Below are 72,089 nucleotides of genomic sequence, written 5' to 3'. Positions count from 1 at the left end.
TCAGTGTTCCTCTCGTGCTGGGCTAGGTCAGCGAAGCATCGGGGAGATGGATCGGTGACGCGTACAAGACGACCGGCGTGAATCAAACGGGCGGCGTGTAGAAAACGAGTCGGCGACAGGAGAAGAAACTCGTTCCAAATGCTGAGCAGCTTGATAGGTTGATGAAGCCACACCTTTTGAGAGCGGAACCTGCGACGGTGACAGTGGTGGGCTATGTGACCCGCAAGACCACATGCGAATAATATCGGCCGGTTATCAAATGTATGCCACGTATTCACAATAGATGGTCCGGTGCACGAAGAAGGACGGGGCACCGTGCGTGAGGGTGGCGGCGACATGTAGAAGGACCTGGTGGCGTGGTAGGCGCCAGAAAGAGATGGGTCCTGTGGTCTGGCAAGAACGGCAGCGTAAGTTAGTGGCGTGGTGACAGGCAACGGCGGGGGGGGGGGGGGGTGGCTGGTAGTGCCTGGACGACTTGCGTCTCAATGACGTGACGAAGAAGTGGATCTAAAGATAACGGCGCTCTCTCAGGTGTGTGGGCGACAAGGGAAAGTTGACGTGCAACTTCTTCGCGGATGAACTGCTTTATGTGCGGTATCAAAACGGTGTGATCAGCAGCAGCGTCGTTGGCAAGGGTTGAAATGTCTGCTGTATCTTGGGCAGCACGGCGCGTAGACGCATGCTGCTTTCGCAGCTCGTTGTAAGTCTGCCAGAGTTGTATCACGTCGGCTACCGTTGGGGGGTTCCTAGCGACAAGCATCTGAAATGCATCGTCATCGACTCCTTTCATGATGTGCTTTATTTTTTCCACTTCGGCAAGAGATGGGTCGACGCGCTGACAAAGGGAGAGAACATCTTCGATGTAGCTTGTAAGCGTCTCCTCCCTGCGTTGGACTCGACTGCGCAAGCGCTGTTACACGCGATGCCGGCGCATGGCAGGACGACCGAAGACCTCCATGACGGCTGTCGTCAAGGTCGAATAGTTCGTGATTTCAGTTTCATGGTTTTTGAGCCCAAGGCCGGCTACATCAGTGATGTAAAAGTGAACATTCGTGAGTTTGGCGCGGTCGTCCTATTTGTTACAAGAGCTCACTCGTTCATACTCGACGATCCAATGATCGGCGTCCTGGCCGTCGGTACCGCTAAATATAGGTGGCGCACATTGTAGGGCATGCCAGCACAGAGGATTGTCGTTTGCACAGGAGCAGCTTGCGATGCGCCAGAATCATCCATTGTGAAAGCTGATGGTAGCGTCTGGCTGCGAAGTTCCAGGATAAACAGAACCCAGCACAACCTCCACCACTTAAAATGGGGGTGTTGTTCTTGAAGCAGGCCTGCACGTTGCGTTGCAGAAGGCTATTCGAAATGCAGGTCTAGTTACTGGCGAGCGCGAGCTAGAGCATCAAAAACAACCACCGGTCATCGTCTTCTTTTCCCAGACATCGAAGCGCCCGTCCTTCGCCTATATATATGTATCCACGAATCTTCACTGACGAGCTGGCAGGAATTTCTGTGACACTTTTGGGACACCTACAGAAGCACCGAGAGCAAATACCTACCCAAGAAAGACCTCGCATCACGAAACCAGAGGCCAAACAAGGGCGTTACTATGTTCGTCGAAGAAGTGGCTCGGCTGTTTCGACGAGCGGATCCTTCATGTCGGAGAAGAAGAAGGTGCGGCTCCTGAAGCGTGGAGTCAACCAGCAACTTTTTTCCGACCGTGTGCGTAATCTTCCTGACACTACAGCGGAGTTGCTTCGTGAGGCAACAACCATGGAGAGGATGCTTCGGCAGTGGTCGTCGCGATATGAGCGTCTCAGAGCTAGCGCCTGCTCCCTCGCTGCAGGAAACAACAATGAAACTCACGCAGTGTTGGAACACTGACGTGAATAGTGGCATAAGGGCCAACTGTGGACGAGGAAGATGACGGACGCGCGAGAAGTGGTGCGAGGGACGCGCGAGCTCTGGCTGGGCGCCCTGGGGCGCGGCCGGCCGAGGCGACCGAGCCTACTGCGAAGGACTGCGGGATTGAGGCGTTTCCCAGTCTCGGCCAGCGGTGCCCAAGGGTGCCCAGCCGGAGCTCGCGCGTCTCTCGCACCACTGCTCGCGTGTCCGTCATCTTCCTCGTCCACAGTTGGCTCTGATGCCACTATTCACGTCAGCGTTACCACACTAGATATAGCACAACCCACTACGGACAATTGGCCATGAATCGGGCTGCAGTGGGTAGAAAAAGTACGAATACTTAAACAGGATTTTCTTATTTAAGAATGAGATATTAAATGAATTCTGATTGTTAATATCAATTTACATTCTGTAGTACCTTAAAATTTGAATTTATTATTTTTGGTTACTTGTTGTGGAAAGTAAAACGATAAAATTAGCATGGTAGTCTCTTTTTTTATTACAAAATTAAATGTGGCAACACATACGTTTCTATTGCAGCGTCCTAGTGCCGACGCCCTCAGAGACAGAATGATAGGTAACGTAATGGCTAATATATGTTGGCGGAGGGGACCTTCTAGAAGTCGTTTTTATTGACGGTGAACCTACGACAATCTGTAAAGAAATGATCCATAGTTTCGGGTTATTTGCGATAAAAAGATTTAGGGGAAGGTGGCAAACCAGACTGAAGGGAATAGAAATTATGCCTTGGTATTCGCAACGCATTCGCATAAATGAAACTTCAAATGTTCTTGTTGAAGGCCCTCTGCTGTGCCAAGAAAACCTTAGGTGCTGAAAATCGGTGGTATTTAAAACACATAATTTGGCATGTTCCTCTTGGACATAAAATTTTCTAAAATTTTGCAGAAGGGATGTATGCCGAAAGCCTTAGGATGCTGAGTACCAGGCCTTTCTTGAGGAGATTCCGCTGTTAATGCGTCTGCTGACTCGTTTAAAGTGAGCCCCACGTTCCCTCCCGTAAAAAAATGACTGTTCATTTACCATTGATGCTTTGTTGGGTAATTGTTGAATCAACGGACTTTCAACAAAATTTCAAAAGTCATTTACTTCGCTAATCAGTTGCACAATGATATTACCAATGAGAGTTTCTCAATAAATAAATTATTGGGTCATTTGTGTTGATTTTCGTAGTTGTTTTTTGTTGTCTAGCAGTTGAGTCTAGCATATAATAATTAGGAGTCGCATATGAAGGCTTTATTATGAGGCATTCTTTGTCTCATTCTTGTCACTTAGCGGTAGGTAGGTAGGTTCTTGCTTCGGTTCGCCTTCGTAAAAAGGAAGCAGTGTGTGACCGGCGGTGGCATCGAATGTTGGCCGTCGAACACAGCAGGCTGGTGCTCTAACATTTAGGCCATGAGCGCACACTTACGCCTCTCGTTCCAAAGCCAGACAGCTGTCTGAAACGCCGAGGCGCGCGCACCTCATGTCACTATCTCATCTCCTTGCGACAGCTCGCGCTTTGAGCCGCCGTGTAAGTGGGACCAGCCCACTTTCGTACCAGTTTACGCTACGTAGAAACTGCGACGTTGACCCAGCTTCATGATCGCCCACTAGTGACTTGTTCGCCGGCATACTAATGCCATCGTCGTTTTAAGATAAACCAGATGGCATAGTCATAGGTGCGATCGAAAATTCGCACCTTTTAGGGAGCAAAAATGTGCAATTCACTTGCAAACACGATGACTGCGTGCTTGTGGAGTTCCACAAAAGTAGACACGGCAGCAGCGCGGATGGTGGCGATAAGGCAGGCGCCGACAAGCGACGACGCTACCTTTGAGCATCAGACGCGCTGTGGGAACCGTGGGATGCAAGCGCTCACAGGCTTTAAACATACACTTGCAATGTCTTCGAATTTTCTGTGCCACACCTTGCCTCGAAAGCATATTTTTTTATCCAACGACTGTGGCACTAGAGATCCAACAAAGAACGCACTTTGAGATCACAGCACGTTGAAAGAGTTTCGGATTTAGCCACAGCCGCAACATTACGACATGGAATCGCTGTCTTAGCGGCTGCTCCCGACACTCGCCTTGCAAGAAGCATGCCATAAAATTCTTTCCATGGAAGCCGCGCCGAACTGTCGTCTTCCAATCCTGCAGCTCTCGCATGTTCAGTGAAACAAGCGAAGGCCAACGGGAAATGAAAAAATAAGAACAAAAGTTAGGTGCTCACATTATACCTTACTTCTCACCGCGTCATCTGCAAAGATGCTGCAAACTATTTAAAATAATTATTGTTCGTAAAATAAAGAAATTAGCAATAACTTTCTGTCTTAGGTGACGCAATGAATGCCAAACCAGTGTTTGAGTGTATGCGCACGTGCGTGACTTTGGGTGTGTTCCAATTCTGGCCAGCATCGGAGACTGTATACGTAGACAGCTAAGGAGACAGCATAGACAGCTTCGAGGCCATGTAATGGAACGCGTTCGTTACCGTCTGGATGAAGTATGAAAGACGCGTCTGAGACGAGACGCCACCTCGCGGTGACAAGAAAAAGTCGAGAAACGCACGCATTAGTTCTCTATTTTAAGTCATTGCGCCTGCGAACCTATGAAAAACATATGACTTACATTAAGGTCGTAGGAAAGCACGTCTACGTTTTCTTGTGCGCAGACGACCTTCCTGTCGGCTTTACAAGCATCCTGCTCAGCCGCCATCTTGTTTGGACAGGAAAGTAGCCTGCATCGTTTCTGACTTCGATGCTGTCTTCGCGAAGCTGTATACTTTGACGCCTTCGTGAGAATTGGAACGAGACTTCAGATGGCCGCTGTCCACTTAACTGTCTACTTTGCCGTCTTAGGCCAGTATGGAAACACCGCCTTTGTTATGATCAGTCTTTTGCAACAGTACCCATAGTGTACCGTTAGTTTTGTAGTCGCAATTTTCTTGGTCGTATTATTTATTGCTTACGCTACAAATTCGCTTGTCCGTTAAAAATGTATGATGTTTAGTATGAACAAAATGAGGAATACTTACTTATGAATTTTTAGTGGTTATTTTTTGTAGGATCAGTTTGTTGAATGAATACGACACTGAGGCTGTGAGCAGTTTCCTAGTAAGCTACTTGGTTACACATGTGCGGTGGTTCGCGCCGCGCGCTCTTTGGTGGAAGTCTTTTTCTTTTGTTTTTGGACATCATGACGCACGTATTAGTGAAATAGCTCTATAATGATAAGTGGGATGTTTATGCTTTGAAGTCGTTGGCTGACGAAGCTACTGGTCTTCGGCTGATGTTCGAGCCGCGCCGTTTTGATGAGTTGCGCGGCAAATTTATGATGGAAGGAACACAGCCGCAGCCTAACTTCTGCACACAGGTAAGTGATTTCGTTTTCTTGAGCACATAGCCGCTTTTTTTATTTTGACTTTGATGAGCGTGAGGGGTTAAAAACACGTTCACTTTCTGCAGGCAAACCGCATGCCCTGGAGCGAAAGCGCGCAAAACTAGCACTTGCTGCCGCCGCTACTTCGATTGAAACGTTCGTATAGTTGTCTACTCATTTGTTATCGCAGTCGATGCTTCGTCTTTCGAGCGAAACTGCGACATTTTTACAATTTTTTTTAATCCGTAGTGGCTCATCGTATACCATACGGCCAGTGTGCACCTTCTCTCGCGTAGTCGTTAACTGCCCCTCGATTTGCGTCGTTGCAAATGTCGCGGTGAGCCGCAAAATATATTTCGTCTTTTCGGGATGTGCGGACAACGGCGTACTTGCATCGGCGCGGTGACGCTATACCCCGATACACATCGCAAATGAACAGAGGCGTGGTGGCGACGTCGGCAAAGCTCATAGCCGCCGATGGGCTTGCCTTGCCTTATCCCCCATCGCCGCCAACCCAAGCATCTACGCCGTTTATGGCGTACTCCATGCTTTTAATAGGCCATAACCCAAACGCGCCGCCGTGCTCTTTGAGTTGGGTCGATTCGAATGTGCGTTGTTTGCATAAACGAAAGGAACGCCAGCGGGCTCATCGGCGCCTCAAGCTAAGCGCTGCACTCGGCCACTGTTTGGGCTAGCGAGGAATGGCGCGTGCATGAAGACAGCTCCCTGTACAGGCGCAAGTTTGCAATGCGCACAGGACGCGTACGCGACGCGTTGCTCACAAAACGCGCGGAATGTGCTTAGCCACGCAGCAGCGGATACTAAACTTCAAAGAAGCGGTGCCGGTTCTCCCTAGCACGCTCGCGCGCGCATCGCTCTCGGCGTACTTTTAGGTCTGCCCCGCTGCTCCCAAAGATTCGGACTGCTGCTTGGTATCGGCTGTTTACTATTGCTTGGACTTTTGTTTTGTGAGAGGGGCGGAGGCGCTGCGGTCGCCGAGGTGAGCGGACGCGTCTCGCATCGGCTCCGTCGATTATGATTGATAGTGCCGGTTATTCACCCAATATCGAAGAACCAACACTACCAGAGTGTGCAGCAAGTTGCAAGGAACTCGCCAACACCAAATTTGGTGAGAAATTTCCAATTTTTCGCCGTTTTTTGGGACCGGAAAGTTCTGAAGCGGAGCTGCGGAGCTAAGCCTAATCAGGCCTACCTCGACTTCTGGCCGGCGCGCCACGTAGGCCGCCCGCCGCCGCCCGCCCGCCGCCGCTGCGCCGCTGCGCCGCTGACCCGCTGCGCCGCCCGCCGCCGCGTCGGCGCAGCCGCTACCGCTGATATGGCCTCGGCGATGGAAACGGAGTTCGAGCCCGACGTTCGTCAAGAACAAGAAGCGCAATATCTACAACCACGGCTCGTCCACATCGACGGGCGCACAGCGATAGCAGTCCAAGGCGAAATTCTACCGGACGACGACATCGCGGGTTGGGAGACCGGCGCGCGACAGCCACGTCAGCACAAGCCAACATCGCACGCCTGCTTCAACGGTGAGTCTACCCCCGCCGGCAAGAAGCATGAATCGCGCTACACTCAAGCGCAGTACGTCAAGAAGGTTACCGCAAATTTAACACGCATGGCGCGCATGCCAACGAATATCCCGAGAGAAGAGTGCAAAATTATCATCAGACCTAGAGGAGGCCTAAACACGGGGCGCACCGAAGCCCCAACCCTAACGGCAGCCATTTCGACGGCCGCGGGTATCACCAAAGCGGAAGCAATGCAGGACACAGTGTGTGCCAATGTGGCGCAAAATATTATCGTTGTGAGTACCCCGGACGAGCAGAGAGCGAGGCGCTACGCCACGATACGTTCACTAATCATTGGGGAACAAGCCCACGAAACCTACGCCTACTTCGCGGCCCCGCACCATACTTCGAAAGGAGTCATCCACAGGATACCGAAGACGGAAACTACCGCAGACATCAGAGAAAACATTATACATCCAGGGAACCCCAAAGCCATTGAGGCACACCGCATTGGAGAAACGACAGCGGTATTGGTCCTGTTTCAGGGACAGAAAGTACCTTCTACCGTAAAGTACGGTGTAACTATCGTCAGATGCAGCCTCTATTGTCAACACCACCAAGTATGCCGGACGTGCGGCAAAATCGGCCACCGGCAAGACGTATGCCCGCAACCAAACACGAAGGTTTGCTTCGCTTGCGGTAAGCCTAACCCAAGAGACACGCACGCCGAAGAATGCAAGCCACGTTGCAAGCTTTGTAACGGCCCCCACCCAACCGGGGCCGGGCTGCAGCAACCGTTTCAAGTTGCCATATCTGGTAAAGAAGCGGAGATGGGAGAACGCACGACACACGTCATCGACACACGTCAGCATAGCTGTGAACGACAACCCCGCAGAATTCCCGCCCCTGAAAGCCGACCGTCCACTGGAGGAGCGCAAGGGCAGCGCGAGTCGCAGCTGCTTGCGCGGCGTGCAAGGCGGCGACTCGGGCCGCGCCAAGTCGCACGGGCGGGAAAGCAGGAGCAGGAGCAAACGGCGCACCGCTCAGTCCGCGCGCCGCGAGTCTCGCTCTCGAGAACGCGCCACGTGGTCCGAAAAGGTAGCTAGCCACCACAGAAGCAAAAGCCGAACACCGCAAATCGAAGACACGATGCGAGCTCTACAGCAAGACAACGCAAACCTACGAGCCGAGAACCAAAACCTCAAGGCCTAGGTCAGGGAACTGAAACAAGGACAAGCAGAAATCCTACGACTACTGCGTGCAGGACAACAGTCCGCAGGAACCACAAGAATGGACATCGCACAGGCAGCGCAGAGATCACTCACCCCTACGCCGCCACCACAACAGGTACCCGATCAACGATCAGCTACACCACTAATAGCAGAGAGGACCCCCACAACGGAACCTCCATCAACGGCCCCACAACACGAGACGGTAGAAGACATGGAAGAGCATACGGCGGAAATATCCCGCCCCTCTTTCAAAGAACACAGAGCAAAGAACAGGGAACGTGAGAGCACCAATGCACGCCTGAACAGACATGAAAAACGCATCGAACTACTAGAGAAGCGCCTAACCGCACTCGAGCCCCGGGTAACCATGGGCTTCGCAGAGACGAAGGCACTACTGAACCAAATTCTTAACAAGAACAACACCACCAATGAAGAGATCAACACCTGCAGCATCCCACAAACATGGACCGAAACCCCACAACCCGCACAAGACTAAGAATCTGGCGCTGGAACGCCAACGGGTTCCGGTGTCGGAAGGCGGTACTGCAGCAGCACGTGGCAAGCGTCGGGAAACCACCGGACATTATAATGATACAAGAAACCCACATGGAAGACACACCGACTCTGCCGGGGTACCACGTCAAGGGAGCCGCACAGGGGGTGTGCACTTTCGTGCGAAAGGGACTCACCTCTATACACCACGAGAACTTCCTAGGACGCAGCTCCATCGAGCACTGCGTCACCGAAATCGGGCTGGGTAGAAGAAAGCAAGAACCCATATTATTGGCGAATATCTACAGCAATCCCACACACGGGCAGCAGAAAGGCACTACTACACAAGACTACAAAGACAAGCCCCAACGGCACGGTGGTGGTGTGCGGCGACTTCAACGCGCCACACAAAGAGCTGGGATACAACCGCACCTCGGCCAAAGGACGAGACCTGCTGGAAGAAGCCTCAAACGCCGGCTTTGTGCTTTACACAGATCCGGGCAACCCTACAAGAATTGGAACGTCGACTACGAGGTACACGAACCCGGACCTCACTTTCGCTCGACTCTTCGGCAAAGCAAGAGGAACGGCGACCTGGCGCAACACTGGCCACAACCTGGGCAGTGACCACTACATTATAGAACTGAACATACCCACAACGGTACACAACGACCAAAAGAAATTCAAGCACAAGCTCACAGACTGGACGCGTTTCCGCGCAACCCTCGATGAAGCCGACAACGACATCGAAGACATCGAGAAGTGGACGGAACGCGTAACCAAAGCAGTCGACTCGGTTACCGCCGAGCTGGACGTTGAAGAGGAAGTACCGCAAATCGATAGCAAGCTGGCTCACATGATCGAGGCTCGCCAATCCCTGCAAAGAAGATGGAAAAAGCAACGGCACAATCGACGGCTACGGAAACGAGTCGCCGAGCTGGGTCGCGCCATTGAAAAATACAGCAGAGAACTATGCACGCAGCAATGGCACGCAACGTGCAGCGCTGCGGACGGACAACTACATAAAGGACAGACTTGGAAGCTGTCGCGACACCTCCTTGACGATAAATCCACGAAAGGCCACCAGCAGCACAGGCTTGCCCAAACGATCTACACTGCCGTCAAGACACTAGGCGAAGAGGAAGCCAGCAAGCGCATCAATGCCAAGTACCTCCCCACAGCGGCCACCGAGATCCACCCCGACCACAATGGACCGCACAACCCAGAACTGGATCGAGAGATCGAAGAATGGGAAGTCCGAGCGGTACTACAAGAGCTCAACTGCAAGTCGGCGGCAGGACCAGACCGGCTTCACAACCGGGCGCTGCGTAACCTCAACGATGGGGCGATCGCAGCACTCACAAGTTACTTCAACCAATGCTGGAGAGAAGGCAAACTACCGAAACAATGGAAGACGGCTCGCACGGTCCTCATACCGAAGCCCGGCAAGCCACCCAACATTGAAAATCTACGGCCCATCTCCCTGGCGTCCTGCGTCGGAAAAGTGATGGAACACATCATGCGTAACAGGTGGAACCGCTACCTCGAAGACAAGGGCCTCTACCCGGACGAAATGATCGGCTTTCGAGAGAAGCTCAGTACCCAAGACGCCATGATACAACTCCAGCATGAAATCCTGGAAGTATCAGCTCCCACTCACGACAATAGAGCAGTTCTCGGCCTAGACCTGCAGAGTGCTTTCGACAAGGTACGCCACTCGGCAACCCTGTCGCAGGCCTCGCGGCTAGGACTTGGACGAAGATCCTACAACTACATAAGGGACTTTCTGTCCAACCGAACGGTAAAAATACAAGCGAGTAACCTACAACTAGAAGAAAAGACCCTCGGAAGCGTCGGCACACCGCAGGGCTCCGTGATATCGCCGCTGCTCTTCAACCTGGTCATGATCGGAGTTGCGGAGCGACTAAACGCGCGAGTCCCGCACGTCCGTTACACGATCTACGCGGACGACATCACGCTATGGGTTGCCGGCGGCAGCGACGGGTACATCGAAGAAACGCTACAAGAAGCAGTGAACACAATAGAAGATCAGCTGGATGGCACCGGTCTGCAATGTTCACCACAAAAGTCCGAACTCCTGATCGTCCCACCACCCGGGCGATATAGGAAGAAAGCCACTGAAGACTCGGAGAAGATCGTGCTCCGAACCAGAGACGGCATCGTCATTCCGAAAGTCTCTAAGCTCCGTGTCCTAGACATGGTGCTCGAAGCCAGTAGGAGCAACGGCGTCACCGTCGACAAGATTATCACTAAGATGGGTATCGCCACGCGACTCATCAAGCGAGTTGCGACCCGGCACAGAGGGATGAAGGAGGCCAGCCTACTACGTCTGGTGCAGTCCTTCGCCATCAGCCACGCTGCCTACGTAGGCGCGTTCCACTACTGGAAAGTACAGGAGCGCGACCGGATAAATGCGGCCATCAGAAGGACATACAAGGCTGCGCTCGGCTTATTCAACTGCACGAGCACAACCAAGCTGCTCGAGCTGGGGGTGCACAACACCCTCGAAGAAATCGCAGAAGCGCAAAGAACATCTCAGTGCGAGAGACTCCAAACCACACGAACGGGACGAAGCATCCTGGCCAGACTAGGCCCAGGCACGAACACTACTGAAAACGAAGCGAAGGGACATCACGCCCTCCCGAAAAGGGCCCTCCGCCGACTGGTGGTGGCGCCCCTACCAAAGAACATGCACCCGGAGCACAGCCAAGGCCGACGAGACGCACGAGCCAAGGCCCTCACTGAAGCACATGCCAACGATAACTGCGCCTTATACGTGGACGCCGCTAAATACAAAGACAAAGAAGACACATACGTGGCCGTAGCAATACGCGCCACAACGGGCGAAATCTACAGTGCTTGCAGCGTCCGTGCGAAGCAAGCGCATCAGGCGGAAGAAGCCGCCATTGCGCTGGCCCTCGCCGACAACAAGTGTACAACGATCCTGAGCGACTCGCGCACAGCGGTTCGGAACTACGGCAGAAATAATGTGTGTGCCAGTGCGGTGCGCGTTGTGAAGTGCAGTGACAGACAGTGCACCGACGGACTGCGGACTCGTCTCCGATGGTTCCCGGCGCATCAAGGCTGCTACTTCGGGAGCACCTCCCCAAACCGCAATCAGACGGCGAACGCCACTGCGCGAGGTCTTACTCGCCGCGTGGTGGCACCAGCGTCCCTCGTCTTAGCGGAGGGAGTAGCCACCGACGATGAAGACGACGAAGAAGAAGCCGAACTGGTAACGAGCTACGCGGACGTGCTGGAATGGTAGCGGAGCGCACGTCGCTCCATGCCGGACCCACACCCGCAGCTCACCAGAGAACAGGCGGTACTCTACAGACAGCTGCAAACGAACTCGGTGCTCACGCCTGCGCTCGCGCGCTTCATATGCCCCGACGTCTACGAGAGCGCAAAGTGTAGTGTGTGTAACAGTGCGACCGCCACGCTAACTCGCGTGTTGTGGGATTGTAAACTAAATGCAGAAGAGGCAGCGGCCTACCCAGGCAGACTGCCAACGGACATTGCCCGTGCCGTAACGGCTCAGGACTCAGAGCAACAACTACAGGCGGTCCAGCGGATCGAGACAGCTCTCGCTCGCCAAACGGGCAGGGACGCACCCGACGGGACCCAGGGGCGACAGCCTCGTGGAGAACGTTGGATCCCCCGGCGTAAGCGTCGAGACGCAACTTGATGACTGCACATATATAGTCGGGTAGCAAGAGGGCCCTGCGTGGCACCCTGCTACCTCCGCCGGTGCTTTAATAAAGTTCATTTCTCTCTCTCTCTCTGAGAGGGTCGGGAATATATTTCACCAGGCGCGTAGCCAGGGGGGCGGGGACTGATGGGGCTTCAGCCCCCCCCCCCCCCCCCCCGAAATTTTTTCGCGCTGGCATGCACCGCCGACCAAAATTACCACCAACGCCGGGAATCATTCTGGATTTTGTCTACAATGTCTTTTTCGCGCTCGAAATTACATTTCGGCACGAACATTGCGAACTCGGGTAGGATTTGGTGGCAACCCCCTTGCACCCGGAGTCACGTAACGCAAGGAGCCCTATCCGAGCACAAACTTTCAAGGGCTTTTCGATAGCGAGCGGGCACGTTTCGGCATCTCGCAGCGGCCGCGGAATCTGCGGAGCGCATGGATTTCAATTACGAAACTTTATGGATATAAAGTTCTCATAAACATTTGACGCGAAAGGTGCACTGACATTTCCAAAGGTGTGCTTTAAAAGATTTTCAATTCTGGAACTTTATGGGGTTAATGGGGTTAAGCACACGGGCGTTTTTTTCATTTCACCTCCATCAAAATGCAGGTGCCGCGGCCGGGATTCGATCCCGCCACGTCGTGCTCAGCAGCGCAACGCCTTAGCCAACTGAGCTACCATGGCGGGTTATTGGGTAGTTCAACTTGCCGCATCATTTGTGGCTTTCGTTTGTCCTTTTCTTTCCTTTTTAGCTACCTGCTTTTATTTCTTTTTTGAAACGAAGAAATACCCTCCTTTTATTTTGGGTGCAGAATAAATGTTGGCGCTGTGCAGGCAGTTTATTTACACATTTTCGTACTGATTTCTGCAATATTCCTCTATTATTCTACCCATATGGCGCTGTCGCGACCGCCGCATGGCCCGAGTACATATCACGATTTCTAAGATCATAGTTTTGTTCGTGTGATATTTTCTGCGCTTATTAAATAGACAAAGGATTGTCGCAGTTTCACCCGAAAGGCCAAGCATCAATGGCGATAGCAAATTAGTATAGAGCTACACGGAGTAGTATAGCAGTTTTATCAGCTGCATAAACTTGGACATGTAGCATCACCAGCAACGAGCAGAACTGTTCTCGACGGCGCCGACGTTTTGCCCGCGTTCGCACGGAACGCTCACGGCGTTAGTGACTGTTGCCGGTGCCTCTGGCGGCAGATCGGAGGTTTTCGACGAGATCAGAACGGGACAGTCGTCGAGCAGCGTCGGAACTCGTTACCACCGTCTCGCCTCGCAACGTTTTAGGAGCGAAGCTCCTTATAGCGGCACCCGTTCCGTCCCCGTCGTAGTAGTAGTAGTGTGTAACCAGTCTGAGAAAAATGAGAAAAAAAATTCCGAAGTTGTGTACATAGCGCGGAATCGAACCAGGGACCCCTCGCTTCCGAGCGCGCGGCGTTAGCCCACTAGGCCACGAAGCGCACATAGACACACGCACCACGATGGCAATAAATACCGAACGTTAACGAAATGCCACGTTTCTAGCGCGTTTCTAACGCGTTTGTGCTAGCGCGTTACGGCCCGTGTAAGAAGCTGGTGTAAGACGCTGTGGCATCTCCGCCTTACCTTCAACGCGTTTCGAACGCGCTGCCCAAGGCGGTGGCAAGTCAAGTTCAAGTCGAGGAGCGTTTATGAATACGGGGGGTATACGCTCTCAGCAGTCATGTGATGGCGTCGGCAAACGCGGTGCACGTTCCGGCATGTGTAAATGGCTGCGTAAGACGCTGTGGCCACTCCCCCTTACTAGAGAGTACTGCACGTTTCTAACACGTTTGTGCTAGCGTCCCCTTAATCCGATGATTCCCTCCGGAGCTTCGCCCACTCATCATCATTCACCCCGTGGATATGCTGTGATTTTTTTATATAAATACGCATTTGGTGGCGTAGCTAAACGTCGCCTCCCCTCCCTCCCTCCCGTCCCCCCACGGCCTTTCGCGCGACGGAAAAAGTCGCGTTTGCTCTCTATATATGGTCATTGTAAAGAAGGAAAGAGACGCTTAATTTTGCAGCCTTTCAGGGAGCATGGCGCATATTTGCTCTCCGACGTGCGTTCTCTCCGCGTGAAAGCGCGCGTCCCTCGCGCATTTTAACTCGCACATGCAGCGTCCGGAGCCCGGCGATTTCATCGCCGTTGAAGTCATACGGAACCTCACGGCGACGGCGACGACGACGGCAGAAATCCGCTTTGGAGTGTCCAAATAATTGCTATCACAATGAAAATAACTGGATCATCTGTTATTCTGTGCGCAAGGTTTACTATCTGTGACTGCGCAATATGTTTGTCTTGTTTGAAGCATTATATACAGTGACGTTTGCTTAAATACGTAGATTTATTGGAGACTTATACCTATATTTAAATATCTTGCTGCGAGGTTTTGTGTATACAAGCAGTGAACTTTGCTTCCAGCGACTCTTTTCTTGCCCTTTAGCGAGTTGTATCTTCGCGTTTGTATATTCCGTGCTATCTTCGCCTTTCTAATGTATATTCTGCAGAACTCCTACTTTTTATTTGTACTCACTGTTGCAAGTGTAATCTCGGTGTAATTACAATACATGACCAGTTACACCTGCTCCTGCGCAATCTATTGCAACGAGAGACAGCGTCATTGAGGTTTTTCCTGGCCGTTGCATATGTACAAATATAAACAAGGTTCTTGAATGACAAAGATTCATCAAAATATTTGTCCTCAACTTATTCATTTCATGGCCTTTACGTTTTTCATATCAGCTACATGCACTGCTTTGCTGGTTTCGAACTGATATAGTTCTAAAGTTCGTGTGATATTTTCATTACTTATTATAAAGACAAAAAAAAACGCGGTAGCATTGATATCAATCATTTCTGCCAGTATTTTTGGGACACACGAATGTATTCTTTTATGAAAAAATACATATTTTACTTCACAGTGCATAGCGTTCAATAATTCGCTTACAGCATCTAATATACAATGGCATTGGCAATGCAATTATTCATGCATTTGATCCCTCGACAAATTCTATAAGGCGGAGGCCGTGCTGCAACCTGAGCCCCCCCCGCCCGAACAAAATTTCTGGCTAGGCCACTGTATTTCACCGGTGTGAAACAAACATGGCTGTGCGAATCTTTGCTAACATTTACTGTAACAACCCATTTCTTCATTTTCGCGACGGCCCTCTTAACAGAGACGCAAATTTTTACTTGTCAGTAGAGTGTGTACTACTATTTAGTGCGTAGTTATATATAGTGTGTGGCAGATTCTTAAACTGTCCAATCTCATTTTCTGTCTACATTCCCTTCTTCACATTTAACACATGCAGCAAATAAATGCCCGGGTGCTAACATGTCATTCGTCAAGAACAGCTTGGCGTCGTTTCTCGCAAGATACATTCATTGATCTGCGGCGTATTCACCAGGAAGCTCGCATCTTTGTTGCCACTCTGCGTCAAGTGGGATTTTAAACTATTTTTACGCGGCCCTGTGGTGTGATAGCTGCGGCATGGATGCTGTGAATGCTTACTTTCGATTTGCTCTGCCTTTTAGTTGTAAAGAATGGGCTACCTTTTGAGTTGAGGTAGTTCCTTTTTCTTGTGAGAATGTTTATCAGCCTAACCAAGTGACATGTGCATACTTGAAACAGCAGCGCAAGCAGACCAGGACGATGAAATAAGTAGGAACACAAACAAGGGCCAACTCAAACAGAAGTTTATTAAAGACAGGTTTTAAACAGATTGGAACTTGACGAAGATGAGAAACCATGCATGCATGGCAGAAACAGCCAGGTACGACCAGAAACAAAATGAAAGAAAAGCCATGTCATGTGGAATAAACGTGCGTCAAAAACGAAAACTGAAAGAATTGTCCTAAAAGTGATACTACCTAACCAGAAATGCTCTTTTAATAACCGCAACTCTTCCCAATAATGCTTCCGTGATTCCTGTGGCGTTCTGGTGTTTGTAATAAAGCAAAATTGTTTTTTTCTGCTGTAGGGGTAGAACGAACAATTGTTTCATCACAAAGACGAGAACACAAGAGAAATTATGGAAGCCTTATTTATTGATTGCAAAGAAGACAAATGCATAAGTAAACTGTCTGTGCTCTTAGCGTAAAAAAGTTGCTATTTTCAAAAGAGCTTTCCTTGTTAGGTGGCAACGCTTATAGCATAAATCTTTCACTTTTTTGATGTTTGTTTTTGACCTCCATATTTATTCTACAAAACATGTCTTTCGTTCCTTTTTTTTTGTAGCACCGCGCTGTGACGACCGCGCATGCACGGCTATTTCTTTGTCAAGTTGGCCAGTGTGCTTAATATTGGCAACTGGTTTTGAAGCAATACGATCTGCCGGTCTCACGTTGAAGCTTGAAAAGTGCCATTTTGGTTTTCAAGAGCTCCAGTTCCTCGGTCAGGTCGTCAGTAACCAAAGAGTCCGACGTGGTCCAGAAAACATTGCTGCCGTCGCTAATTTCCCGACCCCATCAGACAAAAAGGCCGTGCGACGTTTTCTGGTACAATGTGCATATTACCGTCGATTTATTGCAAATTTCTCACGCATCGCGTGGCCATTAACACAGCTCACCAGAGAAGATATCCCTTTCACTTGGGGCAAAGACCAGCAGCGGGCATTTCACGAGCTCCAGCAACACATGCAAGCGCCTCCCGTGCTTGCACACTTCGATGAAGACACCCCGACGATATTGCATACAGACGCTAGTAATGTCGGTCTAGGGGCGGTGCTCGTACAATGGCAGGACGACAGCGAAAAGGCGATCGCTTACGCCAGCAGGACACTGTCCCGAGCGGAGGCTAACTACTCCACCAGTGAAAAAGAATGCCTCGCAATGGTATGGGCAGTTCTGAATTTTCATCCGTATTTGTACGGTCGGTCTTTCACCGTTATTAGCGATCACCATTCGATCTGCTGGCACAATAATTAGAAAGATCGTTCCGGCCGGCTTGCGCGTTGGAGTCTTCGACTCCAAGAGTTCGACTTTACTGTCGCATACAAGTCAGGAAAACGGCACGCTGACGCCAACTGCCTTTCTCCGTCTCCTGTTGAGACGGCAGCACAAGACGATGACGACACGGTCTTTCTGGGACTCGTGGACACTGCTGAACTTTCACGCCAGCAACGGGATGACATTAAATTGCTGCCGCTGATTGATTACCTGGAAGGACGAACCAACAGCGTGCCGAGGCTATTTGCTAGAGGGCTGGCGTCATACTGCTTGCGCCGCAACGTACTCTACAAGAACTTCTCCCCTAGCTGCAGCAACTACTTACTTGTTGTTCCCTCATCGCTTCGACGTAAAATCTTACACGCCTGCCACAACGAGCCGACCGCTGGGCACTTGGGCTACACTCGCACATTGGCACGAATTCGGCACAATTACTACTGGCCGAGACTTGCGGCGGTCGTTAAACATTATGTTCCGACATGTCTGGATTGCCAGCGCCGCCAACCGCCTTCCGTCAAGCCAACTGGCCTTCTGCACCCTGTTCAAGTACCTGCCACACCATTTGCACAAGTAGGCATGGATTTTCTGGGCCCCTTCCAAACGTCTACTACCGGCAATAAGTGGATAATCGTCGCCACCAATTATCTCACTATATATGCCGAGACAGGTGCTCTGCGACGGGGAAAAGCAGATGAAGCGGCGCAATTTTTTCTTGAATCCATCGTTTTAAGACATGGCGCTCCGGCAGTAGTCATCACGGGCAGAGGCACTGCGTTCATGGCCAAGTTTTTGGACATCGTTCTACGTTTAAGTGGTACCGCCAACTGGAAGACCACGGCCGATCACCCTCAAACAAACTGGCTGACGGACCGACTCATCAGGACACTGGCTGACATGATAAGCATGTACGTCGATGTAGAGCACAAGAACTGGGACGAGGTTTTACCTTATGTCACCTTCGCGTACAATACGGCTCGTCAAGAGAGCACTCTCAAGAAACCCTTCAGCCTCGTGTGCGGCCGTGATTTTACAACATTAGACGCAATGCTCCCTCATGAATTTGATGACAACGAGACGGGTGCTGAAGAGATCACGCAGCGAGCAGAAGCAGCTAGGCAGCTTGCGCGTTGGCGAATCCACGAACAACAGGACTGTCACGCCAGACGCTACAATCTTGGCACAGACCCGTAACATATAACATCGGCGACAAAGTGTGGGTCTGGACACCTATTCGTCGGCGTGGGATCTCTGAAAAGCTCCTGCACAGATACTTCGGGCCCTACATAGTTCTTCGACGCATCAGTGACGTCACCTACGAAGTCGTTCCGGACGGCTCTCACTGTTCAAAACGCCGACGGCATTTACCCGAGGTCGTTCACGTGCTTCGTATGAAGCCGTACTATGAAGACTGATAAGACTGCGCAGTTTATTTTTCTTTATCGCAGTTTGCCAAGCCTCTGTCATCAAGACGATCATTTTGTTTTCTACGGGGGGAGCCAATGGAACAACTATATTGCCGCGGGTATGTGCCAGTGGGGACAATGTTGAAGTAGCGCGGGCTTTTAGGTTAAGCGTGGAGACGAAGAAGACGTTGTTGGTTTTTCTTGACGACTGATAAAGTGTCTTTGTTGGTGCTGCTCCGCGTCCTCGTCGATCCCACGTCGTTACAGTATCTTTGTCTTCCCGATCAAACTTCTAGTTGAGTCAACGTCAACCTTATTTCATCGTGTTTATGTTTGTTTGAGCTGTTTATAAAATATGTACGTAAACCAAATTGGCGAAGTTGAAATTGAGATACGTGAAGTTATTTGCATTATTCATTTCTGCTAGAATGGTATAGGTTCTCATCTTGTTTGATCTTAACGTTGCTGTACAGTTCTTGTAGTATATAGCTTGGAAAGACGTTTTCTGTCAGATGAAATATTCATGTTTCTTGCTTTCGTAACGATTTTTATTGCGATAGCAATTATATGGACACTTCAACCGGATTTCTGCCGTCGCCGTCGCCGTCGCCTTCACCGTGAGGTTCCGTATAGATAAAATTGTCGCCGCGCGCCGTATGCCCGAGCGGAAGCGTGCGGGGGACGCGCGCTATCAGGGAGAGCGAACGCATGGCCGAAAGCAAACGCGACAGTCGCCCGCAAGGCCGTAGGGGTATGGGAATGAGGGAGGGAGGGAGAGAGGCGGGGCGACGCTGCACTCCGGCACCAAAGGCTTATCTTGCAACCGGGCGCAAGGCCAACTTGCCACTCAATCTCCCACGTGAAAACAAGAAAGCGGGCAGGCAGCGCGGGAGGGAGCGGAAGTGGGGGGGGGGGGGGGGCACAGCTCTGCCAACAACCACGTTCGTATTTTGCTCAGCTCAGCTGTGTCGCTCGGCCACACCGTCTCTTATCTCCACACAGCTCTGACCTTTCTATGCTCTGTGCATTCGCCACTCAGTTTCCGTTGAAGCGATAGACGGCGGATGCGCTTGCTGCCAGCGTTTTGACAGTCGTCTGCAGTCATTCAGTGTGCTCTATACATGTTTGCTTGTGCGCGCTGACACCACGCTTGTTATTTAGGTTAGTAATAGTTGGGCCACATTTTCCAACGCACGCTACACATGCAATGCTGCCCGGATCAGCAGTGCAGCGCTACACGTGTGCGCTGCACTGCTGATCCGGGCAGCATTGCATGTGTAGCGTGCGTTGGAAAATGTGTGCGCTGCACTGCCGATCACAACCGTTTCACATGCGCCTTGTCGTGGTCATCGAGTCTGTCTTCATGTCGGTCTACTTACGCCGCAGCACACCTGCTTACTTAATAAGCTCATGTTTACTACAATTCATATTGCTACCAAAGCCGTTCACCTTACTTCGTATGACATTGCTGTGTTGCTATCGCATTCATTGCTTCGCCCTTCGGGCGAAACTGTGACATTTTTAGATGCGAAGCAGCTTATAGTCGGGGCTATGTCACTCCCTGGCTCCCTCTATCCCTCCATCCGCCGCTCCTCTGCGCAACGTTGCACAGTCGTTGCGCATCGTTGCGCAACGCTGCGCATTCGTTGCGCAACGCATTGCGCAACGAATGGCAACACCTGCGGCTCCGCGCGCGATAATGCCAAGCAGCTTAGGTTAGAGGCGCGATGGTAGGCGCCTCTAACCTAAGGTAGGCGCCTGTAATCTCCTTCGCCTCCTCTTCTCTTATAGGGACGTCTTTGACCTTTCCGACCATCCTCTGGGTCAAGACTGCACTGTCAAGCACCGTATAAACACTGGCGATGCCCATCCGATCCACCGACGGCCATACCGCGTCTCTCCAGGTGAGCGCCGCATCACTCAAAAGGAGGTCGACAAGATGCTTGCCAAATATATAATCGAGCCATCCTGCAGCCCTTGGGCTTCGCCTGTGGTTCTTGTTAAAAAGAAAGATGACAGTCGGCGATTTTGCGTGGACTACCGACATCTCAACAAGATCACCAAAAGAGACGTGTACCCGCTCCCACGCGTAGACGACGCCCTGGATTGCCTTCACGGCGCCAAGTATTTTTCTTCAATGGACCTTCGGTCAGGGTACAGCAGATCGCCATTGATGACATGGACCGTGACAAGACCGCTTTTGTTACCCCTGATGGCCTTTATCAGTTTAAAGTCATGCCTTTCGGCTTATGCAACGCCCCGGCCACATTCGAACGCATGATGGACACCCTCTTACACGGTTTTAAACGGTCCATTTGCCTGTGCTGTCTTGATGAAGTCATTGTATTTTCACCGAACTTTGAAACGCATCTCGACCGCCTTTCTTCTATCCTTTCTGTTTTTCGCAAAGCCGGTCTGCAACTTAATTCATCTAAGTGCCACACTTCGGACGTCAGCTCCGAAGATCATGCTCGGTCATCTCGTCGACTCAACCGGTGTTCGCCCCGACCCTGACAAAGTTCGAGCTGTGCAGCAGTTCCCCGTTCCGACTTGCACAAAGGAAGTTCGTAGCTTTCTGGGACTGTGCTGCTACTTCCGTCGTTTCGTGAAGAATTTCGCAGATATCGCACGCCCTCTCACACACTTCCTGAAGAAAGGCGTCTCGTTTTTTTTGGGTGCTGCACAGGCTGCCACCTTCTCTAACCTCATCACGTCGCTCACTACACCACCTGTCCTGGCTCATTTCGACAGCTCCGCTCCAACAGAACTCCGCACCGATTCCAGCGGCTACGGAATCGGCGCTGTTTTAGTCCAGCATCAGAATGGGCATGCCCATGTTGTCGCCTATGCCAGCCGTCTCCTTTCCTTAGCCGAACAGAACTAATCTATTACAGAACGGGAGTGTCTTGCTCTCGTTTTGGCGGTGGGCAAATTGCGCCCCTATTTACATGGCCAGCATTTCACTGTGACTACCGATCACCACGCACTTTGCTGGCTTTCGTCGCTTAAGGATCCCACTGGGCGTCTTGGTCGCTGGGCACTCCGGCTCCAAGAATACACTTACTATGTTTCTTATAAATATGGCCGATTGCACCGGGATGCTGACTGTTTGTCCCGCAATCCCGTGGATCCGCCTGAAGCCTCCGATGACATGCCTGCATGTGTACTCTCGCTCTCCGCTTTAAGCCACATCCGTGATGAACAGCGCCGTGATCCCATTTTAAGTGAGCTTATTCAGAAGCTGGATTCCGCAGCGCCCGATCCTTCCCTTCGCTTCTTCGTGCTTAAAGATGACACGTTATATCGCTACAACGTCCTGCTACAACGTCCTATATCGCTACAACTGCTGCTCGTCGTTCCTACGCATCTGCGCTTGAGCGTTCTCGGCCAGCTACATGACGCCCCGACCACTGGTCACCTTGGAGTTTCCCGGACCTACGATCGCGTTCGGAGTCGCTTCTTTTGGCCCGGTCTTTACCGCTCCGTTCGTCGCTACGTAGCTGCTTGTGAACCCTGCCAAAGCCGAAAGAAACCACCTAAGCCTCCTGCTGGCCTCCTTCAGCCCATTGACGTCCCATCTGACCCCTTCTTCCGAGTTGGCCTTGACCTCCTCGGTTCTTTCCAGACCTCTACTTCTGGAAACAAATGGATTGCCGTTGCTACGGACCACTCCACCCGCTACGCAATTACACGCGCTCTCCCTACCAGTTGTGCTACGGTCGTCGCAGATTTCCTGCTAAACGGTGTCATCTTACATCACGGACCCCCTTGTCAACTCCTCACTGACCGTGCTGTTACTTTCTCTCCACAGTTATCGATGACCTGCTTCGCTCCTGCGCGACAAAAAACAAATTTACGACGGCTTACCACCCGCAAACTAACGGCTTGACTGAGCGCTTCAACGCTAACTGACATGCTTTCTATGTATGTCTCATCTGACCATCAAGACTGGGATGTTGCGTTGCCCTTCGTTACATTCGCTTACAATTCCTCCCTTCATCATACCGCTGGGTTCTCACCCTTTTATCTTCTGTTTGGCCGTGACCCAACGTTACCTTTTGACACTATCATCCCCGATGCCGTCCATTTGCCAACTGGGTACGCTCGTGATGCCATTTCCCGAGCTGATGAGGCACGCCAAATTGCTCGCCGTCGCCTTACTACATCGCAAGGTCACCAGAAGCACCGCTACGACTCCCGTCATCGCGACGTTATCTATACTCCGGGTGCCCTTATGCTTCTATGGACTCCGACTCGGCGTGTTGGAATCTCTAAAAAATTGCTTTCGCGGTACTCCGGACCCTACCGTGTCTTACGCCGTGTAACAGATGTCACGTATGAGATTGACCCGCTCGAGTCTTCCTCGCCAACCGTTTCATCAGCTACTGACGTTGTTCGCGTATCCCGCCTTAAACCTTACCACTCGCCTGGATCATAGCAAGCACCGTGACGGTGCTTGAGCCGCCGGGCATAGAGTTTCTCACTATAACACCTAGAGGGTAAACTGGCGCCACCGTCTATGCGAGTTTCTTAAAGGGCTGCCGTGCCCTCATGGGAATGACGGGATATGTGTCTGCGAGGCTTGTGTTGGCTGATGTTGTACGAGGCTTCGTCTAAAACGTGGATATGGCTACACAAATAACGCGCTCTTAAAATAAAATCTACATAAAAGGCTTTCATTCACCCATATTAGGTCTCTTAATAAAGTTTACTCACCTACAATGCAGCATCAAGCGAAGAAAAGCAAGGACAGACGACAAGTTGTTCCAAAGCGAGCGAGAATTTCGTTGTCTGCCCTCCAACTTTAGCGGCCAGCTGATACTTTTTACGTTGAATAGAATTGTGCATCCAATAGTATGTCCTCAAAATTAAACAAAACATGTTTTTGTGTAATAATAAAGCTGAAACAGTTTTTTTCGTGCTGTTTTAGCAGGAAATGAATCATTGTGACAGACGGAACAGTGCTAGCCAGGCACGTCTTCAAGGCGTTCGGGCTCTCCAAGAACGATGCCAATCCGAATCCACAATATACCGGCATTCCCTTGCAGACCACAGCGCAGCAGCGCCACATTTCCCTCTAGGTTTTATAGTGTGAAACTCTATGCCGCCGGGGGTCATGTCACGGTATGATTTATCTAGAGGAGCATCGATGAAGAAGACGCTGATGATCTGGCGCGCGCTCTCGGCCATATGGTTGACGCTTGATCGCCTTGTAAATATACTGTAAATACGTTATCCTGTTGTGTTTGCTTCCCCGTAACAATATTGTTACACGAACGAAGGATGAAGTACAGGAGACTATTTACAAGTATATTTACAAATGATAGCTGCAGCGCTGGCCAGATCAGCCGAAAGCTCGAGAGCGCAGAGCAGTTCGTCTTCTTCGTCTAGGCGCCCGCGCGCCTCGTTCAAACAACCAAATACCACACGCGTGTAGCATAATCCCCCGGCGGCAGAAGCGACGTCCCGGAGCGTCTAAATGTCATCACTGGGAGGGTGATACTGCTTCAGTCGTGTAACGTGCACGATATCACTGGACTGGGAAGCAGATGGGGCGTCAGGGGCGATCTCATAGGTGACGGGAGTCACGGCACGAATCACTCGGTAGGGGCCTGTGTAACGAGACAGCAGTTTTTCTGACAGGCCGAGCTGACGCGACGGAGACCATAGAAGCACCAAAGAACCAGGCGGGAAGTTCACGTCGCGGTGTCGCTGGTCGTACAAACGCCGTTGACTCTCTTGGGAGTGCAGAAGGCGGCCACGGGCAATTTCCCTTGCGTGGGCAGCGCGGGCCACGGCGTCAAGTGCATATTCACTGGTGGGTGCTGCGTGAATAGGGAGGCTTGTGTCGAGGGGCAGTGCTGGTTCTCGGCCGAACAGAAGGAAAAATGGCGAATAGCCGGCTGTGTCGTGGCGCGAGGAATTATACGCAAAGGTGACAAACGGTAGAGCGAGGTCCCAGTCAGTGTGGTCGGAAGACACATACTTCGCGAGCATGTCTGTGAGAGTGCGATTAAGACGCTCCGTGAGGCCATTCGTTTGCGGATGGTATGACGTGGATAGCTTGTGCCTCGAGGCACAGGACTGCAGGATGTCCGCGATAACTTTTGACAGGAAAGTCCGGCCACGGTCTGTGAGAAGTTGTCGCGGAGCTCCATGTAATAAAATCACGTCGCGTAGAAGAAAATCAGCAACATCTGTGGCGCAGCTTGTAGGGAGCGCTCGGGTGATGGCGTAGCGCGTGGCGTAATCTGTGGCCACTGCGATCCACCTGCTCCCAGAGGTAGAAAGAGGAAAGGGACCAAGTAAATCTAAACCAACCCGAAAGAATGGTTCCGCGGGAATATCAATTGGTTGAAGGTACCCAGCAGGGAGCGTCGACGGTGTCTTGCGTCGCTGGCATTTCTCACACGCAGCTACGAATGGAGCGAGTAAGCCCTGGCCAAAAGAAGCGTCGGCGGATCCGGTCGTAGGTGCGTGACACACCGAGGTGACCGGCAGTGGGGAGGTCGTGAAGTTCGTGGAGAACAGCCGAGCGAAGGTGTTTAGGGATCACAAGGAGTAATGCTGGGCCGTCGGGGTGAACGTTGTGGCGGTAGAGTACGCCATCTTGAAGTGTGAATAAGCGAAGGGAGCTGTCGGCAAGTGACGATTCCAGGCGGTCAATGATGACACGCAAGGACGGGTCACGGCGCTGCTCGTCGGCGACATGGACCAGTGGAAAAACAGAGAGAACGCAGGCGTCGGTGTCAGGCTCAGACGTAGAGGTTGGGTCTTCGACTGGGCAGCGAGAGAGGCAATCTGCGTCCTGGTGTTGGCGTCCCGACTTGTACGTCACTGCGTAGGGATATTCTTGTAGTCGGAGAGCCAAACGACCGAGCCTACCAGTAGGATCCTTGAGCGACGAAAGCCAACACAGCGCATGATGGTCTGTGATTACTGAGAAGGGCTTGCCATATAAATATGGGCGGAACTTTGAAACAGCCCAGACGAGAGCAAGACATTCGCGCTCGGTAATCGAATAGTTGCGCTCTGCAGTTGTCAGGAGCCGGCTAGCGTAGGCTATAACGCGGTCGTGTCCGTGTTGTCGTTGCGCTAAGACTGCGCCGATCCCATAACCACTGGCATCGGTTCGGACCTCTGTAGGTGCGGACGGGTCAAAGTGGGCCAAGATCGGTGGATTGGTCAGAATCGTGATAAGGTGTGAAAATGCGGCAGCCTGAGGGGAACCCAACGTAAAAGGCACGTCTTTCTTCAGAAGTTCACTGAGTGGTCGAGCGATTGCTGCGAAATCTTTCACAAACCGCCTGAAATAAGAGCAGAGCCCCACAAAACTCCGGACGTCTTTGACAGACTGAGGTACAGGAAAAGCTGTTACTGCTCGAACCTTCTCCGGGTCGGGTTGTACTCCGGAAGCATCGACGAGATGGCCGAGCACTGTAATCTGTCGGCGCCCGAAGTGGCACTTCGATGAGTTTAATTGGAGCCCAGCCTTGCGGAAGACGTCAAAGACAGCTGCGACGCGCTCAAGGTGCGTCTCAAACGTAAGAGAAAACACAAGGACGTCGTCGAGGTAACAAAGGCAAGTTGACCATTTGAAACCTTGAAGCAGAGAGTCCATCATCCGTTCGAACGTGGCGGGGGCATTGCATAAACCAAACGGCATAACCTTAAATTGGTAGAGGCCATCTGGAGTGACGAAAGCGGTCTTTTCTTGGTCTGGCTTATCGACGGAAATCTGCCAATAACCAGATCGAAGGTCAATGGACGAAAAGTATTTGGCACCGTGAAGACAATCAAGAGCGTCGTCAATTCGTGGTAACGGGTAAACGTCCTTTTTAATGATGCGGTTTAGGTGGCGGTAATCAACAACGAAACACCACGTGCCATCTTTCTTTTTGACGAGCACCACCGGCGAAGCCCAAGGGCTCGACGAGGGCTCAACAATGCCTTTGGCGAGCACCTTGTTGACTTCCTGCTGAATAACTTGCCGCTCTGCCGTGGACACACGATACGGTCAGCGATGAATGAGAACAGCATCACCAGTGCTTATCCGATGCTTAACAAGGGACGTCTGACCAAGTGGGCGATTGTCAGTGTCAAATATGTCGCGATAGGAAAGCAAAAGGCGATATAGGGCGGCTGCTTGGCCAGGGGCCAGGTCCGGAGCGACCATGGGACGTAATGGGCCGTCGAGGTTCAAGGCATCCTGCGGGTAATCATGAGGATCTGGAGACGCGTCGGCTGCAAAAGCAGTGACGTGGTCGTCTGTCACTGACCGGAGCGTGGCCACCGCTATGCCTTCAGGTAACACTTGCTTCTTCAAGCCAAAATTGACAACGGGGAGACACATCCGATTAGCGGCAAGGGTAACGACGGAGTGTGGCACAGAGATGTCGCGCGCCAGGAGGACATCACGAATAGGGGCGACGACATAGTCGCCATCAGGCACGGTTGCCGTTGAGGCCAATTCGACGAAGGTTAGTTTTCCATCCGGGAGGGTCCATAATTGGCCGGCGACGAATAGCGGCGTGGCTGGGGCGACGGGGACCGACGGCGCTGAGGTGACGGCGAGCGAGTGGGACGACTGTCATCGACGGATACGTGAGAGATAGAAGGCATACGGCGAGGCGAGTAGGGGCGAGGGTCGGCATATGGGCGAGGAGACGGGGAAAAGTAGCTCGAATACGGCGATGTCCAGGAGGAGCAGCAGTGGCGAGCGACGTGGCCAATGCGGTGGCAACGAGAGCAAATGGGCTTGTCGTCCGGAGTTCTCCATTCTGTAGGGTTGCGGTATCTGGGACGGGAATACAGATCGCTGCGAGGCGCAACTGTCGGCACCAGTCGGGCGTCAGCTCGGGAGATGGAGCAGGCAGCAGAAAAACTGAGGTTGGCAAACTCTTGCCGCACAACCTCCTGAATGAGGGAGATCGCTGGGGCTGGTTGGTCAATGGTGGGGTCAAGTGGGCGCGGAAGGAACGTGGCAGGACTGGCAGCCTCGAGCTCGCGGCGAACAATACGCGTGACGGTCTCATTGGAGGGGGGTGAAGCGGTAAGGGCGACGCAGGACGACGTCGCAGCCGTGTTAGGGAGCCGGGAGAACTGTGGAATTTCGCGGCGGCTTTTGGCGAGCTCAAAGTGGCGGCATTCCTTGACAATGACGTCGATGGTAGACACATTGTTGAAGATCAACAACTTGAACGCGCCGTCCGCGATCCCCTTGAGAACGTGGCCAACCTTGCAAACTTCGACCATGTTCTCGTCGACCTTCCGGCAAAGACCTAGCACGTCTTGTATGTACGAGACATACGATTCAGTGGAAGACTGCACTCGAGTAGCAAGCTCTTTCCTTGCAGCCTGCTGCCGACCGGTCGGTTTTCCAAAGAGGTCGCGGAGCTTCTTCTTGAAAGCGTCCCAGCTAGAGATCTCCTCCTCGTGTGTCCGGAACCAGACACGAGGTGTTCCGCCCAAGTAGAATAGGACATTAGCTAGCATTAGGGTAGGGTCCCAGTGGTTGTTGCGGCTAACAAGCTCATAGATGCGTAGCCAGTCATCAACGTCGACATTATCTTGGCCGGAGAATATGCCAGGATCGCGGGGAGTGGCCACCGTGACGTACGTTGTGGTTGGAGTTGCAGTAGCAGCAGCAGACGAGGTGTCACCGGGAGCCATGGCGAAAAGCTGGACGGTGCGGCCGCTGCGGAGCTCCGTGGTGAGGACGGGGAACGGCACGCTCCACCAAAATGTTACGCGAACGAAGGATGAAGTACAGGAGACTAGTTACAAGTATATTTACAAATGATAGCTGCAGCGCTGGCCAGATCAGCCGAAAGCTCGAGAGCGCAGAGCAGTTCGTCTTCTTCGTCTAGGCGCCCGCGCGCCTCGTTCAAACAACCAAATACCACACGCGTGTAGCAATATTTTAGCGGGTGGGATGGATTTATTTACAAGAATGATGGACGGTTAGCGTAGCGCAAAAGACAGGACGGTCATCGAAGCCCAACGGGCAGCGGCCAGCTCCTCGCGCACACTTGGACTTCCTCTTCCTTCGACTGCGCCGTGCAGCGTGACAATTTCTCCGGGGGTAGACGAAGCTCTCCGAGCGAGTTACATAGCCCTATAGTGGTGCAGTTTGAGTCGGGCGACGTGCACGACTTGCGTGTTACGTGACCGCCGGTTGTGCGAAGTCACTCTTGCGATGACGTAGTCACGTCACTCAGTCGTTTCAGTATGACGTATAGGCCAGTGTATCGAGACAGAAACTTCGTGCACAGCCCCTTTTTCCTCATAGGTGTCCAAAGCCAAACAAAGTCCCCAGGAGCATATGTGACGTGCACATGTCGAGCGTCATAACGAGTCTTGGCACGATCCTGAGAGGAGAGAGGCCCGAGGCGGGCCAGTCGACGCGCTTCTTCATCACGACATAAAGTCTGGCCTAATGAGTAGTCATCATGTTGGGACCAGGGAAAGATGGTGTCGATAAAACTTTGGGGGTTGCGAGCATAGAGGAGACAGAAAGGCGCATAGCCGGTGACTTAGTGCTTGGCAGTATAGCTTTGGAGGGACGAGCAGCAGCTTCAGCATTAACCACTTGGTTTCTCTAATGCAAGCGCACGAGCTTCACGACGCGAACGCTATTTTCATTTATTGTATTGTAAGCGTACGTAACAAACGGTAAGATTGAATCCCAGTTTTTGTGATCGGTGGAGACAGAAACGGCAAGCATGTTGGTGAGTGTACGATAGTGCGCTCAGTGAGTCCGTTTGTTTGCGGATGGTAAGGGGTCGAATGCCGGTTATCAGATCCACAAATACGTAGTAGTTCTTCAACAACGTCCGCAGTAAACTGCCGTCCACGATCACTAATCACAACGCGTGGAGCACCAGACTTTGGAGTCTGTTGATAGAGGTATAGTGCTCGATACTGTTATACGCTCTCGCAAATCACTAAGGCCGCGCACTGGTTGCTGTGGCGAGCGAGTTGAATTCGACTCTCCAAGTCAACATGAGCACACCAAATTGAGCAGCTGGGCCTGAATCCTATTTGAAAATCACTTATTATTTGGTTCTCGCCTATCCACCTATCGATGTGACCATACAGAACTGTCTTGAATAGCTTTACGAGATTTCAGTTCAGAGAAATAGGTCTAATGTAGTCTATTGCATATCCATCGCGCGGATTTTTGAGTAGCGGAATTATTTTGGCAAACTTCCAATTTGAATGAATCTATGCATATTTAATCGAGAAATTTATAAGATTAGGCAAATCTTGGGGAGACCGTTCGAATAATAATTTTATCATTGCTGTAGATATGCCATCAGGAGCTGGGGCTGAAGCCGGCAGCATCTTTACTACTCCCATTATTTCTTCTAATGTGACTGCTATGTAATCATTAGCTGGCCTAGGCGCCGGTATATGATAGGGGCGAACTGATGTGAATCGACGCTTTAGGTCTTTTGCGATTTCCTCCAGTGACTGTAGCAATTCAGTGGAACTTAAGCTAAGGTATTCTACATTTATAAGGGCTGAAACAATCTTTTTTGACCATAGAAACCTAAATGGGGCTATTTATTACTAGACTGCGATAGATAACTGTAATGTTTGGTGTTGTAATTTTATTTCGCTTTTTCAACTGTTTGCCTAAATGTAGCTTCAAAAAATTGATAGTCATTCCAGGTACGCGGAAATTGGTTATACACTATCTTCGTCCAGTCTGCTTTTCTTCTTCAATATTCGCGTTCACAGTTCGGATTCCACCATGTTGAATAAGTACCACTTTAGTTGACTGTATGTAGAACCTAGATTTTTTATAACTACCACTTAGATCTTGACACAAATTAACTGCCGTTCTTCATCATTTAGGCCAACTTGTGTATTTAAAGCTGAACGCAGAGAATCTTGAAATTTACTGAAAATAATTTAGGTGTGGACATGCTTTTCGACCAAACTATTTGGGCGCGTAATTTCGAAAAAAATATTGGAAGATGGTCGCTATTTGTGGCCGAGGTGTTAGCAGACCAAGAGAATATTAAAAAATCCGAACCGAAAAAAAAGTTAGGTCTAACACCCAACGCGATTTACCGCATACTTAGGTTGGGGTTCTCGAATTTACACAATTAAGATTATTTGACGAAACCCAATCTAACAATCGTTTACTACCAGAGTCGGACCGATAACCTCATGATGCATAGTGAAAATTCCAATCACCAACTATGATTATATCCTTTCTGGAGGCTGCAAGACATGAAGAGAATCTGTATTGAGAACTCCTGTAGGGAAATAAACATTGACTATCGAAAATGTGGCGCATCCAGGAAATGTTACGTCCAATGCTAGAATGTCACTTTCAGCGGAAAATGACTGGTGACTAATCTTAGCTCTCTGATAATTTTTATGTTGAGATAAAAAATGGTAATCCCCTTCTACGAGAAGGGCAATCTGGATAAAAGCTCTTTTGTGTGGATAACCAAGTTTCTCGCAAAAATAATGAAATCAGGAGAAGGTTCTTCACAGAGACATAATTAACACATCAGTGGCTGCAGCAAACAATGGAACGACAGTTCCACTGCAGTACTTTCAAGCTTCCTATGTTTGGGATATTCGGGCAGTATTAACTGCCGTCTTAAAATGCTATCCTTTAGAAAATCATCTTTTGATAAGCTGTCATTTTAACTCTTTTTAGCTTTTTAGTTTATGGAGGGTAGTGGCTTTCGAGGAGTATGGAGAAGCACGACGCTTACACGTTCGAGCATCCAAAACCATGTTCTCAATAGTATCTGAACCGGACTGGTGACTGGTAAAGCCCTCATGTTCGACATGAGTTGCGGGAGCTTTGGTGTCATCAGTACTGCGAGGCGAGGCCTCTGCCGATGGGTGTTGTTCTATATGCTCATCAGTAACTGTGATTCCATATTAAACACTTGGACTCGCAGTAATGCAAAAGTTCCGACACCTGAGAATTGGAAACTTGCCCAATGGTCTCTGAAAGGCTCGTTAATAAACTGTCAACGGCGTTTGCCATAGCTTTCTCTACAGCAGCAGCTACAATATCACCAAGAGATGCATCCATAGCTTTGGAGTGACGAGCAGCAGCTTCAGCATTAACCACGTGATTTCTCTAATTCAAGCGCACGAGCTTCACGACGCGAACGCCGTTTCTATTTGTAGTATTGTAAGAGTACCTAACAAATGGTAAGATTGAATCCCAGGTTTTGTGATCGGTGGAGACATACATGGCAAGCATGTTGGTCAGTGTACGATTCATGCGCTCAGTGAGTCCGTTTGTTTGCGGATGGTAAGGGGTCGAATGCCGGTAATGAGTTCCACAAAGACGTAGTAGTTCTGCAACAACGTCCGCAGTAAACTGCCGTCCACGATCACTAATCACAACGCGCGGAGCACCATGGCGGAGAATGACGGAGTACAGTAGTAATTATGAAACGTCTGCTGCTGTAGCCAAAGCGAGCGCTGCCTTCTCAGTGTACCGGGTGAACTATTCCACACACACGATAATCCAGCGACGACCGGAACTAGACTTGGGGAAGGGACCTGACAAGTCGACACCAACTTTTCAAATGGCGCGGTCGGCGGTTTAACTGGCTGCAAGGCACCTGCAGGAGGCTTCGTTGACTGCTTATGGCGTTCGCAAATGGCACAGCCGGAAACAAACTGCTTCACCGTCTTCCAGAGCTTGGGCCAATAGAAACGCTGGCGCAGTCGGTGAAGTGTCCGAGCAAAGCCAAGGGGGCCTGACGTGATGTGATCGTGCATGGCGTGAAGTATCATAGGCCTCAACGTCTGGGGTACCACGAGCAGAAGTGGAGCGCCTTCAGCAGAATAATTCTTCTTATACAATAACTCTTCCAACATAATGAAAGGTTAGCCGCGTGCAGATGACCGAGCGGCGTCAAGAATAGCTCGAATAGAAGGGTCATGCTGTTGCTCACGCTTGAAGGCGGTGGCATCAGGAAACTCTGCGGAGATGGCAAGGAGGTATTCATATAAGTCATCGTCCGTATCTCGCGTGCTTTCTGGCGGAAGGCGAGATAAACAGTCAGCGTTGGTGTGTCAGCGACAACTCTTGTAAAGTAATAGAAAAGTCGTATTCTTGAAGCCGTAATGACCACCGAGCTAATCGGCCAGATGGATCGCGTAGTCCAACCTACCAGCAAAGAGAATGGTGTTCTGTCACTATCGTGAAGTGGCGGCCGTACAAGTATGGTCGAAGCCTGTCGGTGGCGAAGACTACCGCGCGGCATTCTATTTCTGTTACGGTGTAATTCCGCTCAGCCTTGGTAAGAGTACGGCTTGCGTAGGCGACGAGTTGTTGGCGTCCGCTATGTATCTGCCCGAGTACCGCTCCAACACCCAGACCACTAGCATCGGTGTGAAGCTCAGTTGGGGCCTTTGGGTCAAAGTGGCGCAAAATTGGAGCTGAGGTGAGCAGAAATTTTAGTTGACTGAATGTCGACTCACATTCAGTCGACCATCTAAACGGTGAGTCCTTGTGAAGGATTGACGTGAGCGGGTGAGCCAGGCGTGCAAAATCTTTAATGAAACGGCGAAAGTACGAACATAGTCCCAGGAAGCTGCGGAGGTCTTTCACCCTTTCACCGTCTTCGGCTGGTTGAAGCCACGAACAGCCGCAAGCTTCTGGGGGTCTGGGCAGAGGCCTTCTTTGTCGACGAGGTAACCCAAAACAAGCGTTTGGCGTTCGCCCAAGTGTTACTTTTTGGAGTTTAGTATAAGTCCACCTCGCTGTATGCAGTCAAGCACAACTTCGAGTCGTTGGTTGTGCTCCTGAAATCTCTTGCCGTAAATGACAACGTCGTCTAGGTAACACATTCAGATTTCACGTCTGAATCGCTCGAATGTCGCCGGAGCATTGCACAAACCGAAAGGCATTACGTTAAACTCGAAGAGTCCGTCGGGCGTTACGAAGGCAGTCTTCTCCTTGTCTGGCTGGTGCATCGGTATTTGCCAGTAGCCTGAGCGCAGATCGACAGAGGAGAAGTACGAGGCAGAATGTAAACAGTCAATGGCGTCATCTATACGTGGCAGAGGATACACATCCTTCTTCGTTATTGCGTTTAGGCGTCTGTAGTCGACGCAGAATCGCCACGAATCCTCTTTCTTCTTGACCAATATGACTGCAGCCGCCGAGGGACTATTGGACTCATGAATGACGGCTTTCTGTAGCATGTCTGTAACTTGCTCGGCGATCACTTTGCGCTCGGCAGGAGAGACGCGGTACGGTTTCTGTCGTATTGGCGACGCTGTTCCAGTATTGATGCGGTCTTGTACCCGGGAGTGCGGTTGTGGCTGCAGACGCTCCTGAGCAAAGTCAGACACTGACGCATAGCGGGCAAGGAGCTCTTGGAGCGCTTGTTGGAGGGAAGAGGGGAGTAATTTATAATTCATGCTCCTAAATTTTGAAGAGTGGTCACTGAGTGGCGAGTTTGCGTCCAAAGAAATAACCACCGCACGAATGCTCGCAACACTATCTTCTTCAAAGCGTGCTACCTTCAGTCCAGCAGGCAAAACAACTGACTCGGAGGACACATTCACCGTCCAAACGTGAGCACAACCTTGTATGACTTCGATCAGAGACCGAGGGACAAGTCCATTCTTCTTTAGAGTGTTGACGTATTCAGCTTCAATTAATCCGCAGCAGGAACCAGTACGGACGCTCGACGAGGTCACAGGGATGAACATTGCCGTTTGCGCAGGCAAGAGTACATCAGTGGACTCGGAAAATACTTCTTGACGATCAGATGAAATGTCGTCTGGCGCGCGTGGTTTGGTATCACTGCTGAGTGAAATTTCACCAGCCCTGCAGTGTAATGTTGCTCCACACTCCCGTAAAAATCAATACCAAGAATTATATCATGCGTGGCGCGTGCTACCCTACTAAAAAATCCTATTTGATTTCAAACGGGTTTCATCAAATAGGATTATGGAACGGGACCCGTTTGAACCCATTTAGCCCAGACCTGTTTGTCCCCGTTTGAACCCATTTAGCCCAGACCTGTTTGTCCCCGTTTGAACCCATTTAGCCCAGACCTGTTTGTCCCCGTTTGAACCCATTTAGCCCAGACCTGTTTGCCCCCGTTTGAACCCATTTAGCCCAGACCTGTTTGTCCCCGTTTAGTCCACTCCCATTTGACCCTGTTCGAACCTACTTATTTCCCTATTTGAGCCAGGTTTCTTTAGACTGGTCCGATGTCACTTAACATAAGTCACTGAGATTTGAGATCAGCCTTGAACGAGTTTTGTGTGACCTATGAGTGCGCTTGACATGTATGACCTATAAGAGTATGCAACCTGAAAAAGATCGGTAGCTCATTTTCATATGTACTACAAGTATGCAAATGTAATTCTTGCAGGTGTACTGCATGCTTTATCATTTGTACTCATTTTACTGCAGTGTTGTGTTGCTGTAATGGTTTGTGCATAAAACAAATGTACAGCAAAGCGTAATTTTAAGTTGGAAAAACGTCGGGTGAAGAGGACTTGTAAAAGAAATACATAAGTATACTTTACGTGTGTTTTTATGTACACCCATTCAAACATTATTACTGAAGCGCTCTGATTTTAAGACGGGGCATGTCACACATCTGACAAGCATAGTTTATTCGAAATTCTATAATGGCACTCTGACAGAAAACCAGTGGAATGTGTTGCTTTGGTGAGAGCTTGCAGGGCACCTGAAAAAGTAAAGAAAAGCCAACAATTTCTTTTCACTTGTGCAACAGGTTCACACAAAGGCAAAAGCAGTTTTGCGTATGTTCACACAGATAAAAATGGGTAAGCATTTAGAATATAGGAGATACTAACAAATCTCATTCAAAGGTAACTGGTTTAAGGCAATATGGCTATGATTCTAAGCGAACATGCATTACTGTGGTAGAATAAACTGTCACAATTAGCGGGCCACTGAAACAAGTGTTATAATCAAAAAGACATCACTCATTCGGTTAATAGTAGTGAAGCAACAGAAGTAGTACAAGCATAAAATACACATTTAAAAAGCAGCATGGACACGTCACGCTAATAAATTACTTGGAAGCTACCTTTCTGCCAGCAAAGTAAATACCGTTGTGGAATAGTGGCTTTAGCATACGTGTTTGGCTGGTTTATCCCATACTGATAATTATGAGACTTAGATGGGCTAGTTGGTTGCTGGCTTGATGGAACATGTTATGATGGTGTTTGTAGTAAATTCTGCTTCTTTCTACGCCACGATCTCATTGGTAATCCGGACAGAGTGTTCCTCTGACCCCTGACAAAGTGCAATGAGCATGAGAAGGTACCGCCTCCTGCTTTTTAACTATATTGCACGAGAACACTATAATATGGTCGTGCGTCGTCCTGAAGGGAACATCACCTTAGACGACTCTTGCACAGGAGGGTGCTTGGTGCACCTGAGTACTTCTGCCGGTCTCACTGATTATTGTCCCTTAAAGGCACTAAAATGACGCGTGATGGATGCTCGCACGATATAGCTAGAAATGGGGGAGGCTGTACACCTGGCCTCCAAAACATGCATGTTCATGTGTATGCATAGAGTTGTCAGCTTGCTTATTTCCTGTGCTCTGTGTTTCTGTGTGGACCTGCGTGCTAGGCCATGCCACGGGCTGTGCCGAATGTTTGGTATGTTATTGGTACTTTCTTCATTAACAAGTTCAGGGCCACGATCTTGTAGCAATGCATTTTCTGATGCCGTTTCTAATAGTGCTTCGTCAGTTGTCATAGTGACACTGTGCCCATGTTGTCAGTATGGATTTGATGGAACATGTTATAACGGTGCATGTGAGGACGGGACATAGAAAGAGTGCACTGAGGACAATCGCCGAGCTTCAACTGAGGTTTACTGCAGCAGTTCCTGCACAGAAACATTGGACGAAACACCGCCATGGCGCACATTGTCAGCGCGATCATAACAGAAAGTCATCATGTCATACAGCACTACAAACGTTCTCATCTGCACAAGATTAAAGACACATTTGTACTACACGTTATACCCCATCATCAATTTACGCTCTTCAAACCCGCGAAATTCAAAACCTTTTCTTGCAAATATATGTCTTTTCTTTTTGATAAATTAAATGACGCGATGTTAATGCAACTTTCTCCATTCTTTTTTATATGAAATGCCCCAAACAATTCTCTCTCTCTTTGATCCTTAAAACTTCCAAGTATACAAGTGTCGTCGTACACTGGAGTGCAAATACACCTTTACAATGGTCAGCCAAGCGACCCCCCCGCTACAAAAGCCTGCACGGATGCTCGATGCTCCCTCAAATGGTCATTAACACATCTACCAGTTTGGCTGACATAACTGCCACAGGACAGCGGTATGTGGTAAACCACCTCCGTCTCGCAGCGTACGAAGCCCTTAACATGCTGTTCTGCACTCTTTTGTGAAGTGCGTGTACTGTTCCCAGCATAGCACATTCGTGCCAGTTTTTCCGAGCGGAGGAGACTATGGGATTATTGGAACTCAAAACTTGTTAAGAGACATCGCATTGAACAGTATCAGATCCGCGCTCGAATGGTGATGTGAGCATCAGAAAGCTCGGAGTGCAAACAACAAAGAGGCTCAAGCAGGCGGGTTTCCCTGGTGAAACAATCGCTTCTGTTGTTGAAAGCCTATTTGGTGAAGTAAGGTCTGGTGTGGGGAGCAGGGGAGCCGATAAAGAATGGTCAAGGAAGCCGTTAATGGTGCCTTATTTGCACAACCTCTCCCACCACTTGAAGAAAGTGGCCGGAAAGTGCGGCCTTCCCATAGTGTTCTCCGCTCAGAAAAACTGGGGTGAATTTGCCGTGCAGTGAACAGTGCACGCACTTCACATAAGTGTGCGAAACAGCATGCTAAGGGCTTCGTACGCTGCCAGACGGAGGTGGTTTACCACAACCTGCTCTCTTGTAGCAGGTGTTATGTCAGCCAAACTGGTAGATGTTTTAATGACCATTTGAGAGAGCATCGAGCATCCGTGCCGGCTTTCGTAGCAGGGGGTCACTCGGCTGACCATTGCAAAAGGTGTCCTTGCACTCCAGTGTACGACGACACTTGTATACTAGGAAGTTTTAAGGATCAAAAAGAGAGTGAATTGCTTGAGGCATTTCACATGAAAAAAGGAAGGAGAAGGTTGCATTAGCACCGCATCACTTAATTTGTCAAAAAGAGAAGAGATATATTTGCAAAAGGTTTCCAAGTTGGCGGGCTTGAAGAGCGTAACTTGATTGCATAACGTGTAGTACAAATGTGTCTTTGATCTTGCGCAGATCAGGATGTTCCATAGAGTTGTATGACATGACCATCTGTTGTGATCGTGACAACACAATGTGCGCCATGGCGGTATTTTGTCCAATGTTTCTGCGCAGAAACTGCTGCTTGTGTAATTTTTCTGCTGTAAACCTCAGCTGAAGTTCGGCGATTGTCCTCTGTGCATTCTTTCTGTGATCCGTTCTCACACAGCGGCGTTATACGATGTTCTATCAAACCCGTACTGATAACGTGGGCACAGTGTCACTATGACAACTGACGAAGCACGATTAGAAATTGCATCAGACAACGCATTGCTACAAGATCATGGCCCTGAACTTGTTAATGAAAAAAATACCAATAACGTGCCAAACATTCGGCGCAGCACACGGTATGGCCTAGCACGCAGATCCACACAGAAACACAGAACACAGGAGATGAGCAAGCTGACAACTCTATGCGTACACATGAGCATGTATGTTGTGGTGCTCAGGTGTACAGCCTCCCGCATTTTTATCCATATTGTGCGAGCGTCCACCCCGCATCATTTTAGCACCTCTAAGGCGCAATAATCAGCGAGACATGTAGAAGTACTCTCACGTGCACCAAGCACTATCCTGTGCAAAAGTCGTCTAATGCGATGTCCCATTCAGGATGATGCACAACCATATTATAGTGTTCTCATGTAATATAGTTAAAAAGCGGGAGGCCTTATCATGCTCATTGCATTTTGTCAGGGGTCAGAGAAACACTCTGCCCGGATTACCAATGAGATCTCTGCCGGTCGTGAACAGTGGATGGTGGATGACAAGAGTGGCATGGAATGAAGCAGAATTTGCTACAGACTTGCGATCTTGCAACTTTTGGAGATATCGCAGCTGCGTACAACGTATGGAAACCTTTGGGTGATAACATTTTCCCTACAGTGTTGCAGTCAAGATTTCGAGATACCCGGAGCACAGCACAGAAGCATTGCTAGATAAGAGGTCAAATATACATAAAGTCGATACCGAGCCACGAAAAAATTTTCAGCTTAACTGATATGTTCAGATATCAGAGTTTGAGTTAACAAGGGTTCAAGGGATACTCCGGAGTCCCGGGACTACTACAGCATGCCTCATAATCATATCGTGGTTTTAGCATGTGAAACTCAAGAATTCAATTTTTTTAGAGCAAACAGTATATGCATAAGACCAAATGATAATATAGAATATGCTGACAGCAGCTACATAAACAAAAATTTCATACTTTCAAGAAATTGTCAGATGGTCTGAGCAAAGATCTACTAATGCCAAAATTATGGCCATTAGTTATAAATGGCCTATTCTGCAATACCTTCCTTACATTTAACTCAAATTATATGTGCAGTGTACGCACATGGTGCTAACTACAGCTGAAAAAGATTGGCACTATTCCTTGAAGTAAGAAGTGCATGGTACTTTTTCACGCAATAGCAGCAGTTTGCCTTGCGATTGTTAGCCTATGTTAGCCTTAAAACTTCTTGACGTCCCTGTGCCCTGGACAGGTTCAATAGTCGCATTGCGCCTCCTTTCATCAGTTTTTGGCCACAAAGTCATGCAGATAAAAACATTACCCTGAGTTTGAACCTGTTAATGCATTCCGTTTCATAATAATGCAATTGTGGTCACTGAAAAAAAGAAGCTCAAGTTGCGGAGCAGAAACAGATTCCAGGGTTACACCATGGCAGCTACGCCACGTGGACCTTTTCTTTTACTTCAGAAGGAGCTGACTGCAGGCATGTTCCACGGTGAAGGTTACTCTCGCCAGGATATCGTGAAGTATCCTGCAGTGTTGAAGTTCAGTCCTTTGCACAAAATGGCAGTTTCAGGTTTAGTGGGCTTGCAGGAAGACAAGCTGAAGTTAACTTCTTGGTTTAAACAGGCTTTTTTTGTTTTAATATGTCAAGCTTTCTTGCGACAGTTTGCACAGGTGGTCCGTTAGCGTCGCTATGAAGTGGACATAGAGCTGCTCTAGTTGGCATCTTGCAAATGTGTCAGTTTTCAAGCCCTTGATTTTCTGCCAGCATTCTTGAACTCTTGCTATTAGTAATTTCTGCCCGGCTGGCCGAATTATCCGGAGGCTCCACACTGACGCTACTGATGTCTTAAAGTGCCAACTTTTCAGGACAAGGTTGTTAGCTTTGTAAGTCTGGTTGAAGGAAAGGTGGCACCTATAGATTTCTTATCGGGACACGAGTAAGACGAACCAATGTGCTTTGGCTAAAATGTGTTATCCATAACTTCTGTAGGAAAATTTTGTCAAAGCTTCAACGAAAATTAATCTAATCAGGTAACATAATGATGAAGATGTGGTCAATGACCAAGTTACTGCCAGCATGCTACCACTGAGAGCAATTTTCTCAACCCTTGACTAACTGCTATACACTATGGACAAGACGTAACCAAGATTCGCTGGCTTGTTTCAATAATGTCCAGAATAGGCACCTGTAAGTGCCACCTTTCCTACAACCACATTTGCAAAGCGAAGAACCTTATCCTAAAAAGTCTGCACTTGAAGACATAGATAGCGTCAGTGTGGGGCCTCAAGATAATTCGGCAAGCCGAGAAATTACTGACAGCACGATTACAAGTACACCAACAGAAAACCAAAGGCTTGGTAGACGATGCAATCTTCACAGCACTAACTACAGCAGGTCATTGTTCAGAAGTTCTTGAATGCACAACTCTATGCCAACTTCACACCAATGCTACCGAAGCACCCATGCAGACAGTTGGAAAAAAAAAGCTTGATGCCCCAAGAGAAATGCGCCCACTCAAACTATGGAAGTTATGTGTAACTTGTCTTCCTACAACTACAATGAACCTAAAGCTGCTGTTTTGCACAAGGGAACAAACACCAACACTGGTGCCTCACTCAACCCGAGTCACCTGCTCCGTGGAAGGTGCAGTCAGTCAGCTTCTTTGAGAAGATGAGGCCTACACCTGCACTATCAGTGAGCTGTACAAATTACAGAAGCACAGTCTACAAGCTTATGTGTCTTAGTGTGAGCAAGGAACCCGTATGGGCTCCAAAACCCATCGAACCATTTAATCTAACCCAACGAGCCAAGCTAGTTTCGTTCCAAGAAAAGTTGCAGCACGTAGGCTTTTCCTAGCATTCTTTCTCGGCCAAGAACAAGCTTGGCTTGTTGTGTAGGCACATAAATAATGAAAAGGCATGCATCACTACCGGTGAAAAAAATTGAATGCAAAAAAAGCATAGAGTACACAGGTGCAGTGTCTATCACATACCATTATTGTGCAGTAGATGCTACATTGGCTAAACAAGCCAAATGTATAAATGACAGGCTGCGTAACCACGCAAACTTGATGTGTGGGTCAGTTGGCATTAGTATTGCACTGCTCTCAGTGCAATGTGCACCCATATTTAAAAACCACTTGAATGTGGCAAAATATAAGGACCAGAGTGCTTCAGAAATATGTGAATCTTTCCTTATTCAAATGACGGGGAACCAGTGTGTTAGCTCCCTATCAATAGAATTATTAGACATTGAGACTGCTTATCATCACTGTAAAACAAATCGCGCTAGCCATGCCATGCGCCCTTTTTGTATTTGTGTGAGCAACATGCATTCAGATTGATCCATTCCACCCCTTTCGTCCTTGGCACCATATCACTGTGCCAGTAAAAACTGGACTTTTTCTTAGTGAAAGAGTGTTAGTTTAACACACAAACTAGCTCCATGGTAGTTTGTAATAAAGGAGTATAAGCATCTTCTGAAAACATGCCCATAAAGAACAGTGCTAAAAGAACTCTTTAAAAAAAGAACACGAGTGTATCTCTCATAAAGGCCAACTCTTGTGTCTTTTACTTGACATATTTTTCAATACCAATATTGAGGTGCAAGCTCACCATAGTATATTACCTTGCCAATGAAGCAAATCACAGTGGTGCTTGACTGTCGTGGGAACAACTCGGATGTGAAGATTGGCACCAATTCGCAGCATAGCATGTTCTGCTTACACTTCATCACCAGGCCCAGCCATACCTATAGCAGCATTAAAACAAGTGAGCTTAGTGCCATAAGAGAAACAATATAGAAAGTGACGCTATGAACAAAGCAACCTTCATTAGGCATAAACAGTAATAAAATGCAGACATTGTTCCCATAGCTAACTTGACTTTGAGCAAGATAGCATGCACAGTAAGAAAGATCTGATGTATAAGCCATCTACTTGAAGATTACTTGAAAGCCCCTTCTTGCCGCCCCCCCCTCCCCCTCATGCACGGATGGCTGTCTGGCTGAGTAAACCTGGTTTATCCCAGATATAGTGTAAGCAAGCGTTGTCACTTGGGGGGGCCAATCCTAATATTATTGCAGAACATGTATTCTTACAATGATGTTAATTTTTTGTAACGCTGGCCATCCTGCAACATTATAGCATCGATAAGGCTAATCGCATTACCCAATAAGGCTAACCAATAAGTGTCCCAAGAAGCATAACTCCGAATTTCTACTGGGAAGCATTCACTACATTTTGACAAATATGCTTCTATAGCTTCAACTCTATTTTCATCAACATAGTACAAGCTTCAAGCATCTGCACAAACTTAATGCAAAAGGGTGCCATTAGAAATACCACAATAGTTTTCTACCAATTCAGCCTTTAAAATAAACACTGGCAAGTTCTTTACTATGCCTAGAACAAATGAAGCTGTTCTGGAATTGAATAAGCCTTTTCCATACATGCGAAAATCACCACCAATATGACTTGCTTATGGGCATTTTGTAGACAAAAAACACCAAGCACAAGAGTTGAAGCTTGGGCAAGTCGGTAACTTCATTTTGGTGGTGCTCACGTGAGGGAAATAAGCGACAGACAGAGAGTGAAAGCGTGCTGTGCTCTATCGCTCTCTGTCTGACTGTGACTTCCTTGGTATGCGTGCACTGTGGATGTTCCTTATCTCTTTAGTATGTGTGCACAGTGAATACCATTGAAAGGAACATAGAGATGAGATAATGCTAGAATGAATACAATGAACAAGAAACGTGCCTTCTGATGCAGCACATCCTTATGCGACACAATTTTCTAGCAACATCCTAAGCCTGCTATTGCACTGAAAATGGCTTATTCGAGCTGCTGTACAAGACAAGTTTGCTTTTACAGAAGACTGATGACATTTGTTCAATTATTTCGACAAACTTGTGGTTATGCAGTAATGTGAAAAGGTGGCATCATTAAAAGCCACCTTAGTTCTTGTGTAAAAAAATTAAATTACATTATGGGGTTTTACATGCCAGAACCACAGTCTGATCATGAAGCACGCCGTAGTGAGGGACTCCGGAATAATTTGGACCACCTGGGGTTCTTTAACGTGCGCCTAAATCCAAGTGCACAGGTGTTTTCGCATTTCACCCCCTTGGAAAGGCAGCCGCCATGGTCACGATTTCATCCCGAGACCTCGTGCTTAGAAGCTCAACGCCATAGCCACTAAGCAACCATGGCAGGTATGCAAAAAAAAAGAAAGCATACAGTCAACTCCACAGATCAGGCTAGGTATAAATAAGCAACAGTCAACAAGCTGAACCTTTGCATGATTGCTTTGCATAATGGTTCAGGGTAAAAACAATTGCCGAAACATTCCAGGTGCACTCAACACGATTTGGAGAAGACAGCATATGAGAGTTAAAAATGTTGAAAGGAAAATGTTTAGAGTAGTGCTTTGCTGCTGCAATGGTTTTTGTCAGTGCGCCAGTGAGCACAGTACGACTGAGGCAGCTGCTGAAAATAATAGATCCTCTTTATGGCTTTTTAGGGACTGATTTGCATGGTTTGTTGCATGCCTCAGGAATTTGCTTATTTATTTATAAACATACCTCATAGGCTCCAGTTGGAGTATTGCATGAGGTGGTAGGAAAAAAATTTCTGAACTAAAAAGGAGAACATTCAACAAAAGAACTCAAACAAAACAAGAAAAAACATAGTCTCTCACAATGTGGCTGCAAATCGGGCAGCTAGGTTATAAAAACAAAGCAATTAGAAACAGTTTCATACTGGTAGTGCTTTAGGAGACAGAATGTTAAATTCTGAGCTTCGAACACTTTAAGCCACCTTTTGTGGCCTTTTGGTCTGAGGTCCCTTCTCTCTAGTATTATGGGAATCAATAACCCCGCTCCCGCCAAATTTTTTAAAAATGCCGTACACAATTAGGTCAACTTACAGAAATATAATTAAGAACACAGAATTTGCGCATGCACATATGTTAGAAGAGAGAGAAACAGCAGTCTACAAGAATGCGTAATAACAAAGGTAACCAAAGCCCTGCGGCTTTTGTTGGGCAAATCATAGCAAGACATGAAAGGATATGCATGCCTCACAAGATGGTCCCTAAAGAAATTGCCACAATGCAGTCAGTAGGGAGCACCATGAATTTCTACAATAGCCTCCAATTACATTTAACTCAGAGGAGGCTACTTAAATGAACTGATTAAACTGAAGGTAGGCCATATTCAAAATATGCAATTCAAGTAGACCGAAACAGCAAGTTATGAATATAGCATATTCATAGCAACAGTGCTGTACATTATGTCATACATGCCAACCTGTGAACTTTATATTTTGTAAAAATTCTGCAGACAAAAATTTTTTATTGGCGAGATAGCACACATTTTTTTAAAGCTTCCTCTCAGCACCCACACTGTTGCATTGATACACACATAACTAACCATTATTTAACAGCACACAAAGCAGCAGCGAACTGAAACACCAGAACTTACAACACTGGTTTATATCACCAGAGCACATTTTCAGTGTTCTTGCTGCTGCCGATTTAGCCTGTTTAAGAAATTTATCTGAACAAACTGGCCTAACGCAAGTGCCCCCTCTGGTATGCTCGTTAGAGATCTTCACGAAAAATACGAAAAATTCAGGAGAGTTGACAGGTATGAATTATACCAACAAAACCTACAGCTTGTGTAAGTGGCAGGGACCATTTTGTACACACCTTGTCGCAGCATGCAGATCAGATGCTTTGCCGTGATGTTCCGGCTGCAGAAATGTCTTAGGTTCCTATGCGGTGCCTCTGGTTCACGAAATCTTGACATCCCTAAACAATAAGAAATGTTCCAATTTACTGTAATCCCTGCTGAAACTGCAAGCTTGCAAGTTAACAAGATCATGTTACATTCTGAAAAGTCTCATACAACCAAACTACACGAAGCTGCATCTGGTTGTGCAAACATCTGATTGTTACATCACAAGCGGTTATTTAACTGAAATGAAACTGCAGCAAACATAAATCTATCAAAAGCTTCACACAAACGCACATCTGTAGGAAGTTAAATGTGAATTGTACTACGAAGAAAATTCCTTAGCACATGAAGTGTTCCAAAATCGAATTTCTTTATGCGGTGGAACAAAGTATTGTCTCGAAGGACGATGCACTGGAAATTACCCCAAGAACAAACGCTCTATTTTTCAGCAGAAAAAATAATTCGATGAAAAAGAAACACGGCTGTTGTAATCTCGGCTTCTCTGAAATAAACATTTACAAGCACACGAAAACACACAGGACACCCAACACAAGAAATACAGCCTGTCTGGCGACACTATATGTGGTAGAATTCGCGTACAAGCTAAAATCTGGCCATGCGTCAGACACAACAATCTAGTACCATCTCGCGCAGCCGTTAGCTGACGTACAGCCTCCCGCATTTTTAACTATATCGCACCAGCATACTATGAAATGGGTGTGCGTCGTCCTGAGAATAGCAGCTTAGCAGGTGACGCTTGCGCTGGAGAGTGATTTATGCGCCTCTGCTTACTTTTGTCGGTCTCGCTAAGTATCGCCGTTGAAGGCTCTAAAATGGCCCATGATCGACGCTCGCGCAATATAGTTACAAATGCGGAAGGCTGTACTTCTAGAAATACCTATACAGAAATTACGTACACAAGCAGTAACTTTCCCTGCTTGATTTTTTTCTTTACCATTCAGGTCAATTAAGCAATCACCGTTAGCATACGTTATAGCAGAAAGTAAATACATGATAAAGCTCCTGGCAACGTCCAATACGTTTCAGGACATTTTTTGTGAGACTGTTCGCCAAATGTGCACTGCGACATGAACGAACATTCGAAAAACACATTTATCATTGTGGTCGCTTTACTAATCATCTCGTGATCCGTATAACAATTCACACTTCACGAACCATTGACTACAAAACTGCGCGCAAGCGCCGGACTTACCTTTCTAGGCGTAGTCGGCAAACGCTCCTTCATGTCAGGTCGCGGCGTCTACTGCACTACGATCCTTCCGACGTAAAAACTGTTGAATTGCGGATGAACTACAGCACGTAATAGCTCAACAAATTGTTCCGTGCACTGTGATCCGATGCGATATTATCAGAGGCCGGGAACAAAGAAAGCGCAAGCGGGCCATAACTACGATAATCGACATCGGCGAACCACGCGAAAGGTACTGCGAGCTTCGTTACGCGGTCCCAGGGGTTAGGTGATCATCAAAGCACACAAGGGGCACGACATTTTCTCTCGGCACAGCGTACACACGATTAAACATCCACATCGACCTGCCTCAATGCAGCGCGCACACACAGCAACAAGCAGCAACAGCACGGTCATGCTGCCCCTGGGGCAGTGGCAGCGCCTCCTGGGGGCACCGAAAGCGACCATGCTTTCGTGCTTTTGCCCACTTTCGGCCCTTTGGTGACCGCATGTATCGTGACGGCGTAGTATGTGGTAGTTTGTATGGGTGTTCTGTGGTACTATTTCGATATTATGCATCTTATACGGCTCCTTTCAATAGTGAGGACAGCAATCGCCAGATCTGCGGTGCTGCGTGGCCGAGTGGTTACGACGCTTGCCGTGGGATCTGCGGTACGCGGGTTCAAATCCCGCTTTGGCTTATTTTTTTTTCTTATTTATTAACCTTTTCTTTCTTTTTTTTTTCTCTGTGTTTGGCAGCGCCGTTGGTTGTGCCCCGGCGCCGACGCGAAGCGGCTGTCGTTGGGGTGTTGCGGAGCGCTCGCTCGTGTGTACCAATTTCAAATCGAATTTTACCGTAAATAGTTCAAGCATTAAATCGAGCATGACAGCTACAAGTAGACCTTTTTGGTGCAAGTGGGACCACTATGAGCCAGTTTAACTGGTTTAACTACCAAACGGGTCCCCTGTTTAGACCCATTTCTGTGTCGGAGTTTCCTGTTAAAACCTGCCTGCGGGCCAAATAGGCCCCTGTTTGGTGCCAGTGCCCAGTATGAACCTGTTTGTTCGCTAAACGGGGCCCCTGTTTAGACCTATTTCTGTGTGGGAGGGTCCCGTTTAAACCTATGTGCAAGCCAAACAGGACCCCGTTCAGACCTGTTTGTGTGTAAACGGGTCCTGTTTACACCTGTATGTTGCCAAACAGGACCCCGTTAAAACCCGTTTAAACTTGTATAACCCTGTTTGAATTTAAATAGGATTTTTTAGTAGGGTAGTACAGTAAATTAGGTTCGAAATCCCTTTCCACCAACGGTTATCACGACGGAACATACTCCCACAGGACGTAACAGTTCACCGCCAACTCCACGAAATGTGGTATTTCTATCCCAAGCAAACATCACTTTCGGACCTAGGCGATTCTTGAACGCAAGACATATCACAGACACAGAATCACCAGTATCTACTAAAGCCACAGTATTAACACCATCGACACAAACACACATTTTGTTCTTTACCATGACGACAGACGGAGGCATTTGAAAAAGTGACCGTCCCGCGACCTTACCTCCATCGGTCGCACCAGCTAGTTTCCCCGCTGGGGCGGCGTAGGCGAGCGGCGACATGGAGATGGCGATCGACGTGTCCGAGTCGGTGGTGGACTCAGGCTGCGGTCGGACACGGGGGAGTCATTCCTTGGCATGTACGTATAGTCTCGATGTGGCTGGCGGAAAATGGACAAATGGTTGCCAGGATTTGGCTTCTTGCATGCGAGGCGCATATGCGCGATCTCGCGGAGCACGCTGTGGGCGACGGCGACAATACCTCGCGATGTGTCCCTGAGCCCCGCAGCTGCAGCGCACAAGTGGGCTGCGATTTTAATGGATGTTGGGTGCAACCCTCCAAGGCGTATTGTAGACGGGAGACGACGCACGTCGAGGTTGTCTGTCATGTTGACGTTGAAAACTCGTTGCTTGGGGCTGGATCATGGTGCTCTGGGCATGGGCGTTGTCGGAAACTGGGCGGTCACCGCAGGCAGGTCACGGCCAGGCCGCTGGCGCCTCCAAGTAGTGCTCATCAACAGAGCATTGGTGGCACACGCGGTTAGCATCTGGGCCTTGAAAATGAGCCAGTTCATCTCGAATAACTTACCGTGCCAAAGCCGCCAGGTCGTTAGAGGCAGTTACGTCCACACAGGCTATGTTGGTCACGTTGTCCTGCCGACCAAACTTCGGAAGAATGCGGCGTGTCTTGAGAGCCTCGAACATACGACAGTGACGCCTTAAGTCGGACGGGGTAGTGAGGTCTTCCTTAGAGATCAAAAATTATACATATCTTCGGCAATTCCTTTGAGTAGGTGTCCGACTTTGTCCTCGTCCGACATGTTTGCGTTCACAATTCCGCAAAGCTTCAGGATTTCTTCGTTATAGGTGTACACGTCTCTCCCGGTAACTGCGCTCGTCGTGAAAGTGTCTGCTCAGCCTTTTTTCTTTTTCGAAAGTGAATCGCCAAAGCATTTTTTTATCTCTTTGACAAACCTGTCCCAAGTTGTGAGCGAGCCCTCATTATGGTCGAACCACATGAGGGCAGTTCCCGCAAGGAAAAAGACAACGTTAGAGAGCTGCGCAGCCGTGCTCCATTCATTCTGGCGGCTCACCCTCTCGTAGTGTCTCAACCAGTCCTCGAAGTCCTCATTCGCTTTGTCTGATAATGTGCGTACTTCTCGACGAGGTGTCCAGTAAGCGGCTTGCCTCGGGTGAATGCTTTCTGCTGCGATTTCTTCGCGAACGTCACCTCCGTCCGAATCGCTCATGTCGACGTCTCCCGTTGGTAGCCCGGCCAACCGCTTACTGCGTCGAAGGGTTAGTAGAGCTCGGTCGTCCAGTGTGATGTACCCAGCCCCGTCCACCAAATTGTAACAATGGGATGGATTTATTTGCAAGAATGATGGTTGGTTAGCGTAGCCCAAAGGACAGGACGGTCATCTAAGCCCAACAGGCAGCGGCCAGCTCCTCGCGCACACTTCCACTTCCTCTTCCTCCGACTGCGCTGTGCAGCGTGACAATTTCTCCGGGGGCAGACGAAGCTCGCCGTGCGAGTTACACAGCAGCGTGACAATATCATTAAAAGTATTAGTTAGCCTTCCATTAGCTTTTTATAGACCGAGGTACCATTTAGTTGTTGCATAGTATGGAAAAGGCTCAAAGAAATGCTTTGATTATATGCTTTGTTGAAGTTCAGAAAAAAATAATTGATGAGCTCACTAAATTCAGGAAATGTCTGCAATAAGCTCTTCTGTGCCCAAAATTAACACAAGAAATTAAGTACTTTGCCGTTCTTGACTTCTGCCAGGTAGATAAGCTGCTTTTAGAACACAAAAGTTTTATAAGTGTACATCTGAACAACACGATTCAGGTGTTTTGTATATATTTACATGAAGTCATTTCTTTCCAGTCTACTTGTTATTTTGCCTACTCAAAGGCATCCGTAAATCCTTCCGTGAGTGTTTACTGGGTGTGTGAAACATATTGTTGTATGGTATCCAGTGGTCTTTATTATTTGTATTTACACATGCAAGCCAAGAGTTTATGTGTTCAGTTAGTTACAAGGGTATGCTTAAGGCCTGCCTTTAAGTCACTTTGCCTTCTAGTCATAAACATAAGTCACAAGAGAAGACCACAGTGAATGTTCTAATTGAGTTCAAATATATAGTATTTCAGATGTACTTACACTGTTAAGAGTGCTGTTGACACTAGCCTGTGTTTCTAGATTTAATGCAGTTGTGGCTTATATACTATAATAATGATTCATCTGCATGTATCTTTGGTGCAAATAAAGGAACCTGAAATAGGCCAGTTTCTCGTTTGCTTTTGTTCGTGTTAGAGAAAGTTATGAACAACAGGAACCGGGGCATGTAAGTGTATATGGTAAAGCAATTTCTAAATTAAATGAACAATTATGCACTAGCCCCCAACCAAATATCAATGATATTTTAATGGCGAGTTAGAAATCTCAATGCTACCTTAACTGGTGCACAATGTATATCAAAAATGTCTCCATAATGACTAAACAACTGGTGAACAGAACTGTCAACACCATTACAATGCTGCATGAATGATAACCCAACAATAATTCAACAGAAACCACCCAACGATATCCTTAAGCACATCGTTCTTTCAACTGTAACTTAACAATAGCTGAATATTTACTTGCCGAATGGTTTTTCAATAAAATTTAACTGGCTAATATTCATGAGCCCTCAACACTTCCCTTATTGTTTTCTCAGCAAAATCCCCATGAGTTCTTAACACGATAGTCAACATTGGCCAATGGTATTTCAATGCTTTGTCAACGATTTTTTTTGTAAGGGCTAGCACCTATACCAGATGGATTAGGCGTAAATGTTGTGGGATTTATGAATGAAACTCTCGGAGAATGATAGATGAATTGGGCACTGATGAAGCGGGGCAAACAGACAAGGAGTCGACTATGATTAGTGCTGAAGAAATGGATGCGGGAAGTTTTCTTAGAGCTAGGATGATCGCCAATAACCCTGCCTGAAATATTGGCATAAAACTATTGGTAGTAAAGTATTGATAGTCGAATAGAGAAAGACCAATTTAGTGATGCCGAAAAATGCCCACTCCTGCCTTCTCTTCACTTAAAGAAGCCTCTGTGGCTATTACCGCATTCATTTGGAGACTCTAGACGTGGTGATCGAACAAACCCTTTAGGTATCTAATAGGCAGAAGCGAAGTATATCATTGAATTCAACGCTTACTGTCGCAGTAGGTAAGTTTTGAAAAGCCACATCACGGATAAATATTTGTATTGACTCTAATAGCTTCTGCACAAAAAGTACCTTGGGCCAATGCAGTCTGCCGCATTGATTCTCAAAGAATGCAGTCGAGTTTCGAATAAACATATAGTAGAAGCTTCTCTGGAAAGAAGCTTGGATATTGAGTAATGTTTGGACTGTCAGTATACGAAATCGAGTTTGAAGAGAAGGCAGGGGAGTTTCATGATAAATAATATTGTTCGCTACAAATTTTGGAAGGCCGAGACATAGACGTAGTGACTCGCATTCTAAAAGCACCTCAGGGCGTAACTTATAAGTAGGACTTCCAGAAAATAATACGCATCCAAACTCTAGAATGGGGCGGCCATATATAAAATAAATGATCAGCAAGGTCTCCCTGCGCATTCCAAAACGATTGCTGCTGACTCTTCTTAATAAACAAACATCGCGTGCTCCTTTAGATGCGATGTATTCTATGTGTGTCTGCCAATTAAGCTTTTCTGTGTAAATCATTCTACGATATTTTAAACATTGTACCTCCGGAATAATCTCCTGGGCATACGACAGTGTTATTCGGATAGGAAAAGGTAAAGGGGAAACAATTACACCATCTTCCCGTAGGGGAACCCTGAGTAGTATGCGAAGCAGCCATAAAACTCAAGGTAGTTTTATCAGCTGTATAAACTTGGACATGCAGCACCAGCAACGCGCAGAACTGTTGTCGACAACGTCGGCGTTTTGCCCGCGTTCGCGCCGAACGCGCGCGGCGCTAGTGACTGTTGCCGGTGCCCCTGGGGCGCCTACCGTCGCGCCTCTAACCTAAGATACTTCGCATTATCGCGCGCGGAGCCGCAGGTGTTGCTATTCGTTGCGCAATCCGGAGAGGAGAGGAGCGTCCTGAGAGGAGAGGAGGAATGCCTAGAGAAGAGGAGATGAGACAAGAAGAGGAGGGGAAGGAGGATGCGCATGCGCAGTGCGAGTGTGGACGCCGCACGGCGGATTCAGGGAGGGACGTAGCAACCAGCATAAGATGCTTCGCTTCTAAAACAATGATTGCACTTTTGTTGACATTTAGCGACATTTGTATTGCCTTTAGCTAAATTTGAATCTGATTCAAATACGACTGCAAAGTTTTATATAGGCTATGTATATCATTTGATACCGAGAAAAATTCGATATCATCAGCGTATACGTATACGTCATTATGTGTCGGGATATGATTTAGTAAAATACTAAATACTACTGTACCTTAACTGTAACAGTGAGAAGAAACACCGTTTTGATAGCGATAAAATGTGCGTCCGCTTAAAAAATTTTAAATCCCTGCAATTATATACTTTGGGATATTCACACTTTCGAGTCTGTTGATAGAGGTATAGTGCTCGACACTGTTATACGCTCTCGCAAGTCACTAAGGCCGCGCACTGGTTGCTGCGGCGAGCGAGTTGAATTTGACTTTCCAAGTCAACATGAGCACACCAAATTGAGCAGCTGGGCCTGAATCCTATTTGAGAATTACTTAATATTTGGTTCTCGCCTATCCACCTATCGATGTGACCATACAGAACTTTCTCGAATACCTTTACGAGATTTGAGGTTAAAGAAATAGGTCTAATGTAGGCTATTGTTTATCCATCGTCCGGATTTTTTAGTAGCGGAATTATTTTGGAAAACTTCCAATTTAAATGAATGTATGCATATATAATCGAGAAATTTATAAGATTAAGCAAATCTTGGGGAGACAGTTCAAATAATAATTTTATCATTGCTGTAGTTATGCCATCAGAAGCTGGGGCTGAAGCTGGCAGCATCTTTACTACTCTCATTATTTCTTCTAATGTGACTGCTATGTAATCATTAGCTGGCCTAGGCGCCGGTATGTGATAGGGGCGAACTGATGCGAATCGACGCTTTAGGTCTTTTGCGATCTCCTCCAGTGACTGTAGCAATTCAGTGGAACTTAAGCTAACAGATTCTACATTTATTAGGGCTGAAACAATCTTTTTTGACCGTAGAAACCTAAATGGGGCTTTTTGATTACTAGACTGCGATAGGTAACTGTAATGTTTGGTGTTATAATTTTATTTCGCTTTGTCAACTGTTTGCCTGAATGTAGCTTCAACAAATTGATAGTCATTCCAATTAAGTGGAAATTGATTATACACTAACTTTCTGCAGTCTGTTTTTCTTCTTCTATATTCGCGTTCACAGTCCAAATTCAACCATGTTGAATAAGTACCACTTTACTTGACTGTATACGGAACCTATATTTTTTATAACTGCCACTTGGGACTTGACACTGCAGTAACTTCATCATTTAGGCTAACCTGTTTATTTAAAGCTGATCGCAGAGAATCTTGAAATTTACTATAAATTAATTAAGGCGCGGACATGCTTTTCGACCAAACAATTTGGGCGCGTAATTTCGAAAAAAAAAATATTGGAAGATGGTCGCTATTTGTGGCCGAGGTGTTAGCAGACCAAGAGAATATTACAAAACCCGGACCGAAACAAAAGTTAGGTCTAACACCGAACGCGATTTGCCGGATACTTAGGTTGGGGTTCTCGAATTTCCACAATTAAGATTATTTGACGAAACCCAATCTAACAATCGTTTACTACCAGAGTCGGACTGATAACCCCATGATGCATGGTGAAAATTCCAATCACCAACTCTGATTATATCATTTCTGCAGGCTGCAACCGAGGCATGAAGCGAACCTGTATTGAGAACTCATGTAGGGAAATAAACATTGACTATAGAAAATGTGGCGTATCCAGGAAATGTTACGTCCAATGCTAGAATTTCACTTTCAGCGGATAATGACTGGTAACTAATCTTAGCTCTCTGTTTTATTTTATGTTGAGATAAAAAATGGTAATCCCCCTCTACGAGAAGGGCAATCTAGATAAAAACTCTTTTGTGTGGATAACCAAGTTTCTTGCAAAAATAATGAAATAAGGAGAAAGTTCTTTACTGAGACATAACAGATCTGTGGCTGCAGCAAACAATGGAACGACAGTTCCACTGCAGTACTTTCAAGTTTCCAATGTTTGCGATATTCGGGCAGTATGAACTGCCGTCTGTAGAATGCTATCCTTTAGAAAATCATCTTTTCATAAGCTGTCATTTTGAATCTTATTAGCTTTGTAGTTTATGGAGGGCAGTGGCTTTCGGTGAGTATGGAGTAGCACGACGCTTACACGTTCGAGCATCCAAAACGTTGTTCTCAATAGTATCTGAACCAGACTCGTGACTGTTAAAGCCCTCATGTGCGACATGAGTTGCGGGAGCTTTGATGTCATCAGTACTGCGAGGCGAGGCCTCTGCCGATGGGTGTTTGTCTATATGCTCATGAGAAACTTTGATTCCATAATAAACACTTGAACTCGCAGTAATACAAAAGATGCGACAACTGAAAAGTGGAAACTTGCCGAATGGTCTTTGAAATACTCGTAAATAAAATGCCAACGGCTTTTGCCATAGCTTTCTCTACAGCAGCAGCTACAATATCACCAAGAGATGCATCCATAGCTTTGGAGTGACGAGCAGCAGCTTCAGCATTAACCACTTGATTTCTCTAATGCAAGCGCACGAGCTTCACGACGCGAACGCCGTTTCCATTTAATAATTTGTAGCATTTCAAGCTCTTGGTCTCTCGCAGGGCATCTCGTACAGTCCGCGTGTCCGGTTACGTTGGCGGCGCCAGTACGTCGAACCATCAGCAGAACTATAGCCGTTGTTGTTCTCGCTAACGTGGCATAACGTGTGCGCGCGTTCACACTACGTCGGACTATATTAGGCCTTTACGGAGTCCTGAAAGGAGACACTGCCGCCGTTGCCCGAGTAGAGTTGGACCCGGCTGCGAGTTGCAACCAAGTCTCAACACTTTACTGATCACCGCAGTGTCTTCATAGGCAGAAAAAAATGATGAATAAACACTATATTCATTGCAAACTTGTCTGTATATCATTCCGAAACCACACCTCGGCCACAGCTCGACAGTGGGCATAGCCAGGGCAGTGAAGCTTTCGCAATCAACCAGGCTTAACCAAAGCTAAACCACAGCATTTTTTTTCCATCGTGGCCTTCTCGGCAAATTTCGCATCGAAGATCTGGCCTACAACCCTTAATACTGTGGCCATATCGGCAATACTGAACGCATTGCACTGGGCGGGGAGAAAGTGTTTCCACCCTGTATATTAAGGGGCACACCTTGACCTCTGACGGCGTAGTTGTGGCTGCAAAGGTGACAATGACCGACTTTGTGGGGGCTCTTTGATTCTCAGAAACGCGTGAACATCGGTAGATTTAGATGGCACCTGCCGGGGAGAACATCTGCAGGACCTCGTAAGCACACAGACTCGCGTCGACTCCACGAACTAGCCCCTTAACGCAAGCCAGATGAGCAGGAATAAAAGGCCTCACCGGGTGATTCGCGAACATTTCACACTTCATAAGATCAGAGACACGGGTCTGGTCCGGCGAGCAGCATAGAGTGCCTCCGCTGCCAAACTGTAGAACATCGGTTATGCTTTGGAAGGGCGGGGTTCCTTTCCGCAGCTCTTCTTGAATCGCCTTTGGATTCTTCGCGCGGATGAATCCCCCATTGGTCGGCACTAGGGGCACTGGAACGCTGTGAATGCCACTGCGCAAGAAAGCCTCTAAAGGACTGTCATTAGTGGGAAGCGAAGCCGTCCAGAGGAAAGACCTCTGACCGGGAGAAGAAAGAGACAAGAGGAACTCAGAATCAGATTAACGACACAACAAGAGTAAAGTATTAACAAAACTTAAAAATGCAACATATGATCATGATGATGCTTGAATCAATGGCACAACCCACTGTTGGGGATAGGCCACAAACCGGTTGGTATTTGATCAAAATATAAAATAAATATAATTTCTAAAAAAAGAAGTATTAAAAAATGAAAAGAAATAAATAATTTAATATGAGAAATTAGGGGATACTAAAAGAATTAAGTAGTCTATACTAAGTTAGTCAGCCTTGCCTGGATAGGAATAGTAATATTAATTTAATAATAAACTAAATACAGTAAAGGATAGACGTTAATTTTGAATAAAAATAATATTATTATAATTGTGATTTGGTGACTTTTGTCCGCCACAACAACCAAGGTCGTTCACCTCTTCTTCTACATACAACCAGTCGAAAAATGAGCGACCGGTCAGATGATGATGATTACGGAACAATTATGTAAAACAAGCATGGCAGTAGGCGCGTGATCTGATTATGGTGAGCATGGAGTGAACATGTAAAACACGCGTTTCAATATATACGGAAATATTTGGCACAATTGCTTGCAGAAAACAAAGAAAACAAAAGATTTCAGTTTCACGTGACGGTGCTAGCACAGCAGGCAGGAGCAGGCAGCTGGCGTCTACTTTCTTGTGAGGACATACACGCGCATTGTGCCAACTTTTTGTTTCTCACGGTGGCAATCGGACATTCGTAATGGACAAAGTCACCCTAAACGAGGATCTCATTGCTTAATTCGAGCAATGTCGTGCCCTGCGATCAGGCACGAAAGTACAAGGCTAGTAAGCACGGCGTTTTCAATTCGTTTGCGCGGTTCCCGACACGTAGGCGGCAGCACAGGCGTTTGGCGCGCGTCGCATTTTCGCTAGTGAAAAGCACGACGGGTGGTTAAGACACAGTTTCCCTTGTAACATTGGGAGTCCTGTTTACGCTGCTGGAGTACTGTTTACGCCACTGCGAATGATTCCCCCTTTGAACAAAACAGTTCTTATAAAAAGACTAGGAACATTTAGGGATCGCATTTGTGAATGTGAAACGAAGCTGGCCACTGTTTTTCGAAATACACTTTTCACTTTCTTGTTATAACATACTCCTTTGAAAGGAACATCAACAAAGTTTCTTCGCTAATTAAACTGTTCAGGCCTAGAGCTCACAACATTATAGCGAAATTTGAAATTCACGAGGAAAGTAAGGATATTGTGCTAGAACGTTTTTTTTCTTCATACGATGACGCTGTGGCCTTTTAAAAAGATAGTCTCGTGACTCATGATCTAAGAAAAATATGTTTTCGAAGAGATTTAGCAACACCACACGGAAAAGTGTACTCCTAATAAGGAGCGAAATATTCACGCAAACAAACCATAACGCTTTATAAGAAGCCAACAAACAATGACACCAAGGACAACATAGGGGAAATTACTTGTACTTACCAATTGAGTTAAAGAAATGATAATTTCACTTTATAAGAAGCCAACAAACAATGACACCAAGGACAACATAGGGGAAATTACTTGTACTTACCAATTGAGTTAAAGAAATGATAAATTAATGGCAAATGAAAATGGATGAAAAAAAAAACAACTGTCCGCAGGTGGGGAACGAACCCGCGTCTTCGCATTACGCGTGGGATGCGCTCACCATTGAGCTACCGCGGAGCCGTTTTCCCCTCCACTTCCCATAAAACTTTAGTAACTTACAAAAGAGAACAAAAATGAAGTACACAGAAAGAATTTAGGCAAACGAAGATGATTGTAAAAATGTTTCAGTTTACAGTATGTTGTTCTTTGATCTCTGTACCATTATCTGTTCAGATACACAGGTACCAAGAGCGATGGAACCTGTGAAAATTTACCTCGTGTTTGCACACTACGACAGCTCAGCGACTATGTTGCTTACCTGCTCAACACGAAGCCAAGTAATCTACCTTCGTCTAGGCGGGTGTATTCGATAGGGCAGTATGAAATAAGTGTCGTGTGCCATGCTTATGGTAACCGCTAAAATTTCATGCGGCTAAAAATATCAAGCACATACCACTATGCTGGTCCTGAAAACCTACTCTGCAATCATGTTCCGTTACAGAAAACAATTTATGTATTATGTGTATTTAAAACTCAGTAATTTTATTTGGAGGGAAGCAATGGAACAAGAAATCATGCACGATGAAGCAACATTATGCCCTTTTTTTAAAAAAAAATATGTTACCTTTAACCCCGAAGAAGGCTGCGGGAAATCTCGGATTTTGACGATCACTGCAGGTTTCCGGCTATAATTCGTTAGAAAGAGGTTCTTAAAACGCTTTACTTGACCACCTATTTATTTATTCGGCCCCTCGCTAAGCTACGTGTTTCTATGTTACGGGTCATAAATAATGAAAGAAACACCATATGCCTTCTAAGGGCTGCGGAGCAGTCTTCGTTTATCAAGTATAATAACTCGCGAAAATGCCTAATAACTCGTGAAAATTAAGGCGCTTTTGCGAAGATATGTGCATAGCTACATTTTCTTTCTTTTATATATATTTTTTTCAGTATTAGTTAATGTTTCCACATTGCGCATGATCGACAAGGCGTTGATTCTCTTTGCTTGGCAAACTGGTTGTAATCCTTCCTCGTGGTTGTACTTCATTTCGTGTGCGCAGCATGCATGTTCTTGAAATGTTAATTTGAATTTGTGCGTGACTTTTGCTTTAAATGCCTTGTACAAGAGCGCATGTTTACAAAATGTCATTTTTTAACATGACTGTCTCTTTGTAATGCCCACCTGCTATGCTCTCATATGAGAGTGGCAGTATTGAAAATAAACAAATAAATATGAAAGGCTGTCTTTAGCTGGCCTGAGTCTTGTTTGATTATTTAAGCATTTCCACTCAAGTATAAGACGCGGGCGCTTTACTTGAAAGCAGTTTGCCTTACGACAAACGAGCCAGTATTTTCTTAAGACATGTTTGGCCGTTTTAGGCCAACTTTAGCGAAATTGCAGTTGGAATAAATTGCTTATGAATGTTATGAATGTCTTGAATGAAGATAATCTTGGCAAAGCAGCAGGGCTGGTAATTGTCTAATTTTCTGAATCATCATCATCATCAGCCTATTTTTATTTGCACTGCAGGATGAAGGCCTCTCCCTGAGATTTCCAATTATTCCTGTCTTGCGCTAGCTGTTTCCAGCTTGCCTGCAAATTTGATAACTTCATCATCCCACCTAGTTTGCTGCCATTATCGACTGCGCTTCCCTTTTCTTGTTATCCATTCTGTAACTCTAATGGTCCACCGATTATCCATCCTACGCATTAACTGGCCTGCCCAGCTCCATCTCTTCCACTTAATGTCAACTAGACTATCGACCATCCCTGTTTGTTTTCTGATCCACACCACTCTCTTCCTGTCTCTTAACATTAGGCCTAACATTTCTCGCGCCATCGCTCTTTGTGTGGTCCTTAACATGTTCTCGAGCTTCTCTGTTGACCTCCAAGTTTATTCTCCATATGTTAGAACTGGTTGAATGCAGTGATGGCCCACTTTTCATTTCAATGACAGTGGTAACCTCCTAGAGAAGATTTGGCAATGTCTGCGGTATGTACTCCAACCCAATTTTACTCTTGTGTATATTTATTTCTCATGGTGGTGGTCCCCTGCGAGTAATTGACCTAGATAAACGTACTCCTTTACAGACTCTAGAGGCTGGCTGGCGATCCTGAAATATTGTTTCCTTGCCACGCTATTGAACGTTATGTTGGTCTTCTGCATATTATTCTTCAACCCCACTCTTGCACTTTCTTGGTTAAGGACCTCAATCATTTGCTGTAATTCATCCCCGTTATTGCTGAATAGGACAATGTCGTCTGTCAACCGAAGGTTGCTGAGGTATTCGCCGTTGATCCTCACTCTTAAGGCTTCCTAGTCTAAGAGCCTGAATACTACTTCTAAGCATGCAGTGAATAGCATTGGGGAGATTGTGCCTCCTTGCCTGTCCCCTTTCTTGATATGTATATTTCTACTTTTCTTGTGGAGAACCAAAGTTGCTGTGCAAACCTTGCAGATATTTGCAAAGACATTCACGTATGCCTCCTGTACTCCTTGATTACGCAATGCCTCTATGACTGCTGTTATCTCTACTAAATCAAATGCTTTTTCAAAATCTATGAAAGCCATATACCCATATATAAAGGTATATAGTCGTCAGCAAAATTCCGCATTTGAGAAGATATGTTATTTGGTAAGGCGTTAATATATATCAGAAAAAGTTGTGGACCGAGGACGCTTCCCTGTGGCAGACCAGAGGAAACGTAAGAGAGCGGGGAGGAAAAATTGTTAACCACGGTGAACGGCTGCCGATTGGTAGGAAAGTTCCGAATCCAAGATAGCGTTTGTGAATCTAAGGACAAAGACGACAGTTTTGAAATTAGTCTGATGTGTGGTACGTGATCAAAGGCTTTCTAAAAGTCTAAAAACATGCAGTCAGCTTGCCGGTTTTTGTCCAGATTTAAATGTTATTCAGTCGTGAACTCAAATACTTGCTTGTCGCAAGATAAACCCTTCCTAAATCCATATTGGTTTGCGAATAAAAAGTTATTATTCTCTGAATGATTGGAAATATGGGAGGTCATTGTATGCACTAGCATCTTACAGCAGACAGAAGTAAGTGAAATGGGCCTGTAATTTAGTGGTGAATTTCTATTGCCACGTTTAAAGTTGGGAATGACCTTCGCGATTTTCCAGTCCTGGGGAAGCTTTCCTGTCGATAGCGATTGTCGGAATATATGAGATAATATTTTACTCGAGACAGATATCGTGTTTTTTTAATATCTTGGAGTTGATGTCGTCAACGGCCCCTGATGTGGACAACTTAATTCAGCCTATTTATAATAAATGTGATACCGTAGACAGTAATGTCGATGGGCTGTAAAAGAGTGTAGTCAAGATCAGCTATCTCAGGCACGTTTTAATTTTCTTCTATGGTGTATACTGATAAAAAATGAACAGAACCCGTCAGGACAGTCATGGTCTGGAATTTAAATGTGGTCGTTATTATGCAAGATGATGTTGCTGTCCTGTCGCTCCGGACACACTGATTCCCAAATTTTTTTTTGTGTGTTAGTTGTCAACAGGGATGACAAATCGTGCGAAAATTACTTATCTCGGCCAGAGCGTACTCTAGAGCAGTAGCTTTTCAAGAAGTCATTGGTATTTTTTTCCAAGATGTTGGAGTGCACGCGTGTTTTGCGGCCGCGTATAATCGCTCCTTTTTATTTCTCAGTTCGTTAAGTGACTTATGAACCACATGTTGTGTTTATCATTTGTTATTTTATTAACGGAACATGTTGACTAACCAGTGTTATTAAGTTGTTTTTGAACAAAGCCCGGTTATCTTGAACTGTTCGGTTTGGGAAACAAGGAAGTAATACACTAACAAGATATGTTTAAAGTTCAGCGTTCATAACAATGTAATTTGCTCTGTTACAATCACGAATTATCTTAGTTGTGGCACCAGAAAAACGGGACGAGACTTTAAGGTTTACTTGCATTTATTTATGTTCACTGAAACCATCTAAATATGTTATTTTTTCAACAGTATTTGGGACCGTTGGCAATACTAAATCTAGTATATTGGAATCACGAGCGGGCTGACTGACGATTTTTGACAGGTGGAAAACCAATGTTAAGGCAATGAAGTCTGAAGAAAGGCGGCAGGTCGACTTTATGTAGGGAAGATTAAAGTTGCCGAAGAGAAAAGTACTTTCAGTCGGAGAAGTCCTACTGGCGTGAGTTATGCTGTTTCGCAGGTCGCTCACAAACAACAAACTTGAGTCAGGAGCACGATAACAGCAACCTAACAATAATGTTTCAAAACGTGTCATGCACGCATCCCAGACGCTTTCTATGTTAGTGTCGAAATCAATTAAATAAGATGTTACCGTCTTCCTAGAGCCTATAAGTACGCCTCCTCCTCGTTTACTAGTGCGATCACATCGGTAAATATTACACGTGATATGTATTGGGCTTATTTCACTGTTTGAAATGTGAGGATGGAGCCATGTTTCCGTGAAGATAATAATGTCCGGACATGTATCGTCCAGGAAAGAAGAGACTTGATCGAGCTTGCGCACAAGGCTTCGAATATTAATAAATAATATTGATAGTGACGGTATGATCCGAAGTTGTGGTGCCAGCTGCGACTCGTGGGTGCGAGTGCAATGCTTCAGCTATCTGCTAAGCTGCACTAGTGTGCTAGTGACGCGGTCGTACACGTAGCTTGTGTTATCTATGCGAATTCTGTCGACGCTGAGCTTGAAATATTTTTTTCTTGCATTCGAGAATTCAATCAGCTTTCTTCTTGCTTCTGGTGTAGCTGGGGAGAAGTCTTCTCGTATCGAAAATCTAGACCCTTTAAGCTTTCGCGCAGCTGACAAGATGCATTCTTTATCCTTAAAAAAAGTCAACTTCGCTATGATGGGTCTCTTTTTTGTTATCAGCATGCTTGCCTAATCTATGCACCCTTTGAATTGCGTGCCTGATAGGCTTAAGTCAAGTTTTTCAGCACAGAAATGAACAATTTCTGCTCGGACGCAGCCCAGCCCTCTTTTTTCGTCGCCCACTATGTTAAATATGAGCAGGTTTGAGCGTCGCATTCTATTCTCAGTGTCATCGCACCGTGAAGAAATTGTGGCCAATCGATCAGATACCCCGCGAAAGATATCAGCCCCACCTGTTGTAACAGCCGAGCTTCGGGATGCGGGAGTATTGATCAGCGCGGCTATCTAGGCGTTCCGCAGCTTGATTTCATCTTCAGCGGCCTCCTGATTTTGCTTCGAAGATTTTAGTTCAGCGAGTAGTGTTACCTGCTCGTTTTCTGGCTTTTGAAAGTTGTTTATAACTGCCGTATAAATGGCTTTGACACTAGTTATTTCAGAAAGCAAGTTTGAAAGTGCTTCTTCCAATTTCCTAATGGCCTCTAGTGCAGCAGCAAAAGCTTTTTCTTGAGTCTCAGTCATTGGTCCAGAATTTGTTTCAACGTCTCCCGACAACATCAGTGTTATTGCAGACAAGGCATAGCACATTTCAGACGCAAGAGCCAAAAACTGTTTCAACACATCATTCAGGTCTTGTGGCCACGCCACCATCAACAAGCAATAATTACTGGATTCAACGCAAGCAGCACCTTTCAGTTAACTAACCTTGAAGGCAAAGGACGTAAACCTGCTAATATGGAAGTGGTGCCCTGCCGAACTGAAGCGGTGGCTAGCTCACGATTATGAAGAGAGCCGGTGACGTCCACCGTAGTCGTGCTGGATCGATATTGCCAGATGAGATGGCTGGCTGTATCCAAGCATAGCGTCCTGCGCAACCATGGCGGCCGCGCTAGAAGCGAATCATCTGCAGCAACATGGCACGAACCGAGCAGGCTGGAACACACGACCCAGGCGAACGTGACCTGGAAAGGGAACGGACCTCAGCATGCCATTCTGGAAGTGGTGCCGTATCCAAATGACGTGCCCAAGCATTGCACCATATACTGATTTCGCATTAATAAAGTAATCTATTCTACGTCACAGCCTACAGCACTCCCACAGCAAGTGTTGCCAATTAAGATTACAGAGCTGTCAGTTGTGCTTCATTTACACCACAAGAGATTTATTATTTTACTGCGTAAGCTGTTATGGGCTCATTCAAAAAGCTGTTTCGGATAGTGTCCACCGCCACCCCTGCCGCCGCCATTGGTGACCGTAACCGCTATGACCGGACATGCGAAAAAAGTACACGTTTCCCGCCAGGATCGAACCCGCGAGCGCTGCATGGGAGCCAGACACTCTGCCACTGAGCCACGCAAGCACTTGCTATCGGGCAGGGGAAAAATGTCTTATAAACATTACCTAGGCAGGCGCACAGGCGCCGACGACCCGAGGCACCGCCCGTATGGTGCCGCCATCTAGGTAAGGTGCCGGCAAAAGCAGCGTGCCCGATATGTAAGTTGCAGTTGTAAGGCGTCAGCGGGCTCAGCAGACTGCTGTGCAGAGAGCCTTACAAGCCGCAGCTAGCCGTCGAAGCCGGGCGGACAGTTCAGATCGTTCTCGTCAAAACGAGGCGAAGAGACTTTGGTGCAAAGACCCTGTTGGGCGTGGTGCATAAATTGGAGCTACTCTTGAGCAGCTCCACCAGCTTACGCTGTGACTGTTCTGCGTGTGCTGCGCAAGCTGGTGACTTTTTTTGAGCGCCAGCCGTCAACTTTTTTCTACAGTGCCTTAGCTACGTCTTCGAACAAGAAAAGAGGATTGTATCAGTCAACTATCTGTTCTGCTCAGCCTGCTGTACATCGCCTTTTAGGAATGGCATTAGAATAAATTTGTAATAATAAATTTCTTGCGGGAGCGACGAAATGGAATGAATGAATAAATAGATGAAAAAATGGAAAACTTTATTTTGCGAGCTTTTCAGCGCATGCGCAGGATGGAAGTGGTTGCCACTTCACACGAATTCATATTGTTACGCGAACGACGAGTCAGTAAGACGAGCAACTATTTACAGGTTGTATATACAACAGCGGTTGCAGCGCTGACCGGTTAGATTCACAGCGCGAGCCCAGCTCGTTCTTCCTCTTCTTTTCTCGAGTGATGGCGCCCGCGCGCCACGGTCAAACAATCAAATACCACACGCGTGTAGCATAATCCCTCGGCGGCAGGAGCGACGTGCCGGAGCGTCTAAATGTCATCACTGGGAGGGTGATACTGCTTCAGACGTGTAACGTGCACGATATCGATGGACTGGGAAGCAGATGGGGCGTCAGGGGCGATCTCGTAGGAGACGGGACTCACGGCACGAAGCACACGGTAGGGGCCTGTGTAAAGCGACAGCAGTTTTTCTGACAGGCCGAGCTGACGCGACGGAGACCATAGAAGCACCAAATAACCAGGCGGGAAGTGCACGTCTCGGTGTGCCTGGTCGTACAAACGCCTTTGACTCTCTTGGGAGTTCAGAAGGCGGTCACGGGCAATTTCCCTTGCGTGGGCAGCGCGGGCGACAGCATCAAGGGCATATTCACTGGTGGGTGCCGCGTGAACAGGGAGAGTTGTGTCGAGGGGCAGTGCTGGTCCTTGGCCGAACAGAAGGAAAAATGGGGAATAGCCGGCTGTGTCGTGGCGCGAGGAATTATAGGCAAAGGTGACAAACGGTAGAGTGAGGTCGCAGTCAGTGTGGTCTGAAGAGACATACTTCGCGAGCATGTCTGTGAGAGTGCGATTAAGACGCTCCGTGAGGCCATTTGTTTGCGGATGGTATGACGTGGATAGCTTGTGCCTCGTGGCACAGGACTGCAGGATGTCCGCGATAACTCTTGACAGGAATGTCTGGCCATGGTCAGTGAGAAGTTGTCGCGGAGCTCCATGTAATAAAATCACGTCGCGTAGAAGAAAATCGGCAACATCTGTGGCGCAGCTTGCAGGGAGCGCTCGGGTGATGGCGTAACGCGTGGCGTAATCTGTGGCCACAGCGATCCACCTCTTCCCAGAGGTAGAAAAAGGAAAGGGACCAAGTAAATCTAAACCAACCCGAAAGAATGGCTCCGCGGGACCCAGCAGGGAGCGTCGATGGTGTCCTGCGTCGCTGGCATTTCTCACACGCAGCTACGTACCTTTGAACGGAGCGAGCAAGCCCTGGCCAAAAGAAGCGTCGGCGGATCCGGTCGTAGGTACGTGACACACCGAGGTGACCGGCAGTGGGGAGGTCGTGAAGTTCGCGGAGAACAGCCGAGCGATGGTATTTAGGGATCACAAGGAGTAATGCTGGGCCGTCGGGGTGAACGTTATGGCGGTAGAGTACGCCATCTTGAAGTGTGAATAAGCGAAGGGAACTGTCGGCAAGTGGCGATTCCAGGCAGTCAATGGTGACACGCAAGGACGGCTCCAGGCGCTGCTCGTCGGCGACATGGACCAGTGGAACAACAGAGAGAACGCAGGCGTCGGTGTCAGGCTCAGACGTAGAGGTTGGGTCTTCGACTGGGCAGCGAGAGAGGCAATCTGCGTCCTGGTGTTGGCGTCCCGACTTGTACGTCACTGTGTAGGGATATTCTTGTAGTAGGAGAGCCCAACGACCGAGCCGGCCAGTAGGATCCTTGAGCGACGAAAGCCAACACAGCGCATGATGGTGTGTGATTGCTGAGAAGGGCTTGCCATATAAATATGGGCGGAACTTTGAAACAGCCCAGACGAGAGCAAGACATTCGCGCTCGGTAATCCAATAGTTGCACTCTGCAGTTGTCAGGAGTCGGCTAGCGTAGGCTATAACGCGGTCGTCTCCGTGTTGGCGTTGCGCTAAGACGGCGCCGATCCCATAACCACTGGCATCGGTTCGGACCTCTGTAGGTGCGGACGGGTCAAAGTGGGCCAAGATCGGTGGATTGGTCAGAATCGTGTTAAGGCGTGAAAATGCGGCAGCCTGAGGGGAACCCCACGTAAAAGGCACGTCTTTCTTCAGAAGTTCAGTAAGTGGTTGAGCGATTGCTGCGAAATCTTTCACGAACCGTCTGAAATAAGAACAGAGCCCCACAAAGCTCCGGACGTCTTTGACAGACTGAGGTACAGGGAAAGTCGTTACTCCTCGAACCTTCTCTGGGTCGGGTTGTACTCCGGAAGCATCGCCGAGATGACCGAGCACTGTAATCTGTCGGCGCCCGAAGTGGCACTTCGATGAGTTTAATTGGAGCCCAGCCTTGCGAAGACGTCAAGGATGGCTGCGACGCGCTCAAGGTGCATCTCAAATGTAGGAGAAAACACAAGGACGTCGTCGAGGTAACAAAGGCAAGTTGACCATTTGAAACCTTGAAGCAGAGAGTCCATCATACGTTCGAACGTGGCGGGGGCATTGCTTAAACCGAACGGCATAACCTTAAATTGGTAGAGGCCATCTGGAGTGACGAAAGTCGTCTTTTCTTGGTCTTGCTCATCGAAGGTAATCTCCCAATAACGAGTTCGAAGGTCAATGGACGAAAAGTATTTGGCACCGTGAAGACAATCAAGAGCGTCGTCAATTCGTGGTAACGGGTAAACGTCCTTTTTAGTGATGCGGTTTAGGTGGCGGTAATCAACAAAGAAACGGCACGTGCCATCTTTCTTTATGACGAGCACCACCGGCGACGCCCAAGGGCTCGACGAGGGCTCAACAATGCCTTTGGCGAGCATCTTCTTTACTTCCTGCTGGATAACTTGCCGCTCTGCCGTGGACACACGATACGGTCGGCGGTGAATGGGAACAGCATCACCAGTGTTTATCCGATGCTGAAAAAGGGACGTCTGACCAAGCGGGCGATTGTCATGTCAAATATGGCCCGGTAGGACAAAAGGCGATATAGGGCGGCGGCTTGGTCAGGGGCGAGGTCCGCAGCCACCATGGGACGTAATGGGCCGTCGAGGTTCAAGGCATCCTGTGGGTAATCAGGAGGATCTGGAGACGCGTCGGCTGCAAAAGCAGTGACGTGGTCGTCTGTCACTGACCGGAGCGTGGCCACCACTATGCCTTGAGGTAACACTTGCTTCGTCAAGCCAAAATTGATAACGGGGAGACACATCCGATTAGCGGCAAGGGTAACGACGGAGTGTGGCACAGAGATGTCGCGCGCCAGCAGGACGTCACGAATAGGTGCGACGACATAGTCGCCATCAGGCACGGTTGCCGTCGAGGACAATTAGACGAAGGTTAGGGCTTTTGGAAGTAACCGAACAAACGTTGTAGTGCATAGGGTGTTTGGTTGTTCGGGCCGAACGTCGGAAACAAGAGCAAGCTCGAGGCACAGCGTACCGGTGGAACAGTCGATGAGGGCAGAACGCGTCGTCAGAAAGTCGAGCCCGAAGATGAGGTCGTGAGGGCAACTGGTCAGCACGGTGAACAGGACTGGAACGTGGCGGCCAGCAATTCCTACGCGAACAGTGCACATACCACTGAAGGCAACAGTGGCGCCATTGGCGACGCGTACGGCCCGAGTGATGGCAGGCGTAAGAACTTTTTTGAGGCGGCGACATAGATTAGTGCTCATTATGGACACTTGGGCTCCCGTATCAACCAATGCCTTGAATGGAACACCATCCACGTCTACGTCAATTAGGTTCGCGTTCGTGAGGAGCGTCAACGGAGGATTTGTACAGGACGAACCTGATGCAGCACTACCTCCAAGAGCCGCATGGCCTAGTTTTCCGTTCGGCGGTTTGGCGAGGAAAAGCGGCGAGGTTGGGGTGACGGGGAGCGACGGCGTTGAGGCGACGGCGATCGCCCGGAGGAGCGGCTGTGAGGGGCATCAGAAGTAGAGTACAGACGGCGAGGTGAGTAACAGCGAGCGTCGACGTGTGGGCGAGGAGCAGGGAATGAGCTCCAGTACGGTGGCATCCAGGTGGTGCGGCAGTGGCGGGATACGTGGCCAACTCGCTGGCAGCGGAAGCAGATCGGTTTGTCGTCGGGGGTTCGCCATTCAGCAGGATTGCGTCGTCTGGGAGCGAAATACTGGTCGTTAAAGGTTGTGGCCATGGGAATGGATGCCGAATCAGGTCGGGAGACAGAGCAGGTGGCAGGAATGCCAAGGTATGAAATTTCTTGCCGCACAACTGCTTGTATAACGGAAGTAGCAGGGGCCGCTGGGTCACAGGTACCGTCGAGGGGTCGTGGATGAAGGGGGGCCGGACTTGCCGCTTCAATCTCACGGCGAACGATATGAGTGACGTTCTCTTGAAAAGGTCGTGTGGCAGGAAGAGCGGAGAAGGAGGACGTGGCAGGGGTGTTTGGAAGCCGGGAAAACGGTGGGACGACTCGGCGGCGTTTGGCTACCTTGAAGCGGCGGCATTCTTTGATGATGGCGTCGACAGTCGATACGTCGTTATAGACGAGCAAATTGAAGGCGTCGCCCGCGATGCCTTTTAGGATATTGCCGACCTTGTCAATCTCGGTCATGTGCTCAGCGACTTTCCGGCAAAGCGCGAGCACTTCCTGTATGTAGGAGACATATGATTCTGTCGACGACTGGACACGGGTGCCAAGCTCCTTTCGTGCAGCCTGTTGGCGATCTGACGGGTTGCCAAATAGGTCGCGAAGCCTCTCTTTGAAAGCGTCCCAGCTGGTTAGCTCAACCTCATGGCTGCGAAACCAGACACACGGTGTCCCGTGCAGATAAAATATCACATTGGCAAGCATGATGGTAGGGTCCCAGTGGTGGCTTCGGCCAACACGCTCGTACATGCTGAGCCAGTCGTCGACGTCAACGCCATTTTGGGCGGAGAATGTCCCAGGATCACGGAGACTAGGAACCGTAACGTACGTTGTGCTAGGCGCCACAGGTGTAGGTGGCGACGGGTTGTTTCCATCGGAAGCCATGGCTGAGAAGACGACGGTGCGGCCGCTTCGGAGCTCCGTGGCGAGGACGGGGAACGTTCCACCTCCACCACAATGTTACGCGAAGGACGAGTCAGTAAGACGAGCAACTATTTACAGGTTGTATTTACAACAGTGGTTGCAGCGCTGACCGGTTAGAGTCACAGCGCGAGCCCAGCTCGTTCTTCCTCTTCTTTTCTCGAGTGATGGCGCCCGCGCGCCACGGTCAAACAATCAAATACCACACGCCTTAGCAATATGCTGTTCTCGCCGCCTGGCCCCTGGTTACGAGCCAAAGCTGGTCTTCCAGGGCGGGGCTGGACAGCAAGATCTTCCATCGCTCTAATTGGTTGGATGGGTAGGGGGATCATGTTGGGGTTAGGGTTGATGAGGAGTGGTGGTTGTTGTTGGCTAAATTTGCATTCCGCTATCATGTGTTGGAGTGTACCTGGCTCGTGATACACGGGGCATTCTTGCCCGTACTGGCTCGGGTACATGCGGTTTAGTAAATGGGGGTGGGGAAACGACTCTGTCTGGATCTGCTTATTTGTTGTCTGCTGCTACCTCGTTAACTTGAGCTGTGGCTCGGGGAAGCTCTGTCTCCCGTTTCTGTAATATTCCACTATTTCTTTGCACGTGACCAGTGGCTGGCTCTTTCCGTTCTCCTCTTCCCTCTCCGTGGCTGCGGCTTGGTGTGATAGCGCTCGGGCCTGCTGGTGAGCAAACTCATTGCCCTCCACTGAGGAGTGGGCCGGAAGCCAGATTAATTCTATCTCTTCCTCTTTCGGGGGTTCCTTGCCTATGAGCGCCCGAAGCACCAACCGGGACACCCAGCCCGACTGGAAGCTTCTATACGCTTCTTGCGAGTCTATGACCACTCTGGTCCGGCCTTGTATAGTGAGGTCCAGGGCAATTGCCAGCTCTTCTGCTTCGTCGACGTCGTTTGTTTTTACCGTCGCGCACGTTTGCAGCTTTTCTTTGGTTGTCCCCGTTACGGTCACCCAGCTTTTTCTTCTGTCTTTGGAGGCGTTTGTGAAGATTACCCCCTTCTGCCCAGCCAGCAGCCTGCTGTAAGCCTTTGCTCTGGCCTCCTGTCTGCTGCTGTGGTGTGCGGGGCTCATGTTCTTGGAGAGTGGTTTTACCTTGATGGCTTCTAGCCAGACGTGTGATAGTTGTCCTCGATCCGTCTGTCTCATCTCCTTCCAGCCGATCTTCTTCAGGACTCTTCTGCCGACCTTCGTTTGACTTAGGCGATGCCTCTGGCTGGAGAGGGGGCCCTCGATCAGTTCGTCCACCGTGTTATGCAGGCCCAACCTCTTGAGTTGGTCCGTGGAGGCACTCATCGGGACTCCGATGGTTTGCTTGATTGCTTTTCGGATTATCACGTCAATCTGGTTACTTTCGACCATGCTCAGCAGGAGATACGGTGCCACGTACGTAATTCCGGAAACCACGAAGGACTGTACGAGCCTTAGGGTGTCGTTCTCCTTCATTCCTCTGCGTCTCATCGCCATTCTGTGGAGAATGTGCAGTATTTGCTCCGTCGTGTGGTTTAGCATTCTCACAGACGCTTCCGCCTTGTTGTTTGCTTGTATAACCAGTCCCAGGATCTTGACACTGGGGCCCGGCAAAATTCTCCAATGTCTTCTCCGTCTAGCACCACTCTAATATCTTCCTTGAGTCTTTTCTGCACCCGCGGCCGTACTACTACCTGTCAGAAAAGAAACGTGCTCGCCAGAAAAGTCAGAACTGGTGGTAGTAGGAAAAGGGTAGGCTTGCAGACCGTGTTAGATATGTTGCCTGTCTTTGACGCCCGAGTGTGTGCGGGTATGTAACTTTAAACGTGCGTTTCATTTTTCCTTTCATATCTTTGACGTCTGTGCATGCGCAAGTATCAAAATATGAAGTGTTTGTTCTGAAACAAATTAGTTGTGAGTGCAGCGCGTGTCGTATATTATTGTCTCTCCCTGCCTTGTCCTGGTCAGTGCTCAGCTTCAACAACCCGTAATGATGGATATTTAAGTGTAGCCGTTGGTATTGTGACAAACACACGTTTAAGCACAGTGAGCATTCTATAAAACACAACAGTCATCATCATCATTATCATTTAGTCTATTTTAAGGTCCACGTCAGGACATAGACCTCTCATTGTGACCTCCAATTACTCCTGTCTTGCGCTTCCAACTTATTCCTTCAACAGAATAGAACACAACAGTAATTCAGTGCTAAAAGAATTTTTTCCTCGTGCTTTGCTAAACCTCTGCGCAGGTTATCTGGGACGCGGCGCTTTCTCTTTAGTGCCTCCTTAATACTTGTGCGGTAGATCACTTTGATGACGCATTATGCCATGGTCGAAGCAACTTTTCTATTGTGAGAGTCCGCTCATGAAGGAGATTTGTTCCCGACCAGACATGGCGTCTTTGATGCTTTAACATAAACAGTCCATGAGAACGTGTTTCGTGTTCTTCAACAAGAGGTCGCGCACGCGTCAAGGCCTAGCTGAACGATGGATATTTTACCGAAAATTGTCTGGCTACTCAGAAAAACGTACTGATGAGCTAGTTGATAAGACATTACGTACATTGTAGAACCAATGCAACACACAAGTTTACAGACAGCCGCACTGTGTTTCTGACCTTGAGCCGCCTTGTGTGTTCGGTTTGTGTTACGCTGTAGGTAATGCATGGATACGGCACTTCCAATACGTGAGGATCCACCAAAGTGCCCACATGCGTTTCGGCTGGCACCAGCAAAAATCGGGAACCCTAGATGACGGTCTACATTTTGCATAAGACTTCATACAATTAGCGTCAACTTAAGGAACATCCCTTAGATACTACCATAATTATTTCTCATGATTTTAGCATCGGCACGAACTCTGTTCACCGTCAGTGATACAGTTGGTTTGACTAAAGTGGAATTATGTGCCAGATTAGCCAGTTGGTCGGCTTCAGTGTTTGTGATCGTACAAACATACCTATTTATATATTTCAGATTTGTTCAGTGCCATGACGATACACTTGTGCCTATTTTTTTTACGCTTCCTTTGTGGCGTG

General features: G+C 48.0%; 1 long non-coding RNA gene across 3 annotated transcripts; it reads right to left on the bottom strand.

The window, feature by feature from the left end:
• Positions 1 to 34,619: 34,619 nt before the first annotated feature.
• Positions 34,620 to 46,531, bottom strand: LOC125946048 (uncharacterized). Of its 3 annotated transcripts, none has more exons than XR_007467353.1 (3): positions 44,902 to 45,289; positions 41,809 to 41,944; positions 34,620 to 35,353 (listed from the first exon to the last, which is right to left on the bottom strand). It is a non-coding gene; the product is annotated as an uncharacterized LOC125946048 (long non-coding RNA). The 3 variants fall into 3 exon arrangements; XR_007467352.1 differs by having other exon boundaries at positions 41,822 to 41,944; XR_007467354.1 differs by lacking the exon at positions 34,620 to 35,353 and adding an exon at positions 46,143 to 46,531 and having other exon boundaries at positions 41,724 to 41,944; positions 44,902 to 45,003.
• Between the last annotated feature and the right edge of the window lie 25,558 nt (positions 46,532 to 72,089).

Source organism: Dermacentor silvarum, chromosome 5 (genome assembly GCF_013339745.2).
Source record: "Dermacentor silvarum isolate Dsil-2018 chromosome 5, BIME_Dsil_1.4, whole genome shotgun sequence".
Lineage (NCBI taxonomy): Eukaryota > Metazoa > Arthropoda > Arachnida > Ixodida > Ixodidae > Dermacentor > Dermacentor silvarum.
The sequence above is the reverse complement of the archived record's forward strand: the minus strand, read 5'-3'. Positions and strand labels throughout refer to the sequence as shown.